General features: G+C 43.4%; 1 protein-coding gene across 2 annotated transcripts; it reads right to left on the bottom strand.

Annotated features, from left to right (window-relative positions):
- Window positions 1-35067: 35067 nt before the first annotated feature.
- LOC147692011 (transmembrane protein 272-like) lies at window positions 35068-52713 on the bottom strand. Of its 2 annotated transcripts, XM_086936716.1 has the most exons (6): window positions 52665-52713; window positions 50053-50182; window positions 49565-49610; window positions 46297-46359; window positions 39725-39904; window positions 35068-37025 (listed from the first exon to the last, which is right to left on the bottom strand). In XM_086936716.1, exons 2-6 carry the CDS (start codon window positions 50083-50085, stop codon window positions 36805-36807), a joined length of 543 nt encoding a protein of 180 aa, XP_086792842.1. In that variant the 5' UTR covers window positions 50086-50182; window positions 52665-52713; the 3' UTR covers window positions 35068-36804. The 2 variants fall into 2 exon arrangements, with proteins under 2 accessions (XP_086792842.1, XP_086792843.1); XM_086936717.1 differs by lacking the exons at window positions 49565-49610; window positions 52665-52713 and having other exon boundaries at window positions 50053-50179.
- Between the last annotated feature and the right edge of the window lie 19376 nt (window positions 52714-72089).

The following is a 72089-nucleotide window of genomic DNA, read 5'->3' as shown; positions in this document are numbered from 1 at the left end:
GGGAACAGTGTAGTGGAAAGAAAAAACCGGGACATAAAGCAATCTATAACTGCGAAGGTATTAGGTTCAGGTGATGGGTGGGTCAAACATTTAATAAGTGTCCAGAAGTTTGCCAGGAAATTCTCTAAAAGGTTGCAGCCCATATGAACTATTGTTCGGAACTAGAATGTACATTCAAGACTTAGATAGTCAGGTATCAGTGGTAAAAGATAAGAATAAAGACTTTGGCATCAAAGACCGTTTGGCTGTTTTACAGGACTTGAATGAAACAAGAAAATCCTTAAGCAGCATAAAGTTAAAGAAACAGCCAGCTACCACTGACGAGGCACCACCAGCCCCAGCAAGGCCTGTCTGGATTCCAAAGATTGGGGATCTAGTCAGAGAAAGAATAGCGGTGAAGAAGGAATTTGGGCCTTCTTACAGAAAATCAGTACCTGTCTTAGCAATCAACGGAACAAAATCAGTAGTACTGCTGCCCCTTGCTGGTAAAAAGGAGAACAGAGTTGTATCAATCGACCTGGTAAAACCACAAGCATGTGGCCTATAATCAACAGTAGGCCCAGTGGACTCCCAAGAAACAACAGAATACCCAAACTTGCAACAATCCAAGAGGTTCAAACTGAAAGACTAATCACATTCGATAAGCCTGCAGTGCACAGAGAGGGACTATGCAATAATGCCATGGAACTCGTGCCACTTGGAACACAGATTGAAACAGTTCGTCAAGAAACACCAGTCTGCAATGACGTGGCATTAGAATGTGCTACCGAAAGACAAATTGAAAGAACAATTCCAACAATTGACAGAACTGCCTCTGGCTACTTCATCAATTTCGACAACTTTTCTGAAGATCAAACCGACCCCAAAGTGATACCAGAAACAAAAACTTTTAAAGAAAAAGCAACAGAACTATTTCAACAAATCAAAGAAGTATATCTGGATGCACCATTGATTGAGCATTGGATTTTTTCAGGGGTATTTATACTCCTACTATGCCTAATTTTAGTTTTAATTTTAGGAAAGTTTGTTACAGTTCGATGGACACAGCAAGTCAGAACATCAACTTAGTCCTCAAACCACACAGATCATCCCACGTGAAGAAAAGAGAACTGTCAACAGTAAATGTCACAGCCATTCCAATACCCGGGGGGGTAGTATGGGACAAAACTGACTATGAAATCTATGGTCCGGTCGAAATCCTGAAATATCCTCACCAGTTCAAGGTTTCCTTAAGTGACTTTGTAAAACCAAGTACATTTTCTGATGGTTGGGATTTTGAAAGTATTAATAATATGATGTCTGATTTAGTGTTGTCAGCAAGATTTACAGAGCATGATTACTTACAAGGTTTGTCTAGTTATGAGCAGATGTACTGCTTCTCACACTACGGTGACCATTACTTGCATAAATCTGCACAACCTAGAAATGTTTTTAAATATAACAAATGGGAACATTGTGCTACTCCACCTAAAAGCAGTTCCAAAACATTCTATGAGAAATTTCAGTACTTCTCAGGGTTTAACACCAGTAATGCAGAAACATTTTATTATAAACTGTTGGATAAAACAGGGTTGAAAACTATGCTGACAAATACTAAATTGATATATTCAGAAGCATTTTATGAAAAAATGATGACATTTGGTTTTGATTATTGGAGAAATAACATTGAAACAAAAACAATCTGGGGTACAAAAGATTGGCAGGTACAAGGCCTAGAAGCATTATTTCGAGCCTGCATGATCCCAGAGCAAATAATGTTCTTAAATGACACAATTCACCAAACAACCTGTCTTGGCCTAGCTAAGATTAAAGACCTTAACAAACCGTCTATTCCAAAGCCAATACCTGATAATGCAACAACAGATATTGAAATAGACGTATCAAACATTTTACCTCTAAACAGAACACACCCTAATTGGAAAAAGTGGTTAATCTGGCCTACTGACACAAACAACTGTCAAGATAGATTCCTGAACAAAACACAGGAGTTAACAATGACCAGACAAGTCCCTAGATACTCCCAGAGACAACATCCAGGGATAATAACAACATACAGTGTAGGGAAGCTGTGCCTTGAATGGCTAGAATCATCCACACTGGCAGAAATTAAGCAACACTTATCTTTACTTAAAGATGGTGCTGATTTGCGCGATTTCATTCTGGGACCACGCAAACAGCGTCAAAAACGTTTCATAGTGACCAGTATATATGCGGCTTACAACGAGGCTTGGAAAGTCACACAAATTGAAACAGCTGAAAAAATACGAGAAATTGATCGTATTAATTTGGAAAAATCACTTTCTGTTGTAGACAATGGGTTAATGACTCTGTCTTCCAAAATATATTCACTGGACAGTATTGTATCATCTGCCATAGATATAATAGACAAAGACTTGCTAATGTTACAGCATGGCCAGTCGCAATTGCGTTCTATTGTACAGTTAGGCTGGACGCTGCAAAATCTTCGTTCAGGCTATGTGCCTTGGCGTTTAATCAACACAACGTCATTATTTTCCATCTTTAACCTTACTGATAAACAAATCAGCTTGGCACAGATAGGAGAAGACTATACAATCCTGAGCATCAAAAAACTTGAGAGATTACCTTTGACAATGTCAGAAAGTCCTGTCAATGAATGGATAATACACGGGATTATCACAATTCCGATAACAACTTTCCGATTTAAAAGTTGCCTTGAATACATACCGACTGGCCAGTATCAACGTTTGGGTAAAGGATACATTAAGCCAGCATGGAAATTACCATACACACACACATGCTATAGTGACAGCAACAAAAATGTATTTCTTAGTGGTGAAAACTGCAAACATTCACTAAGCGGTATACTTTTGTGCCAAGGTATTAATTTACATGGAGCCTGTGAAGGAAATTCAAACAACCTTTCATGCCACCAACATGTCACACCTGCAACGCAGATAGAGCCTTTCTTTAAGCAGCTCTCGAATGGGAGTTACATTCTAATAACGGATCACAGCTGTTGTGGCCTTTTGCCAGGGAAAGCATATCTCGTACAAGTAACTTCCATGGTCAAATGCTGTATGCAAGCATTGTTTCCAAACGGCCCTGGAGACACAGAGACTCCCGTATGGCCTTGTTTGAATGTCGCTTCTATACGAATTGATACTTTAAGCAGAATGAAGTCTGTGCTTTTGCAGACAACAGCGCCCATCACGTCATCAACAGAGACGTATGATCTACTAGTTGCAAGGACAACATCAGAGATTCATGACCTTTTATCAACAAATTGCCCCGTGCATTTCACAGAAATGCTTAGCCAAATTCTTAACATGTGTGCCAAAGGCATCCCAGGCGTATTTAAGACCATTTTTACGGGACTGTTAACACCATTAAAAGCAATTATAGGAATCATTCCTAATTTTGTCCATTCAGTCTTTGGCGGCATACCCCTGATTTTGGGACTTGTAGCAGGCATTTTATTTTTGACCCTCTTGCTCCGATATGGCAAGCCAAAACTCAGACATGACTCCGGCAGGGATGGATGAAACGATCCTAGCAATACGCTACCGGGACCGAATAACTAGAGTCCTTGGATTGGCCAGGCTGAGAGACCTGAACATGACATGGTTTCTTTCATTCAGACCTATATGGCAGACCTGCATCTTACCTGTGCTTCGATGTATGCTATGCGGAGATGAATGCGTGTTGGACACCTGTCTTGCACTTCCATCAGCAGTACCAATGGATATCGATACTTTGCTAAGTCCAGTAACGGCTCACCCATTGTGTTGTCCCCAGCGGCTACCAATCCTGATGACGGCATTCGTTGAGACTCCTGTGCTACGACTAGGTGGTAACAGTGGAGCGAGAAATAAAAGCGACATCACCCAGGTACGACCTTCTGTGAGCATTCCTGATCCAGACTTTGATGATAGCAATCATTCTCACACCTGCCAAGTTACAGCGTTATCGAACTTGGTCAAACTGTCACCTGATTTTGTAGACCAATTTTTTGAGAGCCTGTCTGATATGATGTTCTCCCCCGAACAGAAACAATAATTTTTGAAAAGCATTCCGACACACAGCGTTCCCATGAACTCTGAATTCGGCCTTCAGTTTTGATCAACAAAAACTACTGAAAAACGTTGGAACTCTATTCCCCAGTTCACCAAGAATTTTTTTTTTGAATTGAACATTTTCCAAAATATTTACCTTTTTCTGGCACAAAAATTCTTTGCTTAAAGTAGACCTATTCATAAAGAACAGAACTTCTATTTGTAGGTAAATCTAGAGACATAATAACTTTACATCAGCCTCTAGCACATGTTAGAGCAAATGCATTTCTATGTGATGAAATTATCTCGCCCTTCTTTTCTGTATAAAGAGATATTTCATGTGTAATTTTTTCGCAAAATCGTTCACTGATTACATATGCTATAATCTTGAATGATTTCTATGCTTAAAGACGTACAGTACCAATATTTACATGTATTTCAAATACGCCATTTCAAATGCAGATATGTTTTTTTTTTGGGTGGGTAATGTTACACATGCATCTTATTGCTATAGTTTTTAGTAATTTGATGGACATAAATTCGTGGAGTGGGTGTCGTGTTCTAATCTAGGACCCCAATCAATACTGTGACCTTATTCCCCTATATGGCTATAATCCGATAAACGATCAAGAGCAATATTTCAGAAACTCGTCTCTGGCCTAACACGATCAGAGCCACATTTCAGAATCTCTTCCTCTGCAGCTCATTAGAGCAAATGACACAGCAAAAGCCACTATTTAAGATTCCTAGATTACACTCCGAGTTCTTCAACAAGATAAAACTCAGCAACCTGGGAAAGCCCCGCTTGCTATGTTTTGATTAGTAATAGAACTCTAATGAGCACTGAGAGACGATCACTTCCTAGTGACATCTTTATTGACGTCTTATGTCCAAAAACTTACGTCAAACAAGGCACCTTTCAGGTATAAATATTACCAACTTTGCCTTAAGCAAATGCTGCCTCAACGACATCGATGATAGCGATGGTGTGGTGAACACAGGAGCAGATCAGCTGTCCCTTGCAGAGCCCAGCAGATGCAAGCTGCCCACGGACGCTGCCCCTCCTCCTCCTTGACGCGCTGAGAGAGACGCTGTCTTTTCTCCTGCCGAGAAAATCCAGCTCCGGCGTTTCCAGCCTACTCTTGCGAGTAACTGTGATATCGAGTCCAGGAAGGAGATACAAGACCTCCAACATTCTATTTCAGAGGTATGGTGTTGACTAAACCCTTAGAGAGAATTCTTGAAGCAAACCTTGGCAAAACCAACTTAACTAAAACTGCTACTTACTTACTCCCTCCCAAGTATTAGGCTTAGGTCAGGTACACTGGGTAGGCGTAGTTAGAAGCACCAGCTGAGTACGTTAGACAAATGTATATATGAATGTATATATTTTATTAATTTTAACCATTGTATGGCTAAGAAACCATATCAATGCTTTTACGGTATTATTTCGCAATCCTCATTTTACTGTACGCACTTTTTATAATAACAAGTCTTGCAATTGTGGCAATTCATTTCTCTTGCACGAGAAGAAAGACTGTTCAATAAATAATACCTTTTTATTGAAAACGCCCGTCTCTCTATTTCTCTGCATCTTGGTGAAAGTAATCTGCACAACTGTCTGAGTAAAATAACTGTCTATTGTTTCACACAACTCTAGAGATTGACTCTTATTCTAAGGAGCAAAGTTGCCATGTTTATGCGGTTGTTGGAAAACTGAATCCCTTCTTGTCTGTACCAGGGAAGTGATCACTTCCTATTCAGTCAAGAAAGTTTCCAGTGACCTCTGAGCTAGTTGGTAACAAACCCAATTAAGTTTAGCATAGTCAGTAGAGACCTGGAAGACTGCACTTCTACGTCTATACTGCTGTTTATGTTATTCCAATGCGCAGGGCCTATTGGGAAAATAGGAACTACACTACACTGCATGCATACATATTATACAGTCCTGAAAATATCATTCAAGGACTTAACATGATAGTTATGATAAATCCAACAATTTGCCACTGTTAGATTTATAACTATCACAGATAAGAAGTTGTTAAACTGTCTTTTCTGTAAGCCAAAATCCAGCCTTTAAGCTGCTCTCCCCTAATTGGCTAGCCTGAGTGGAATTCAGTTATAACAGGAGTAGGGAATGTATTGTGTTTCTGGATGTGGAAATTGTGATGTCTAATCACCAGGTAACTTCAAGATTACATAAGAAACCCACTGTGGTGACAGTTAACTTCATGCATTAAGTAATCACCCGAAGCAGCTTAAATGGAGAATCCCCTATGGTGAACTCATTTGTGCCAAATGTAATTTCAGCAAAGAATTACATTTCTTAGTAAAACACAGGATCACAATAGAAAGATTTTCTTTGCAGGGTTAACCCAGATAGTTCATGGAGAAAGCACTACACAGAATTAGTACACAATCCAGAACTGAGATTTTGGACGGTAAAACTGATGATGTAATCAATCAATCAATACATTAGTAAAGCGCAATACTCACCCGTGAGGGTCTCAAGGCAATGGGGGGGAGGGGAGCTGCTACTGCTCGAATAGCCAGGTCTTGAGGAGCCTCCTGAAGGTTAATAGGTCCTCGGTTTGCTGTAGGAGGATGGGGAGGGTGTTCCAGGTCTTTGCGGCGAGGTGTGAGAATGATCTGCCGCCGTTGGTCGCTCTTCGGATGGGGGGGGGGGCGGTGGTGAGGGCGCGGTCGGCGGAGCAGAGCGATTGATTCAGGGTGTTCCTCTTGTTGACGGGAAGCCATTGTAGGTCTCTCAAGTGTGGTGTGATGTCGCTGTGGCGCGGGATGTCGAGGATCAGGCATGCAGAGGCGTTCTGTATGCGTTGTAGTGGTTTCAGGAGTTTGGCAGAGGCTCCTGCGTAGAGGGCATTTCCGTAGTCCAGCCTGCTGCTAAAGACGGCCTGGGTGGCCGTTCTTCTTATTTCGGTGGGGATCCACCTTTAGATCTCGCGGAGCATGCAGAAGGTGTTGAAGAAGGAGGACGAGACAACGTTGACTTGCTTGGTCATGGAGAGTGTTGAGTCGAGGATAAACCCCAGGTTGCGTGCGTGGTCAGTGGGTGTCGGTGCTGTTCCCAGTGCGGATGGCCACCTGGATTCGTCCCAGGCTGAGGGGGTGGAGCCGAGGATCAGGACTTCATTCTTGTCCGATATCAGCTTCAGCCAGCTGTACTTCATCCTCTCGGCAACAGCTTTCATTCCTTTGTGGAGGTTGGTTTTGGGGGTGAAGGGGTCCTTGGTGAGGGAGAGGATCAGCTGGGTGTAATCAGCGTAGGAGATGATGTTGAGGTCGTGCAGTCAGGCGATGTGTGCGGGCGTTGCCATGTAGACGTTGAACAGTGTCGGGCTGAGGGATGATCATTGGGGTACACCGCAGATGATCTCGGAGGCTTCGGAGGGGAAAGGGGGAGGCGGACGCTCTGGGTTCGGCCAGAGAGGAAGGAGGTAGTCCATTCCAGAGCCTTGTCTCGGATCCCTACGTTGTGGAGGCGTGTGCGTAGGCTGCAGTGGCAGACAGTGTCGAAGGCGGCTGATAGGTCCAGGAGGATGAGGGCAGCGGTTTCGCCATTGTCCAGCAGGGCCCTGATGTCATCAGTGGGGGGCGATGAGGGCAGTCTCGGTACTGAGGTTGCTGCGGAACCCGGACTGGGATGGGTCCAGGATGTTGTTCTCTTTGAGGTAGAGGGTCAGCTGTCTGTTGACAGTCTTCTCAAATACCTTCGCCGGGAACGGAAGCAGGGAGATGGGCCGGAAGATCTTGAGGTCCCTCGGATCCACCTTGGGGGTCTGTGATGTCGGTGGTTGTCGGGGCGGTCAGGTTGTTGAAGCTGTCGTGGATGTCTGTGAGCTTACGATGGTAGAAGGTGGCAAGGGAGTTGCACAGGTCTTGCGATGGTGGGATTTCGTTGGTGTTGGAGCTGGGGTTGGAGAGTTCCTTCACAATGTTGAAGAGCTCTTTGCGGTTGTGCGCATTGTTGTCGAGTCGGTCCTTGAAGGAGGACCTTTTGGCGGATCTGATGAGGGGATGGTGTCTGCGGATGGCATTCTTGTGGGCTGTGTAGCTGGCTGTTGTCTTTTCGCTGTGCCATTTCTTCTCCAGTGTACAGCAGATTTGCTTGGAGGCCTGGAGGTCTGCAGTGAACCAGCTGGCTTTCTTTTATGTGTGTCTGTTAGAAGGTTTCTTGATCGGGGCGAGAGTGTTGACGCAGTCTTTGATCCAGCGTCTGAGGTTGCTGGCGGCGGTGTCGGCGTCAGTGGGGTCGGCGGATGGGCTGTGGGCAAGGGTGATGTTTGATTGGTCTTCTGTGATTTTGCTCCAGCTGGGGCAGGGGATCTGTTGAGTGCAGTGGTGCGTGGTGGGTTTTCGGAAGGTGAAGTGAATGCAGCGATGGTCGGTCCAGTTGAGTTCAGTGGTGTGGCTGAAGGTAACGTGGGGGCTTGCGGAGACGATGGGATCAAACTTGTCGCCGGCGGATTGGGTGGGCGTTGTGATAAGCTGTCTTAGACCGAGGTTGTCGATCAGGGTGGTGGAGTTGGTGTCGTTGTTCTCAAGATGGCAGTTCAATTCTCCGAGGATGATGTAGCCTGATGGAGTTGCTGAACTGAGGCCAGGGTCTGGGGGGGTCTGTAGATGAGAGTTCCTCTGAGGGTGGTGTTGGGATCGGTGTGGATCTGGAAGTGCAGGTCTTTGGCAGAGCTGAGGGTGTCATCGCTGCTGGTCGAGACTCTGAGGGTGCTCTTGTGGATGATGGCGATTCCCCCTCCTATCCGTTGGTGCGGTCCCTGTGTGTCATCTTGTAGCCGTCCGGGAGGGCTATGGTGATGTCAGGTGCCAAGGATGCGTTCATGCAGGTCTTTGTCAGGAAGGCGACGTCCAGGGAGGATGTGTCGAGCAGGTCACAGAGTTCGATGGCATGTTTGCGTGCGGAGCGGGTGTTCAGTAGTATGCATCTGAGGTGGTTGCGTCCTGTCACAGTGGGGGGTTTGGCGGCTCGGAGGCTGGTGAAGCCGCAGCTCCAGCTGGTGTGCTTCTGGGCGGCCAGGAAGCAAGTGTGTGATCGTCTGGTGTTGAGTGCATGGAGGGTGCTGGCATTGTAGCGGTGACAGGCGTCGTGGCATTCATGGGGGCCAGGGGGCCTGGCACTGGGCACGGTCCAGGAACGGATGGGCGCAGACGGGCTTGCCTTAGGCGCGCCAGAGGCGCGGCTGCGCGTGTAGAGGAGGGTCCCATTAGAATAATGACGACTTTTAACAGTGAGTCGAGTACAGTAAATAGTATTCTAACTAAGAACTGGAATCTATTACAATGTGTTAGAAACTCTTACCTATGATTTCCACAGGAGTAGAATGAAGACTTCTCCCAATGCCTAACTTGTAACCTCTCAGGCCTTCAATTCACTGGATGATAAGAGGGACCCAAGGGAGAAATGCGAATGGGGAGAAAAGAAGAGACAGCCTTGACTTCCTTCAGTTCTTTCTCTCGTCTAGAATAGTTCTATTCGCTGTGCGAGTTGGCACTGCATGTGTCCTAAAGTATGTTTCCTTACGAGAGTGTAAGAAACTGCATCAGAACACAATATACATTACACTTCCTTTTTAATCTTCCATTAGCTGTTATCTCTAACTCAATTGAAAACACTAAATAGTTGTAGATGCTACATACCCCAAGCATCTAAGGCTTTAGATCTATTCTAATCTATATTCTTCCTGCAACAATCTTATTAAATTCTGTTGGCAATTTGTTCTTTTCAATTACACATCACTCAACCTTCATGTAACTGTGCATAAGTCATTTCTCATTGATGTGCTATTATCATTGTTAGTAATCTTTGCATAGATCACAGGTCCCTACAAAAGGACCTGGAATCTGAGCACCCCCTGATAGAGGTAGTTGTTCCTGAGGCGGAAGCCGGGAACTGGAGGGTTGTAATTGACGGTTGGGTGTGATTTTACCGTTTGGAGAAAGGCTTGTTCTAGTGCAGAATTCGCCTTTTATGCTTCTTGTGCAATTTTTATCTTAATCATCTGCTCCAGCCCTACTTACCCCACCCGCTCTCCCCGTGGGTCAAGTACTCCCAGGCAGCCGATTTTGGACTTACCTGGATGCGTGATCCCTCTCGTGGGCGCTCTTACACGGTCGCCATCTTGAGTGAGTAAGGTCGGCGGGCTAGTGTTGCGCCTGACGCTTGCCTCACCCTACAAATGAACCACGCCACACGTACGCGCAGCAGACGAGCGCAGCGGGCGTGCCGATGGCGCGCCAGAGGCAAGCCCATCTGCGCCCGTCCGTGCCAGACCGGGTCCTGGGCCCTGCATTATCTCCACTAACACTCTTCAACCTCCATTCTACTCTAGGGATTTTCTTCTGGATCTCAAGCGGTCCTCTCATTCGATTTGCACTCATACTATTAGTATGACGGACCCCCTTACTCGCTGTCTTAGCTGCCCCTTCCAATTTGGGGGACATGATCCCTGTCCCCCTCCAGTAGTCCCACTTAATATGGCCTTGCTTAATTGTCGCTCCCTGCCCAAACATGCCCCTGAAATTTATATGCTTCTTCAAGATGGTCACCTGGAGGTCCTGTTCCTCACGGAAACATGGCTCTCACCGGATTCCAACTATGACATTGGGTGAGCCTTGCCCCCTGGCTTCCTGATTCAACGATTACACAGACCCTCAGGGAAGGGAGGAGGAATTGCAATAATATACAAAGACCATCTGTCCTGTCAATTTATCGACAGTCCGATCTCAGACTGCGAAAACATCCTGTTCCTCATTCAAATCTCCCCCTGAAATCTTTATTAGGGCTTCTTGTCTATCATCCTCCCGGCCCCTTAGGGCAATTTTGCAGCTCCCATTTAGAAGCCTCATTCGCCCTGGCTAGTAGTTCCCCTAACTTTACCATCTTAGGTGACCTAAACCTTCATTTTGACAACCCAGGCATTAAAGGGGCATCTGAGTTGCAACTTGACCTTGCACCATTTCAACTTCACCTGCTTAACAACCAACCTACCCATTCTAAGGGCCATCTCCTTGACCCCTTTTTTTCTAACATCCCAGACCTGAAGGTGCAAAACCCTGTCCCCCTTCCTTGGACAGATCATGCTCTAATTGCTTTCTGCTGGTATATTACGGTGTCCTACCGGGTTAAACTGTCCCCCAAGACTCTAGAACACCGTTGGTCGAAATTGGCCACAGAAGACTGGAGGCAACTTTTGGAATGCTCCCTTCCACTTCACGATCCCCTTATCTATACAGTGGACATTACGTTTTCTGCTTGGATTGAGGATTCTCTTGATATAATCCTCCCTAAAACACCGGTCCATACCTCTGGTGGGAAGCCCAAGTCACCTTGGTTCAATAATGATCTTCTCATGCTAAACAAACTCTGAAAAAAAAACGAAAGAGCATGGAGGAAATAATTTGCCTCCTAAAAGAAGAAAGAATATAGTCAATCTATTTCAACCTATAAAAAGGCCCTTAAAACAACTCAAGCTGCCTTCTTTGAGGAAAAAATTAGAACCTCCTCCTGTTCCTGAAAGGAAATTTTTCGTATAGTAAATAAGCTTCTAAAAATCTCAGAGCCTCCCCCTCCTGTAGACCCCACCGGCGACCGTTGCAATGAGTTCGCATAATTTTTCAATGCAAAAATCCAAACCATTCTAAAATCCATCCCTCCCCCCACAGAAGAAATCCCTCCAGAACCCATCCTCAGCACACATCAACAACTTAGTCCCTGCCTAAATTCCTTTTCCCCGATCACAGAGGAGATTCTTCTCCCCATCTTTCTTTCCTTGAAAAGTGGTTCTCCACTTCACCCAACCCCACCTAACATTTTGAAATTAGTTGCCCTTACCATCTTGCCCCCATTGGTTAAACTCATTAACACCTCTCTTCTACAAGGTATCTTGCCCCATCGCTGGAAAAGGGCCATAGTAAAACCCCTTTTAAAAAAAACCCCACCTGGACCCGGCTGAGCTGGGTAATTATAGACCCATCTCTTTACTGCCCATATTCAGCAAAATTGCTGAAAAATTTGTCAACCAGCAGCTCTCAGCCTATTTGGAAACAAATGGTCTCCTGTATCCGTCCCAGACGGGTTTTCGCCCGGGTCAGGGCATTGAAATGGCTATGATTGCGGTCGTGGAGGAGGCTAGAAAGATCCTTGATTCAGGAAGATCAGTGGCAGTGATCCTCCTGGATCTGAGCGCAGCTTTCGACACAGTGAACTATATCACTCGGACCCATCGGCTCAGGAAACTGGGAATCTCGGGGTCCGCACTGACTTGGTTGAAATCTTTCCTTCACAACCGATCCTTCCAAATTTTGGAGGAAACCTCTAAATTCTGTGCCACCCCTGTACACTGTGGGGTTCCTCGGGGCTCGTCCCTGAGCCCCACTCTTTTCAATGTTTATATGTCCCCCTGGAGAAAATAGTCACCCCCCATGGGGTTAAACTTGTGACGTACCCCGACGATACTCAGCTTGTGGTCTCTCTCAGTCAGTTTAATCATCCCCGGATAATCTTTACGCCTGCCTCCAAGACATCTCACACTGGATGGATAGTTTCCACTGTAAACTTAACAGTGATAAAACTGAGGTTCTGGTATTGGGCAACCAATCTCACTTCATCCCAAAGACGTTGTGGCCTCCCTGTAAGGGCCCTCCCCCGGTTCCAAAACAATCCATTAAGAGCCTGGGCATGTGGCTTGACCCGGACCTCACGTTTACCACCCAAGCCAGGAAGTCAGCAGGGGTTTGCTACGGCATCCTTAGGTCTACCCACAAAATTCTTCCCCTGCTCCCTCAAGACTCCAGGAAGATAATGATCCAGAGCCTTTTGCTATCTAGACTGGATTATGGTAATGCTTTGTACCTTGGTGCCCCTAAGAAAGTCCTCGCCAAACTTCAGGTTGTACAAAACTCTGCAGCCAGACTTTAACAAGCATCAGCAGGAGGAGTTCGGCAAAACCGGCCCTCAAACTGCTTCACTGGCTGCCCATCCAGGAGCGCGTACACTTTAAATCCCTCTGTACGACCCACAAAATCCTTTATGGTAAGGGACCCCAGATCTTAAAAAATCTGATTAGACGCCATGAAGCATCCAGAAATCTTCGTTCAGCGCACTTACATCTGGCTTACATACCTAAGATCAAAAAGGCTCGCACAGGGGGGCGTCTTTTCTCTTATAACGCCTCCAAGATGTGGAATTCGCTGCCCTTCTTTTTGCGCACCGAACCTAACCATCTCACCTTCCGAAAGGGGCTGAAAACTTGGCTTTTTCCCTAATCCTCACCTCTCCTCTACTACCTCTGTTACTAGCGCTAGGACGTTTACGGGCAGCCATGCGCTTTATAAATCCCATTTTCATTTAATTTTTTTTTTCATTTCATTTCAATTTGTGTCTGCCATGAAGAGATGAAAATAGATTAAGACTCCTCTGTTTCCTCAGGTAGGAGTTCTTTTTTAAAATTCTTATATAATTCGCTCTCCTGACTTTCGTTTTAGAAACGAACCCACAGTCACCATTTAAATGTTTACACTGAGAGATTTTTCCTTCACTCTATTTGCAAGGAATTTGACCATAATTATTATAATTTGAATTGTTACTTACCTATTATCCTGTCCAGATGTTCTAAAGAAGTTGCAGCATGAAAACAGTTTCTATGAATGTACTATCTTATAGTTGTTTGCCTCAGAAAAATGCTTGAAATTCCAGCCTCAAAGCAGAGACATCAAATACCTCTCAAGAGGTGGCACGTTAGAAAGACGTTTTTCACAGTCTCTTCCAAAAAAGCACCAAACTCAAAACAGAGACACTGCCAGCCTTTATTTGGCCAATGGCGTTCCTGCGAAAACTGTAGAAAACATGGAGAACTAGTACAAAGCCTAAAAATCGAAGTCACCACCCTAAACTGACTTTCACGATGGAAGGCTGAGGTAAAGGCTGCTTATGGGGAAATTTCCTCACTGAAGTGCGCAGTTTGAAAGCAGCATGCGCTGCACATTTTATTCTAAACCTGCACTTGAAACACTGGGAAAAAGCACACCAGCAGCCATCTTGGAATTCCACAATCTCCATTTGCTTTCAAACTAATGGATTTGATTCTCCTTTTAGATTTGAACTGTTTAGCAATGATTACATTTGCAGTTTTAGGCCTTGCTTTTGGCACCTGCTGCTGGATCCTGACACAATGTAACCTGGTGATAGGTTCCTTTGTAAGGAGCAAACCTTCAGTTACATATCGCAGAAGCAGGTCGCTAAGAGATACCTTGATTAAAAATGAAACGGTTATGGATTTGTATATATGACAGTACTACAAGGGTACATTTCAAGATGGTGTCTGCTTTTGTAATCTCCCGCACTATTCCACTTTTGTTGTTTTGCACTTGTAAGTCTGTTTGAAAAGGTATGGTATCATATGACCCACTATGCGCGAGCAAGGCTGTCATGGCCGAAATGCAGGGTTTGGTGGTATTTTGAACAATAAACTTCCCAACCATCCGGTCTTTTTGCCTCGTTGTAGCTCGCCTCTGTCTTGCCATTTTCGCTCTCATGCTGATGCGTTTCGAGTCTGACATACCTCCTCTTCATAGGCTGCAAAAATAAAAAGGCATTGACAGTTCACTTCTGATCATTTCCTGCATGCTTTTAGTAACAGTTTCTCCCATTGGGCTTTGCTTAGCGCAATGTTTTTTGTGCATGATGGGTTTCGTAGTCCCTCGAAGTGAATACAAATAAATATCTTGGTAGGTTCAATGCTAAGTTTGTATTTCTAAAAGGATATTTACATCCTTAGTAGGATAGGCAAAGATTAGGTGGGCTCTATTTACATACAGGAACGCTTTGCTGCCCACCTTGACTTTGCATATCCTACTATATTTTCTTCATTATTTTACCATTATTTACATATATATATTACCTACTGGCGGTCGCCAGTAGGTATATATAGTTAGGATTTTTTTCCTATTGGATTTTTGAAAATTCTATGTCAAATAACTTTGGCGTTTGTGGACGGAATTGGCTGAAATTTTCAGGAAAATGGCACATTTTGTTTCTGAGCAGCCCTTGAACATTTGGGGGGGTTTTGTCAAGGGGGGGGCCGAGAAAAAAGAGGGGTCCCAAAACGCGTTTTTCCCAGTCATTTTTCCATAGGGCAGGTGGAATCACTTTTAGCTCGAACGGCTGAATGGATTTACACGAAACTTGGCAAAATTGTAGATATGGTTTGCCCGACGTGCCTTTGCTATGTCTTAAAATATGTGCTCCAGTGGATTTTGAGAAATTAACATTTTAAAAAGCAGATATATCTGTGACAGCGTCCCGGTTAGCGCTCCGGTTCGCGTACCTGACGCGTAACAGAACTTCGTTAGGAGAAGCGGATTGGCTCCCCGGTGACTGTGAACATTCTAAACATTCCGGAGTGGCCGCCATCTTGTGTCTCGGTAGGATCGAGACACAAGATGTGGCAAAAACAAAGGGGGAAATGAGCATAAGAGGGCAGAGTACATCCTCCTTGACCCCCTAGGTTTGATGAGGGGGCTTTAAAAGGGCCCCGCGGGGAAAAAAAAAATAATTTTTATTATCGTTTTTTTTGCGGGGGGAGCGCTCGGTACGCGCACCGGGAAGCGGTCCGGGAAGCGTAATATAGGGAAAATAGGATGAAAGAATGTTCAAATAATGAATGTATATTGATTGTTCTTTTTGTTGTATTTTTTTATTTTATTTTTTATTTAAGTACCAACATGTAGGTACCAATGCAGAGTCTAAAAATAAAAATACACTGTTTCCTTTGTAGATATCTTGCATGTTGTTTCAGAAGTTATTGTGGTATATGGAATTCATAGCGTAGTCTGTCAGGAAAGCAGAAACACCATGGAGGCAGGAGATGATAAAGAGATGTTAAATACACATTGGAGATAATATAGTGGGAGAAAGGAAGTAACTATGAGCAAACTTACTATGTAACACAAAAAAGTTGCACAGTATATTTAAAGTCTGATTTTACATTATAATCAATTTGGTACTAGTTTAAAAAATACATATAAAAATGAATAATGTCTCAAACTATTTTTGAATTATTAAATATAAATTTATTTCTATGATTCGTTTTCAAAATTTAAAAGAACTTCTAATAATTGATTGTCAGAAATGTTCTCATTTTCAATCAGGTAATCTACTGATTCTACACATTGCAGAAGTTCAAAGTCCCGTGATTCCACAAAGAATTCAGAGTCATTGGGTTCAATTTCTGTATCTTTGTTGCTTTCCAGAACAATTTTGATGGTATTTTTTGCTCTCCTTCCATTTTTGTGCTGTAAATTGAATTTTAAAAAAATATATCAGTACAGAGAGGGCACTGTTGGGTTTGAGTACAGACAGGTAGTTTGGTTTTTTAAACAGTGATTTTATCTTTGGGCAGTGTATGGTATCAGACTGGAAGTAGAAATATAAAAAAATGTATGTGATAAAGCCTAAGTAAATTCTTAATTATACAAGACAAGCCTAACTCCATCCTTAACTAAAACAGAGAAGTCTATCTTATTCTATAACTATTACAGAGGGATAGTATATAACTAACAGAAAATGTTTTCCTAATTAACTTAAAGTGCAAAACATACTTCAGTTTTTAAAATAACATCTTACCTTTCAAAAAGAAGTATAAGTTCTCAGTTGAAATGCACTTGATATGTACTTCAGGAAGTAGTAGTCAAAATGGCTGTGTTTCTTTCTCTATCTTTATATATGTTCAGGTACATAACCAATCAAATGTCATGAAATAATAGAAGATATTGAAAGTAGCATTTTAATTGGTTGTCAATTCTAACACTTCATAAGTATTTTTGTTAGGTAATTTACCTCAGGATATTTAGTCAGGCTTACAGCATAATATTTTCAATGGAATTCCATCAAATTTGGGGAAATGGTAGGGACTGCTATGTAGTAGGGGCTATTCTATATTTGATGAAAGTGTCTGTAGTGGTTTATCTGTAAATTACTTTCCCAACTTTTTTTATCGAGCGCTTACCGGTGCGCTCCCCGGTACGCGAACCGGCAGCGTTACGGGAGTCCTCCATTTTGTGTATCGGTAGAATTGAGACACAAGATGGAGGACAAACAATGTTCAGAATGGGTAGAAGGGGGCACGGTAGACACTTTGTGACCCTCTAGGTTTTCTGAGGGGGGCTTAGGACGATGATATATGCAAAAATAAAAAAATAAAAATTGGAAAATTTCGCGGGGGGAGCGTCCGGTACGCGCACCGGTAAGCGAACCGGGGAGCGTACTTTGGTAAAAAAAAAAAAAAAGTTAGAAAAAGATAAACGTTTTGAATGATCAGAGGTAGGGTAGCTCTGAAAAGAGCTATTGGGTTCTGTGGCTAATTTAGGTACCTACAAGTAGGTTCCAATGCACAGTTTTAAATAAAGGACGAATATTCTATTCCCCTCTTCAGAGAAGTGCACACCATCTCTTCTGTAGATGTCTTGAATGTTGTAACGCAGATTATTGTTGTATATTAAACCCATTCCATAGTCTCTCATGTAAGCAGAAACAGATTTATTCACATGTTTCCGTGCTTTCTCAAATTGTGGAAAAAATTGGTTGGACTACTTCCATTTCTGTCTTTGGCATATATTGGAATATACCAAGGCAGTTTGGGGAAAAAGTGTCATCAATTGATGAAAGGTGTTCTTTAAAAGCATTTCCAGACCAACCCCAGTCATAGTTCCCAAATCATTTCCAACACAGTGCACTATTAAGAGGTCAGGGTTTGGCAGATGCATAATTTTTTTTATTAAAAACATATAAAATATATTTTTTATTTAAAAGAATAATACATTTTACAGCTTTTGAAATTTGCTATTAAAACACCATTGAAATTCACTGAAAAAACCATAGGTTATAGACCATATATAGTTAGGAATTAGCATTTACAAAAGCTTGAAAATTCAATGAAAAAACCATAGGTTATAGACCATATATAGTTAGGGATTAGCATTTACAAAACCTTATTTTACTCGCACAAAACCATTGAAATTCGCATATATAGTCAGTTGCACTAACTATGTATCGCGCACCCGCAATCCACTGCTGATGATGTCACATATTACATCATTCATGACATGGTCAGTGACATCACTGATGACATCAATGATGACAACTCAAATGACATCACTGATGACAACATCCAGTGACTGTATGTTTCTGTAAAGTTAAAATATGTCTTACATATTGAAGAATGAGTGGATGTATAAATGTCTGGATGAAGGATTTAGTAGGTGCATGACTGATTGTATGATTGTATGTTTTTTAATTGAATATCTATATATATATATATATATATATATATATATATATATATCCAACCAAACAGTTCGCTGTAGACCCCTGCCACTTGCTAAAGGCGGGCCTCGGATGGGATAGCGAGTCCCAATGAATCCAACCAAAACTTTCTCCAGTAAAGAAAAGAGATCCGGGCCACTTAGAAGTGCAAAGCGTGATTTTATTCAATGGCTTTCTCGACGCGTTTCGCAGTCAGTTCTGCTTTTTCACGAGGTGAAAAAGCAGAACTGACTGCGAAACGCGTCGAGAAAGCCATTGAATAAAATCACGCTTTGCACTTCTAAGTGGCCCGGATCTCTTTTCTTTACTGGAGAAAGTTTTGGTTGGATATATATATATATATATATATATATATATATATGCAATTTAAGTTTATTTCCGATTGTTTCTAAATTGAAATGTTTGGAAAACAGACTACTCCATGCAGTACTAGTAGTTTGTCCTCTCTTTTTATTACCACATGGTGTTTAACAAAAAAACGAAAAAAATGCACTTTCACTGTCATGCTTTTGGTATTTAAATGTGGTCATTTCCAACTCTGACTGTCTGTGAGCAAGGGCGGATGCCCGAAACGCGTCAGATTGTTTGGTTCGGCTCTAAATAAAACCTGTGCCTGAAATAAGTTATTGGATCTGCGTGGTTTCCTGGGTCGCTGCGGTCGGAGCCTGGGAGGTTACACTTGCTTGATGTAATTTTCGGAAGGTGATTGCTTCCGAGGCGGATCCACTCCCCTGAAGTTGGCTGTCGTGTGCAATCATTCCTCAAGCCTTTCCTGTCAGGAAATTCGTCGACAACAGCCCCGGTGTCTGTGGAGGTATAACGCTCACGCTGGGAGATTCTGTGGCGTTTACGAAGATCAAAAAGGGCGCGGCCGCGCCGACTCGCCTGACGACTTGGACTCCAGCGGTGAGCACTCTGCAATTAAGCGGCACGGTGGGGAGGAACATTTGGCACTTGCACGTTACCCTGGGAGCAGGATTTTCGGGCTCGGGTAATCCTGTGCAAATAACAACTTTGAGCAATTCGAACCAGGCGCCATGTCAGAGGAGACCCTCCGTGGCAGAGAAGCGGCGGCGGCCGCCTTGTACTCTAACCTACCCAAAGTAACATCGGGTGCGGGAGGAGGCAGCAATAAAACGGACTTAACTGATAGCTCCAACACGGTGGAAAGCCAAATTCGATCTGCATTGAGAAGATTGGAAAAATGCATGTATTCCGAAATGTCCAAATGGTGGGAGCACAAATCTTTGACTATGTACTTAGAGGAAAATCGAGTCCCGAGAGGGTTACGCATTTTGCTGGCGCCGAGTTACGATAGACCAAATCCCAGCATGCTGAAAGAGTGGGGCCAAGCTAACCTTGAATCATCTGCCAAACTGATACAGATTTTGGTCAAGTATGCTGTTATTGATCGCGAGCAACTTATGCAAGAAATTGCGGAGATTAATGAGGAATTGTTAAAATTTGAACCGCATGACCTCATAACCAAATCTCGTAAGGAAATTGATGAGCGCTTATCAAAACAGGAAGAAAAAATAAAAGCTCGCAAGATTTTTAAATTTGCGCGTGATAAAGAAGACTACGCACAAGGCAGAATATTTACCTTTGCTCGCAAATTTGATAATGCGAAGCGCTCAAAGTTTGCTCAACAAGCGCAGCTAGCAAAACAAGGCAAATCGGACAAGCAAGCATCTACCTCGGCTCCAGCTCAGGGATCCATAACAAGCAGCACTAGCCAAGCAAACAGTGATAATGAGTCACTTACGAGTGCGCCAACCTCGGATGACGATGCCAGCAGCACCTGGGAAGCAAGCTCAGTCATTTTGGACCTAGGGGAAGAAGTGGATTTTTTATCCCTGGAAAGACTTCAATCACTGAGGCCCCGGAACAAACAGCAGACAAAGGTGCAGCAGCAGCAGCAAAACGCGCAAAGCCGCCCAAAAAACCAAAGCGGCAATACTGGCGCAAAAACAAGTAAGTGACAACACAATAGTCAATCTGTCTTCCATTGACTTAACCTTGGCTGAAAAACAACTTTTAAATCTTGGACTTTCATATTGTCCAGCAACTGACTTTAACTATGCCAAGACTCGTATAGACGTATACATGTATATCAGAAAACTTAAGCTCAAAAAATTCTTTGATATTAAGGAAGGTCTTAGCAACAAGACATCACAAGGAATTGCAGCTACTATCAGCATTCTTCCCAATGTGCCCATACTTCCGGCCAGTGACACTAGAACTGTACTAACTGTTCTTAATCTTTTGGCAAATGATGCACCAGCTAATGACCTTGCATCCACACAGGATAAATTAAGAGCAGCAGCCATTCCCCAAATAGGAGCTAACATCAGTCCTTTCAAACAAGCGTCCAAATTATATCCTACCATGCCTAGAGACTCCATAGATGTCTTCCAGGACGTGGTAGTGGAAGACTTAAAGCATTTGCATCATCGGATTAAACACAAAAAGCGATACAGAAGCAAACAGGAAACTGATTACCATTCATTGGTCAAAAAACTGGGCAATGACCATAATATTATTGTAACAACAGCTGACAAGGGGGGCAATGTGGTCATTTGGCCCCAAGACGACTACATTAAGGAAGCCAAAAGACAGTTAAGTGACAATACATGCTACTCCATTACCAACATGAGACACTTTGAAACCTCCAAGGATGTGCTCAAGAAATTACTATTTAAGTACAAAAGGGAGGGCATGATTTCCTTACAAGAATTTGAGTTCCTCCATGTTGAATTTCCTGTTTTGCCTAAACTTTATTTACTCCCTAAAATTCACAAGTTGACTAGACCGGTACCTGGCCGACCGATTATTTCGGCTATTGCAGGTGTGGCAGAGCATGTCACTGAGTACATAGATTATTTCCTGCAAGACCTGGTCCAGGACCTGCCAACATATGTGAGAGACACAGGCGATTTTCTTGCCAAAATACAGAACACCCAGTGGAATGATGGAATGCTCATGATTACTTTAGACATTGAATCGCTCTACACAAGCATAGAGCATATGTCTGGCCTGAAAGCATTGGACTTCTTTCTTGGCAAAAGGCCTATGAACTGTTACCATCATAACAAAGTATTAATTGAGCTAACATCATGGTGTCTTAATAATAATTTCTTTCTTTTTGGGAATGATCTGTATCTGCAAAAGCGTGGAGTCGCAATGGGGGCCTGTTTCTCTCCCAGCTACGCGTGCTTGCACGTGGGCTGGTGGGAGGAGCAGGTCCTCAAGCGGCAACATGCCCCAGTTTTTTCCGGTCATGTTTTGCTTTGGCTTCGTTATATTGATGACGTTTTTTTGTTATGGCAGGGGGACAGGAACAGTGCACAAATGTTCATTGACACTATTAACAACAACAATGAAAATCTCAAATTCACGAGTTCCATCAGTGATTGTGAGGCTGACTTTCTAGATGTAAAAGTCTTTATTCGCAATGGCCAAATAGCAACAAAGCTACATCGGAAAAGCACTGCTGGCAATAGTATTCTTCACGCCAGCAGTGCACATCCGAGACATGTAGTTGACAATATCCCTTTGGGTGAACTCTTAAGAATTAAGAGAATTTGCAGTACAGATTCCGATCTTGAATCATGCACCAACGAAGCCTTGGACAGGTTTCGGGCAAGAGGTTATCGTGAATCTGTGTTAAAAACAGCAGTGGAGAAAACCAAAAGTAGATCCCGTGCCTCTTTATTAGAGACCAAAAGCACTGCTGAAACATCTACTATGATTGATGATAACACCATAAATCCTAGGTTCATAACCTCTTATAGTAGACAGGCCAGACAAATAAGATCTATCATGTCTAAAAGATGGCCAGTTCTTAAAACTGATCCTGTACTGAAACCCCAACTTGCTGATGCTCCCATTGTTACCTTTAGGAAAGGTCCCTCACTCAGGTCCCATATTTGCCATGATTTTCCTGAACTTAGAAAAAAACAGGAATGGATGAAAACCAGGTCTGGTTTTATACGCTGCACCTCTTGCAGGGCCTGTAAATTTGGCAAAAGTACCCGGCAGTATTACACGCCTTTCAGTCCTGACCCAATTCAGATCAAGGGTCAATACAATTGTAAAACTGAATTTGCCATTTATGTTTTAACTTGCACTTGTGACTTAAGGTATGTCGGCAGTACACGACAGCCTGTACATGTTAGGATCCTCCAGCACTTACGAGCTATCGTTAACAATGACCCAGCCTATCCGGTGGCCAGGCACTTCAAGGCTGTACATAACAACAATTTGGAGTGCCTGTCCTATTTTGTTATCTCTGCAATTGACAAACCTAGAAGGGGCGGAGATAGGGTCAAGATGCTCAGAAGAATGGAATCCCACTTCATTCTTGAGCTAGATAGCAGATCCCCCAATGGGCTTAACAACACGGAGGACCTACATGTGTTTCTGTAATTCAGTTTTGCACAGGCCCCCCTTTCTGTATTGCTTTGGTTATGTGAGTCTTGGTAGGCTGTCGCCCTCCCCCATGTGATTTATCTTATATCTCCTTGTTGAGTTTATGCACGTAAATTTTACCTTTCCATTTATTTTTGCAATGATTCACGGTGATTCACTAATCATGTTTAGGTATTATTTTTTGGCTAACACCAACCTTTTGAGGACATAGACAATAGGCATTCTCTGTTCTTCCATGAAACGTACGCTTTTTTACAATCGGATATGTGACAATAATATTCCTGTGGTATTTATATCATATAGTCTTTGCCCTACAAATATGCTGCTACAGTCATATGTTTACAAACTGCGTTGATTTGCACAGAAATATGTATAGCTGCAATAATACAATGTTTACATTATGGCATATTTTGCACAAATAATTGGTATTATTAATTTTGATTGCGTCTATTCTGACATTCATTTTTAATGATGCACTTTGCACTTTACTACGCATTTTTGCACTACAAATTTGCTATGTATGTGGGGGCTCTGATTATAAATATTTGGTATTACATATATAGGCATTCCATGCACTTTATGTTTTTTGTACCATTTTCCTATATATCGCATGTTTTAACATTGTCACAGTAATTTGTGGATTTTAACCAGCAATTTAAGTTTATTTCCGATTGTTTCTAAATTGAAATGTTTGGAAAGACAGACTACTCCATGCAGTACTAGTAGTTTGTCCTCTCTTTTTATTACCACGTGGTGCTTAACAAAAAAACGAAAAAAATGCACTTTCACTGTCATGCATTTGGTATTTAAATGTGGTCATTTCCAACTCTGACTGTCTGTGAGCAAGGGCGGATGCCCGAAACGCGTCAGATTGTTTGGTTCGGCTCTAAATAAAACCTGTGCTTGAAATAAGTTATTGGATCTGCGTGGTTTCCTGGGTCGCTGCGGTCGGAGCCTGGGAGGTTACACTTGCTTGATATATATATATATGTTCAATTGCTAAGGTACTATACCCGAAACTCGAACTAATAGTAATAAGGAACTTATCCGACAATGACTATTAATCAATAATTCTGCCCATGTGAATTAACATGTAGCAAAATGTACTAATGACATTGCAAATGTTTGAGTCACATCAGTCTTTCTTTTCTGTAATTTTAAAATGATTTTTGTTCCAAACTACATATCCCATAATGCCACCTAAGGCTAAAATGGGCTAGCATTTAAATGGAAATGGTAGAAGGACTTACTGACCGTGATCAAAGCCTTGTGTGGCTGAAACGCGTTGGTGGGGTGAAGCGCTGATTAAAAGGCTTCAGTGAAGTATCCGGTTGTGCCGCCTCTTTTGTGACAAAAAAAAAATATATATATATAAACATATATATATATATATGTATTCCAAAACGCCAGTCCACCGGTAGCCTGAACACTGCAGCGGGTGCCTCCGTTAAGGTCGGTGAACCCTTCTTGCCTCGCCAGCAACTCAAACACACGGAGCACTTCGGGATATTTTCCAAAAGTGGTTTTAATGTGGCAAATGCATTTCGGTAACAATACCTTCTTCAGTGCCAAAACCATTTGATAATGTTCTGCTCAGCTTCTGGATTTAAATACTCTCTGCACTCCATTGGTGGGGCTTCAGTCCAACCGGAACAACACCTCCTACAATGGGCAAAGGGAACGGAATGGCGGGGACTAAATGTTCCATAATGATCCTTTTTCACTAATTCTTATCCGTTCCCGTTGTTCCAAAATCAAACAGGCTTCTTCATTGTTATGCCGATATTCGTGTCGTTTTGGATATGAAGTCCATTAATTGTTGCAGAAGCTGTGCATACTCCCCTCGCTTCCCGCTGTTGTTAATCGCACAAACGCTCGTGGGTGACCCTCACATGGTCGAGGCACACCAAACTTGAATAGTCCGCGTCTTCATCATACGACCAGCGCTGGCTAGCGGGGGTTCAAGCATACCAAATTGATTCCAAAACGCCAGTCCACCGGTAGCCTAAACACTGCAGCGGGTGCCTCCGTTAAGGTCGGTGAACCCTTCTTCCCTCATGTCATCAGTGATGTCACTGACCTTGTCATGAATGATGTAATATGTGACATCATCAGCAGTGGTTTGCGGGTGCGCGAAATATAGTTAGTACATCTAACTATATAGGAGCAATTTCAATGGTTTTGTATGAGTGAAATGTCCAGCTAACTATAACACCCCTAAAACGTATAGTTTTTTGAGTGAATTATAAAGGTTTTTTAAATGCTAATTCCTAACTATATAAGGCCTGAAACCTATGGTTTTTTCAGTGAATTTCAAAGGTTTTTTAAATGCTAATTCCCAACTATATAAGGCCTGAAACCTATGGTTTTTTCAGTGAATTTGCAAGGTTTTTTAAATGCTAATTCCTAACTATATAAGGCCTGAAACCTATGCTTTTTTCAGTGAATTTCAAAGGTTTTTTTAATGCTAATTCCTAACTATATAAGACCTGAAAGCCCACAGGAATCTCCAGTATGCGCCAGGGGACTGTATTGCAGAGAGGTGTATTGAAGCCATGCCCCTTTTTACACCTCTCTGCAACGCAGCCCCCGTGCATGTTTGAAGAGGGGGAACTAATTCCCCTTGCATACTAGGGGTCCCTGGGGGCCAACTAGCCCACCTGGAACCTCCAGTATGCGCCAGGGTGCTGCATTGCACAGAGGGGTAATGAGGCTATGCCCCTTTTTACACCTCTCTGCAACGCAGGCCACTGGCGTGTTTGCAGAGGGGGGACTAATTCCCCTTGCATGCTGGGGGTCCCTGGGTCATATCTGCCCAAACACCGATATTCCGAACGATTGAAAATGACTTTTCTTGAGAAACATTTGGATTTGGATTATCATGTCCTATACTTTGGAATTTTTGAAAGACTGACTTTGAGGATGCTATAAATTACTCAAGTCTGCCCGAATTGTGTGGTTAAAATTGATACCTAGTCACTTTGAATAAGAATGTACTTACGTCTCGTCTAACATTTGGAAGAAATATCTAGTTATATGACAAAAGGCTACCGACATAACTTGAAGGATATAAGAACGCCCTGAAGAAGTTCTGTTGTACAGAACAAAACGTTTCGGTTGGCTGTGGTACATAAACTTAAGGAAAATAAAAGCATTTGAATATACACCAAGATTCAGAGCTTCAATAAGGACTCTAAGTGATATGATTTGATTGGACTTATTGTGCAAGTGGTGCTGTGCGAAACTTTGGAATATTCTCCACTACTCTCTACTACTTACTCTCTCTTACTCCACTATTCTCTAATACTCACTCTCTACTACTCATTCTCTACTACTCTACTACTCTCTACTACTCTCTCTCTCCTACTCACTCCCTACTACTCACTATCTACTACTCTCTACTACTCACTCTCTACTATTACCTACTCTCTACTACTCTACTACTCTCTCTCTACTACTCACTCTTTACTACTCACTCTCTACTACTCTCTACTACTCACTCTCTACTTCTCACTCTCTACTACTCTCTACTACTCACTCTCTACTACTCTCACTACTACGCTCCACTACTCACTCTCTACTACTCACTCTACTACTCACTCTCTACTACTCTCTACTACTCACTCTCTTCTACTCTCTCTCTACTAGTCTCTACTACTCACTCTACTACTCACTCTCTACTACTCTCTACTATTCTCTCTCTCTGCTACTCACTCTCTACTAATCTCTACTACTCACTCTTTACTACTCTCTACTACTCACTCTCTACTGCTCTCTACTACTCACTCTACTACTTACTCTCTACTACTCTCTACTACTCACTCTCTACTACTTAGTCTCGACTACTCACTACTACTCACTCTACTATTCACTCTACTATTCTCTACTACTCACTATCTGCTACTCTCTCTACTGCTCTCTCCTATTCTCTACTACTCACTCTCTACTCTCTATTACTCACTCTCTACTCTCTACCTCTCTCTACTTCTCTCTCTACTAGTCTCTACCTCTCTACCACTGCCTCTCTACCTCTACCTCTCTACCTCTACACCTCTACCTCTCCACCTCTCTCTACACGCACACATATACACATATATATATGCATATATATGCATATGCATTTATATATTCAGTACAAATGAATGAATGCGCTGCACACTTCTTGGACTTTGCAGTAGTTTATTCAGAAACGTGCCACACTCCTACACGTTTCGAACCGTAGTTCCTGGTCACGGTAGTAAAGGTGAGTTAGTCCCTCATCAGTTTTACTTTATATACCGATGCATGTCACTTAAGTTATCTAGTGCATGCTGGGACTTGTAGTCGTCCCAAATGTTATGCATGAATTTGGTCACGCTCTGTGGACCGTATACATTAGTGGGGTGTATTTTATGTTATCACACTAAAAGCGTTACCATGTTTTGAGGAAAAAACGTTGCTTTTGATTCGCTATATACATATATAATCTGTATATCTATATAAATACAAATATAAATGCATGCATACATATACATATATGCATAGATATGCATATATGTATGCATATGTATGTATGTATTATGGACAGGCGAGACCTGTCCATAAATAATACAAAATCTTATGTGATGCAGCTGGAGACATACTTAAAAAAACAGTACCCTTTTGAGGTGAACGGTATAAGGGTGCCACACTGTAAAACATTTTCCTATTTGGGTATCCTGCTAGACCATCGGCTCAATTGAGCAGCACTTCTAAGCAAAAAAAGGGGCGAGGTCATTAGGGCAAACGCAGCACTGTTTGGATTTGCAGCTAGAATGGGTAATCGTCCAGTTGCAGCCATGCTCAAAATCTATAGGGCCAAGAGTTTGTCAATAGCAAGTTATGGCAGTGACATGTGGGGATATTGTGGGCTACAGGGCCTTCAGGTGACAGAAAATAATTTCTTGAAGCAGCACTTGAGCGTCCCAAAGGGGACAGCAAATCTGTCAGTTCACGAAGAAAGAGGTATGCCATATATAAGTGATACCTTTGCCCCTCCGCCCCTTAACTTTTTTGCTACAGTGTTGGCTCAATAAGAATCTAGGCCTCACACACAGTATACTAAGAGAGGCTTTGAGCCTTGACAACAAGATTAAGATCCCCTAGTTAAAATATTTAAAAACATGTTTTAAAGAGTTGGGACGTCCTGATCTGTTTTTTAATCCAGATTGTATCATTGGGCAGGATGTCGTGTTTATAAAGCACGCCTTTATACAATCAAAAAGATGTATAATGTGTTTTTTTATCAAAAAGATAAAATGAAAATAAGAATTTAAAAAGAATATAAAAAGAAAAAACTATTTGATAAAATAAAACAATAATGAAAATAAATGTTTTGACAAAATAAAAGAATGATAAGATAATTATAGTTGTATAATTATATAAGTATTATTATAGTTGTCACTGTTGTATTTTGATGATTATTTGAATGCTTATAAACAATGTTTAATGAGAAAGTATAACAGGCTGTGAGGGATATATTCAGTATTGTGTTTTTCCTAACCCCTTTTTTCCCTGGCCTAGACTATTAAACAGAGGGGGTCCCTTAATTCTTGCATCAACGTCTTCCAGTGTGCCACGTCCCTTTTCAGGCGGTCTAGTTGCGGTGATAGATTCTGAACCATGAATTCTGCCTCAGTTCTGATTACCACAATGCCCAGGAATTTAAAGTGGTCATGCACCTGAAGTTGGATCCCCGCAGGGGGAGCAGGTGCTGGACAGCCCGAGAGCATATATAGGAAGGATTTGTCCCAATTAATTCGATAACCCGAATATCCACCCTAATAGGTGAAAAATGTGTAGGAGTCTGCTGATGTGAAGTGGGGTCTGGTCGCATAGAGGAGAACATTGTCGGCGTATAGGGAGATCTTTTCTTCCCACAAACCATCCCCCTTGCTTCCCGAAGTCACTGGATCCGCTCGGACCCATGCCCCAAGTGGATCGAGTCTTATGGTCATTTTTGAATATCACAGATGGGAGTCCATCCAGACCACCAGCACTAGAGGCATTCACATTACTGATTATGTCACAAAGCATACCGCCGTCTGAGTACTTGTAATCACTTCTACTGCAGATCTAGCCTGGAAAGCAAAATATTTTTCAAGTTCCCCCCCCCAATATTGCACATATATAAAAGTGTACCAATCATTCTCACTTATCAGAGCCTCAAGAGAGGACTGCGATAAAAGGGTTACTGAGTTTACTAGCCGCCAAAAGAACTTACTATGTTTATCAACAATGGCAGATATCATTGACTCCCAATTTAACCTACAAAACTCCCTTCATTTTGTGGGCACATCATTTGTGATAGGTGATTTTTGCAGCCACCACAGCAGTTTTTTTAGCTAACGTCACTAGGATTTGACTTGAAGGGACAACTACTCCTACTTACAACTCTTCTACCCACCCTGCAATCATCATCAAACCAACTGTTTTCTTTACTTCTTATACAATTGGCTGAACGAGGGACCTCCTTTACTAGTTTGATCTGGGCTAAGACTTGCTTTGTTTTTGTTTAAATCTTTTTATTAGGGTTTTGCATTTCAAAGCCCCAGGTGGGGGTATTACATCAATCATATATCAGTTGTTTCACACATAGAAGGGTTACAAAAAATCTGCAAACATAACTCATCTTCAACATATGGATTCCACTCCGCCCGATGGGATTGTACATACTCGCTCGTGGACTTGCATGTAAGTAAACTGATTGTACAATAGTATGTCTCGTTGTGTCTTGTCCCTTGGGCTACGTACTGGCGGAGGCAGGTGTGAATGTCATCCCCGTGTGTGCCCATGTGATCCTTTACCATTTAATCAGTTGCTAGCATTCATTGTGTATGTTGGTATCCCATCTGCTGACTGAAACTGAACTTGTAAATGTGGGGAAAACTTTTTCCTAGGAGCCTTAGGAGGGGGAGAGCATGGAGGGCTGACGAGGGCGAGTGGATGTGGTGGGCGGAGGGTGTACGGGCCATTGGTCCAAGGGGCGGGGAGCTCGAGAGTCCCAGGGAGAGAGGGAGCATTCTGTTGGGGTGGCGGGCAATTTTCCCAGGAAGGGCTGGCGCTTGGCATGTTACGTCCTGTCTGTCAAGGATCTCAGTCTCCTAGCATATGTCTAGGTGGATTGGGGTGTTGTGAGGAACCGCGGAACTGAGGCCGGGATGGCCTTGGTGTATCATCTATTGTTGTCTCTCGTTTAAATTGTATGAGCAGCTGTGCTCATTCTAGGGAGATGGGATGTTTGCTAACAATTGCTTTGTTAACCCAGAATACCAATCCAACGCATCTTGACCCTTTTGCAGGCCAAAATGCTCAAATTTCTTCATGGAAAAAGACTGCAATATATCTTCGGAAATCAGAACTCATATTCTCATATGGTAAACTACTTCGAGAGATGAGTTGATACTTGGACAGGGCAAAAAAAATCTTCTCTCTACTCCAGACTAACGGCAATCTGATTGCTAGGTCCCATGTCTAAAACTCAGAATTGTTTTACTCAATGGAGCTGGTGCACTGGAACCAGCACATATTCAATGACCAGATTACCAGTACCATGTTTGAAAGTTCTCATAGCAGGAGTATCATCATTACACTGACCATTAACAATTATCATGTTCAATCGGACTAAGCGAGACAGAACCTCTGCGTCTCCTTCTCTAGGAATTTCAGGAAAAGTGCTTTCAGGAATGTGTAATGCTAATCATACCCACATCAAGCTCTTTGAAAGTTGATCTTTCATTAAAATCTCCCCCTACCACCAACAAAGCATCTCAATTTTCCCACAGCATTAACCATACTCAAAAATTCACACACTGGCAAGGGATGAATAGTAGGAACATACGCATCCAGACAAATCATTTGTTTTAACCCCTCGTCATTGGTGAACAAATAAATTAAACATGCGCGGGCCCATACGCAAGTAGTTTAGAGTTTCATTACCTTCTTCCCACAGTAGACAGATACCAATATGAGCAGTCCCTCTTTTTGACCCAAGTAAACACACACCCTCCACTGCTTGGCACTCCAACAACCAGGTCTCCACGAGGAACAACATAGGGTAATTCGTTAAGACTTCTCTGTGCTTTCCCATTTCTATAAACAATTTAAACCCATGAATGTTCCAAATCAGGACATGACCCGGCAGCGGATGCCTTGACCTCTACCAGTCAATTTCATCAGCCACCCCACTGCTCCAAGAAGAAAGTAAGTGATCCTTGACGTTTTTGAGGGGGTGCATCTCTGTTCTATGAGGGATACTGCCCTGGCCACACTGTCCTCTTTCTCTCCTAGAGAGTGGTGAGGACGATGGTACCAACTTTGATGGCTGACATTGAGATATTATTATGGAACTTTATTGTAACTTTTCTTTCTTGCAAACTGTCTCGCTCCTACCAACTCCTTCTAGCACCTATTCTCTGGCCTGCACCGGGAAGGGTGGGGGGGGGGCAAGAAAAACCTGGTTACATTTTAGCCCTCCATGTTCATTTAGAAATGTGGGAAGTTCAGTGTAAGAGCCCTCCACTGATTTCCCAGTGGGTGCACATATTGCCTCACTTCCATCACAGAGACTAATGCAATTTGTCACACAAACTGAGCCTGAGGACTCCACTATGTTCTGTGTCTCCACTGAAACAAACAGTATACTGGTTAGTTCTTACCCTGGAACCTTCCTTAAACCAACCAGAGCCAAATCCTTTTGAAGAAATCTTCCTAAATCTTTTAATATTGGCAAAAGCACTTAGCAGCATGAATCTATTTAGGGGATGACAAACTGAATGCTGCATTTTCCTTTTAGAATGCATCTTTGGGAATAACAATGATGGTGTAAATTGCCGACAAGCACCTCCTGCTTGAAATAGGGAGGAATTGTTTGTATCAACACAGGATTTTCTTTTGTCAGCCTCACTACTCCAACATAAGGGTTAGTCAAAGATCGCCCCTTCAAATGTTAATACTTTGCGTATTTTGTGTGTATTTTCCTACGTTTGTCCCCATAAACCTTTTTTTGCCACCCTTGAACTTTCCTTGATTTCTCAAATGTTCCCACTTTCTTTCTCTGGAAGTTTCCCTGACCTCTCTGTGCCTTTCTTGCCCAGCTTCCCCTTAGCGGTTAGTTGTTTACACATCTTAGTTGTAGCCCTTGAAGCTGGCAGCTTGGGAGGATCTAGGAGCCAGGCTCATGAACTCCATTCCATGTGGCCTTAAACAGCTCCTATGCTTTCTACCTACCCTCCCTTCCTGAGCTCTCCTTCGCACCCCAGGTCTCATCAACATAGTGAGGCGACACTTAGATAAGACCCTTTGTTGCCCATATATGCTACTCTTTTTTTAAATAAGGAAGGTACATCTAGAAACATATATCTCATAATTTATGGTGCGAGCCGATAAAGGGACCGGCTCAATAGGAGAGAAGGAGAACTAGGATCAGTGATAACACCATTTAAATCTCCTTCTAAAATCGCCTCCTTAGAACCATACTTTAGTGATTTACTAATACTTTGAGTAGTTGGATAAGCTTAACATTTCGAGTACTGTTCAAAACCACTGCCTTTAACATTCCCTGAAAGGTTGTTTGCATTAGGGAAAGGAGATTGCACATTGACAATTTTTGGCCAAAATCAGAATCATTTCCCAGGGAATCAGTCTTGTTTGTTAGTTCATGCTTAACATGCTTATCATCATCAACGTCGCCGGTCCTTTTCCTGGGCCCAGTGGTCTAGTCTTCTTGAACTCCTCGTACACCGCAGAAGAAATACAATCCGATTGACCATTATATGGTGGCTCAGACAAGGTTACACCAGACCCAACTCCTCTCTAAATTATTCGGGAGGAAGAAGTTCCTGGGAGTCTGGCTCCTAGGGCTCTGCCTTCTGATATTGGAGTTCCTCAATCAGGTCGGAGAGACTTGACGATTCATACCCCTCAGAATCTCACTGACTAAGCTATGCTCCTGATTGTACGTGGAAATCCTGTAAAATGTCCTGAATGTTGGGAGTTGGGGGGTTTAGCACTAGATGTTCACTGTTAATAAAGGGCCACGCTGCCTATTTGTACAGCAATGTTCCGCTTTTCCTATTTTGCTGAGTAAACTTTTGCAGACCTCACATAAGCATACAAGTGGTCCGACTAATCTCTGACACCATACAGTTGTCGATGTCATTCTGCGTATTAATTTGTGATCATATAAGGTCTGGCAGATCCATCAGTACCAGGTATGGATTGTGTCCTGCAGTATTATTAAAATCAAAGGTCACGGGAGTCCTGGCCTAACTCTATTGCTGCTGTCTGCAGAACTGTGGCAACATTTCTTTTCCTTTTGTACTGGCGGGAGTGAGTGGTGGAATCCCCTAATGCAGCCGACATCACATCCGGTCTCCTGCAACAGCTCCTGGGGTTTTCCCTGCTCTGTTTAACCTGTAACGAACATCCCTGCATCACCTATGCTCATTCAAACAAGTGCACACACAAACATAGTATATTTCCTTGCCGTTGCAACCATGTCTTTCTTTATTGTTGCACTGGTCAAATCACTGAAGAAGGTTCAAAGGCAAAACCAGCTACACTCAGGCTCACTTGAGACCAATAGACAAACTGTAACAATTATCCAGACCAGCACCAAGCCTACAAGTCGAGCATGATGCAACTCTGCACGATCAACTATTCTTCCAACTCCAAATGTAAATGTAATAAATAATGCCTCTACCTTATTTACATATGATTAACAATGGTTCTTAAGAAGCTGATCACATTTTGGGTAATTCCGCCACTTGAAGGCCAGTTGGGTTATGTATGAAATCGTGATGTTATAAAGGAGAGAATACATTTATATGGTCTGTTTACCTACAAAACTATGCTTTAATGGTTTGTAGAAATGATCTACTTGAAAAAATACAATGGCCTATATGATACATTAACAAGCGTTCTGCTCAGGAAGTAAAACGTCCAAGAACACAAAAGAACATTTAAGAACAAAAATGCGACAGTGTCTGTAAAACGCAATCTTTTAATTGTATTTGTTCATCCAATTCAGATCTACGTGTGAATTATTTAAAGGATATCACTTTTTAAAAACATTTTTTTTTAGAGTTTTATATAGCGCAAACTTGACCCGAAGGAATCAGGTATCAAAGCGCTTTACAGGAGCACCAGTTACAGTACACAAGAACACATTAATTTCTAATTAGGTCTATTTTTATACCTTTCCTATTTGAAATACACATTCAGGCCCAGATGTACACATTTTTCACCCAGCGCAGCATAGCACCCACATTATTTTCGAATCGACCAAGCATTGGCCTTAACCCCTTACTTGCTGATGACGGAACCGCTCCGTCATCTGCTGCGGTGGTGCTTTGCTGATGACGGAGCGGTTCCGTCATGGCCTGCCCGTCGCTCATGCGCGGCGCTAATTCCGTGCCTGCGCTGAGCGTTCTATTGAGCGGGCGGGGCCATGACGGAACCGCTCCGTCATAAGCACAGCGCTACCGACGCTGGTGATGAAGCGGTTCCTGGTGGGTTGACTGGAGAGACGCCGCAGCAAGCACTGTAATAACGTGCCGCTGACCCCCTTTTGGAAACTGAAGGAAGACCGTGAGATTTGAACCACTTCTGATATACTTTGTCTCTATTTGGGCGGACACAGTGAAGATATAAGAGTTCTCGAGACTAGAGTTGAGACGGTGGTTCCTAACCCACCCTCTTGGGTGGTTGTGTGGTTGGCCGGCGACTCCTGCCCCAGGTTTTGCCAGGGCTGTGAAGATTAGAGTACCCATGTCCTGATGAAGCCTATATCATCTGGCTGAAACGCGACCGCGACTGCGTCGACACCTTTTGCTTTGAACGGAGTCCCCTGTTAAAATTCAAGGAAGATTTGATTTTTTCCTATGCGCACCAACACAAATGTAGGCTGGGTTGATGTGTTAACCCCCTGGTGCTTTGTTTTTGGGACTATCATTTTGCTGTATACTCCACCCCAATTTAAGAGGAGGTACATATGTAAATTGGTGTGTATATATATTTCTATATATTTTTTGTCTTGAGGGTACAGAGAAGTGTTTTTGATATTGTAAATGTTTTGTATATTTGTATATAATGTACATGTGATGTGTTGTATATAGATTGTTATTTGTTGTGCCTCCCTGGCTGTCCGCTCATATATGTGTTAATATATACTCATCTTATGTATAATTAGTAAATCACAAGATAATTAATTGTTTCTTGTTTGAAAATTAAAAGTGGATTGATCCCTTCAGTACCATTTGTTTCTACCTTTTCATCCTTGGATGTCTCCTGCTCAGGTACGGGAGGGTGAAGTGGGCAGAACCCCTAACCATTTTTTCTAGCCATCACCAGCATGTGCCCGCCGCTCTTCCGTCCCGCCCCCTTAGCACTGCGGCGGAATAGCCGCCGCAGTGAAGGGGTTAAACTGTTGTTGCTCTGTCTGATGAATCTCAAAGGTCTGGCTGCCTTGCATGACGCACAGAGTCACTTCATGGTACATCAGTGAGTGTTCACTGTCTAGCTTAGGGTTAATACTGGAGACATACCATTCCAGAACTGATTCCTTGTGTAAACAAACTCGGAAGGCTCCAGTGCATGGGATATGTGTTGTGCACTGCATTCCATATGGAATGGAATGATTTTTTGAAGAAAAAAAACTAATGTTACCTTGCTTGAGCCTTCTTCTACTAGACAAAGCCTGGTCTTGAGCTTCATAGCGCCTGCTTGGCATTAGAACCTGTGCATGCTTGCATTGATCCAGCCTAGTAATGCCACCTTCAAGCCACAGTTTGTGTGATCTGTAACATTCACCTTCCCATTGGAACATACTTTTTGCTCTGAATAGTAAATCGCAGGCGCCACTTTGTGGATGCTTGCACAGGCATAAAGCCCTAGTAAACCTCAGCCTTCTTCTCTTTCCAACAAACACTTCCATTTTACACTATTTCAACAGTGTGGCACCCTTTTATTCAATTTCCTGAAATGTTGGCTGTCTAGGATCATCATAATGATCTGAAAAAAACCTTTGTTGTGAGCCGTAGCTGGTAATCTTTTATTATTTACCATGGTAGTTCTCTGGTGCACCAACCTATGCTCATTGTTATGTGCCGTGCCGGCAATTAACAAAACTACTCTAGAAAAAATTATTTCCTGTACAAATCTTGGTGAAGAGTTTACTGACTTTGTAGTCAGTAAAATATCTTGAATCGCAACACCTGTTACTTTTTTGTGACAGGGAGCAAACTTATATAAATCAGTATTAATCCTCCTTTAATAGGAAGAATGCAGTACGAATTGCTGGAATACATACCCTCTAAATGGAACAACAGCAAACCCAGTAAATCTATTAGTTCTGTGTCTCTAGGATGTTCAAACACAGGTAAATTAAGAAGTGGAAAAACAGTTCATGCAGCCGCAGCCCGTGCAGGTATGTATGGTGGGGCTGTGGGGCCGGGTTGGGTGGGATTCGACAGGTGACCACGAGGGAAAATGAAATAAATAATTAATTTTCCCTTGTCTTCATCTGTCGAACTACCCCTCCTCCCCCACCCGGGCCCTGCACTCTTACCTGCACGGGCCGCGGCTGAGTTCATGCCATGTTTTCTGTTCGAGCTATACACACTTGTCAGTGACACTCTCGCAGAGCCACGTTTTACCTTTGACCCCTACATGTATCCTGCTTTTGTGCAAAATCAGGATTCACTAAACCGTTGGTCATCATGTGGTGCTTATTGTTACACAATGTGCCTAATAATAATAGGGTTGGGCCATCATCCTGGTGTCTAGGTGATGTGTCAGTCAGAAGGAAAGGTGGTCCGTAATTGTCAGTGCAACAAAAATCATCATTTAGCAATTGTGAATTTACAAAATAAACAATTTCTTTCTTGAGCCAATGTTGTGCAAATAGTCCATGGAAATGTAAGTTTTCTAATAAAATGTAAGGATTTTGGGGCCTTAGGTTCATCATTTAGTAACACAGGAAACACAAGCGGAGCACTGAGAACAAAGACAGCAAGAGGAACAAGAAGAACAAGCGAGGAAAGAGGAGAAAAGTTTGACAATGATCGCTGGGAGGGACAGCGCCAGGACGATCCACTGGATGATCAAGATGGAGAACGTAAATAGGTAAACGGTTCTGTTGCAGTTTGTGTAGTTGGGGTACAGCGGGAAAGTCCAGATGCTCCCTGTTGGGTGAAAAAACAGACATTTATCATATCCCCAACACTGATCTCAGATCCTTGCCGACCCATCTTTAAAATAATCCTGCATTTTGACTAACCCACATTTCCACAAAACCCATGAGTGCAATAGCCACCGTGTGTCACTTAAAACTCTACTTATGTGTATAAATCTCTTTTCCTGGCATAAGATGTACTATCCAGAAGGTACATTGATACCAATGATTAAACTATGAATCTTTCAGTTAAACAGTTATATGATATAAGCTTGAAGATACAGTATATTCGATTTACATGAAACTATTTCACCAAAGACCTCTAACGCATGAGGGGGGGAATTGAGGACTATGGGTCAGATGTAGGTGGCCAAATAGCGAGCTCTTGCATTTAAGGAATCGGAAAATTGCGATTCCTTAAATGCAATGTAAGTAGTACAAAAGAAAGTGCACTTTAGCCTTAAGGAATCTCTAATTACCACCTACTTCAAGTTGGTAGTAATTAGTAGAAATTAGCGATTTCTTTTTAAAAAAGCACTTTTTTACTTTTTTTAAAGTGCCCTGTGGCACACATTCATGCCCTTAGGGCATGTATGTGCGCCACATGTGCACACATGCACATTTCAGGGGTGCAACAGGGTGTCCTTTTGACACCCTGGCACCCTTGAAATAGCACCTGCTATCTCGATTTACTAATAGCGAATCGCAAATGGAGAATATCTTCCCATTCATTCCTATGTTCCTCCAAGCCCATAGGAATGAATGAGTAGGTATTCCTTATTAGCGAATCTCAATTTGTGATTCGTTATTAAGGGATATTAAGGATTCCCATATATTTTAGCGATTCCTACCTATATTCAATTTTAAGAGTCCTTAATAGTGAATCAGTAAAATTCGCTATTAAGGATTTGCAAATTGGATTTTACCTACATCTGGCCCATAAACATTAAATATCACAAAATATACGTGCAACATTTCACTTTAAATATTTACCATGGAAATAACAGAAAGCATCAGGATGCATTTAGATAGCGTAACCTTTTTGGCAAAGAAATTATTCGCAATCAGGAAATCCCAGGAAGCAGTCATGGGGTGGCTACAGTAAAACTGGTTGCACCTTAGCAATACTAAGTGAGATGTGTCACAGATTAAAGAAAATCTCTCCTAAGTCCTTCTTCAGGTGTTTTCACTCAATGGGGCAATCTCTGACCCTACTGATAAAAGTCAGAAACTTTAAGGTTATTTTGTATGTTAAAATGGCTTTTTATCAGTGGTGAGGAAGGTAAGGCCCTGTTTGAAATACTTTTTGAGTAGGATAGATCGTTTTTCCCTTTATCGCAGAGCTTGGCTTACAACTGATGGTAAACTCCAGTTTACAACTTTGAATAGAATTTTCATCTCTGTGCTGGAAAAGCTGCCTGAAAGCTTCAGCCAGTATGGGAGAGACCTGGTCCAATTGTTTTGGGAAAACAAACTCACTCTAGCCCAGTAGATCATGTTGGCTTAACACGCCACAATCTGCATCTCATGATAAATAATGTACTTTTCAACTGTTAAATTTGGCTTGTCAAAATTTTATGAACGGTGTGGACTATATTGCCCCTGGTAATTAGTGAGTGCTGTAAACTCCATACAACTCGGAATTCAGCCCCTTGCGCAAACTCTGACTCGCTCACCGCCAGGGCCTGCGGAGGAACTACACGTTTTGTGCTTATTTTCGAGTTGTGATTGATGCTGGGTTCCTTCATTCCAGTCAAGGCGTAAATAAATATGTACCTGTCTCCCTTTATAGACCATTGAATAATAACTGAATGAGGGTGTCAAGATTCGAGAAACAGACTGGTGCCAAACTCTACTGCCCACAAAAGAACTGAAACTCTTCACCTTCTCCATTTACTTCTCTCACTACCCAAAGTCCCCTCCTGGTCAATCCACAGCACCTCCTATCAATCCATGCAGATCTCAAAGATTTTTCTTCTATGGATTTTACCTGCCCACACCCAATTTATAAGTTAACCAGACCTTTTTTTAAAGCTGCAGCTGTCTGTACAAAATGTCTGCCCATGTAAAGCACTGCGATAACCTCTGGGTCAACATAAACCCTATGTAAATAACGTCAATAAAATGCAAATAACAAGAGATCTGGAAGCAGAAAAATACAGGTATTTGGAATCAATTTATGGAACAATATACCACGGGAAATTTGACTTGGGACACATATATCATATTTTAAACAATGCTTCAAAAAATTACATCCAGCTCAATTTTAGCAACCACTTTAAGTGCTCTTAAATAAAAAGTACACAATGAATCTGAGTTTTTTACTCAGATATAGAATGTATCACTTTTCTTACCTTGCCCAAACATTTTAATCCTGGTGGGTATTTTATGTTGTGATGGTAATAAATAGCACAACTAGCCATTCACAAACAGGAGCCTATCAGGTCACTTTATCTGTAAGTATATTCATTATGATAATCAATATACCCACCTCTTCATGATCATGCACTATCTTGTAAATGACTTGTTGTGCGGTGCACTCTCATGTTAAAGCCATTTCATCATCCACCATCTTAACGATGGCACTTTGTGTTTATAAATTATCATGCAAATGGACTGCTAATTTCATTAGTAATCTTGTGATTGATAGCTTCCAATCGTTTAATGATAACCTTCCCTAGAACTGTACAACATAAGTAAAGGTGTTACCTGCGATAAGCCAAGCAAACCAAAAGAGGCTCAACAGCGCAAGGATGGCATAGACGAGCTTATTTGGCCTCAGTCCAGCCACAATAGAGAGGAGGGACATGACGATGACAGTGACGCCATTGACGATGAGGTAGATAGAGATGAAGCGTTGCGCTGGGCATTGTTGCAGATAAACAGAACCTGTGAGTATGAAAACAACAGATCAGTGAAATACCTACATAAGGTGTTGCATTACAGAACAATTAAAAATTGCCAAAGAAATCTTCAGTAGGGTGGCTTTTATTTAGTTTGATCTTTTACCAGGAAATAACAAATTGCCAGATACTCCAGACTCACCTGATAGAAGGAACAAGTCTTATTATAGCCTTATAGCCCGCCGTAGAGGGCTATACCCTCTATTAAAGGCCATCCCCAGCTTTAAAGGCCCGAGCCGAAGGCAAAGGCCTTTAACAAGGGAGAGGGACTTTAATAGCCGGTATAGCCCAGCTACGAAGGGCTATAAGGCTATTAGAACATTCTGCCACTAGAGGGCAGAATGTTCTAACAAAAAAAACAAAGTCTTTTGGGAGCGTGAGGGGATTGGAATCCCCTCAGGCTTCCTGAAGCCTTTGTTCACAGCCAGAGCTGTGAACAAAGAAACATTGGAATGTTGGTGCTTTAGGCCTATACCAGCCATCATAAGCCCAGAGCACTCCATCGTTTTCAATGGAGCTCCCAACATTGCAATGTTCTAGTAAAATGTATATAATGACAGTATGGCCGCAGTCCTCCTAGACAATAAGCACATTCCTAGAGAAAACCATGCTGGGATTTGCAGTTGTGTGGTTTGTTGATGAAAGACTATGGATATCCTTGCAAGTTAGGTCAGTTAAGGCATTTACCACACTTGGTAATACCATTATCCACGGATAGTTATGGTAAATGCCTCCTCTTCATAGTTTTCATCTTGCAACGGAGACGTAACATCGCAAAATATTATAGTAGCAAAACAAATTCTGGTTTGCTTGTGTTTCAGTTCAGAGGAGACCTGGCTCGGCATTTCGGGCTGGACTGTTCCTATTGGAGCAGGGCCAAGGTTGATTTGCATATAGCTGGGTATGAACTGAGTCGGCATTGTGTGCAAAATAACGAAGGATTGGGATTCAGCTTGAGTGATTACCAGTGCATGATAGTAATTCAAGCATTATCATTCAGCACTGTTTTGTATGCACACACAATTCCACATAATTTGGTATTTCTAAAGACATTTTCCTTCATTTATTCCATTAGGGAAAACTGTGAGGGTCAATCAATCAATCAATCATAGGCATTTATATAGCGCACTACTTACCCGGAGGGTCTCAAGGCGCTAGGGGGGGGGAGTGCTGCTACTGAATAGCCAGGTCTTGAGCTTCTTCCTGAAGGACAGGTGGTCTTGGGTCAGGCGCAGGTCGGTCGGGAGGGAGTTCCAGGTCTTGGTGGCCAGGTAGGAGAAGGATCTTCCTCCCGTTGTCATTCTTCGGATGCGGGGGACGGCGGCGAGGGCGTGGCTGGCTGATCGGAGATGTCGTTTGGGAGCGTAGAAGTTGATGCGGTTGTTGAGGTAGCTGGGGCCTTGATCGTGTAGGGCTTTGTGTGCGTGGGTGAGGAGGCGGAAGGTGATTCTTTTGTTGACGGGGAGCCAGTGCAGGTCTCTCAGATGTCCGGAGATGTGGCTGTGTCGTGGGATGCCGAGGATGAGTCTGGCTGAGGCGTTCTGGATCCGCTGGAGTCTCTTCTGGAGCTTGGCGGTGGTTCCGGCGTAGAGGGCGTTGCCATAGTCCAGTCGGCTGGTGACGAGGGCCTGGGTGACCGTCTTCCTGGTCTCGGTGGGGATCCACTGGAAGATCTTCCGTAGCATGCGTAGGATGTTGAAGCATGACGAGGAGACGGCGTTGACTTGTCTGGTCATGGTGAGGGAGGAGTCCAGGATGAAGCCCAGGTTGCGTGCGTGGTCTGTCGGTTTGGGTGCGCTGCCCAGGGCGGGGGGCCACCATGAGTCGTCCCAAGCGGAGGGTGAGGAGCCCAGGATGAGGACCTCCGTCTTGTCTGAGTTCAGTTTCAGGCGGCTGGTCGTCATCCACTCGGCTACGTCTTTCATCCCTTCGTGAAGTAGGCTCTGGCGGCGGCGGGGTCGTTGGTCAGGGAGAGGATCAGCTGGGTGTCGTCAGCGTAGGAGATGATGTTCAGGTTGTGTTGGCGTGCGATGGCCGCGAGGGGGCTCATGTAGACGTTGAAGAGGGTGGGGCTCAGCGAGGATCCTTGAGGGACGCCGCAGATTACTTTGGTGGCCTCTGACTTGTACGGTGGTAGACGGACTCTCTGTGTTCTTCCGTTGAGGAAGGAGATGATCCAATCCAGTGCCTTCTCCTGGATTCCAACGTTGCTGAGGCGCTGCACTAGGGTGCGGTGGCAGACAGTGTCGAATGCCGCGGAGAGGTCTAGGAGGATGAGGGCCGCTGTTTCTCCGTTGTCCATCAGGGCTCGGATGTCATCGGTGGCAGCGATGAGGGCGGTCTCGGTGCTGTGGTTGGCTCGGAAGCCCGACTGTGAGGGGTCGAGGGATCCATTCGTCTCGAGGAAGGCGGCCAGCTGCTTGTTGACGGTCTTCTCGATGACTTTGGCTGGGAACGGGAGGAGTGAGATGGGGCGGTAATTCTTGAGTTCGGTGGGGTCCGCTGTAGGTTTCTTGAGTAGAGCGCTGAGTTCGGCGTGCTTCCAGCTCTCCGGGAAGGTGGCGGTGTCGAAGGAGATGTTGATTATGTCCCGCAGGTGGGGTGCGATGATCGCGTCGGTCTGTTGAAGACGTGGTGAGGGCAGGGGTCGGTCGGAGATCCGGAATGGATGGAGTTCATCTAGCGGATGGTGTCTTCGGTGCTGGTCGGAGTCCAGGCGTGGAGGGTGGTGGTGGGGGGCGGTGGTTCGGTTGTGACGTGCGTCGGTTGAGTGCTGAAGCTGTTGTGTATATCCGCGATCTTGTTGTGGAAGTAGGAAGCGAGGGAGTTGCAGAGGTCTTGCGATGGGGTGATGTCATTGTTTCCGGCGTTGGGGTTGGAGAGCTCTTTGACGATGTTGAAGAGTTCCTTGCAGTTGTGTGCGTTGTTGTCCAGCCGGTCCTTGAATGCGGTTTTCTAAGTGGCGCGGATCAGTTGGTGGTGCTTCCGGGTGGCACGCTTGAGGGCGGTCATGTTGTGCGGTGTTGGATCCCTTCTCCAGGCTTTCTCGAGAGCTCGGCAGTTCGTCTTGGAGCTCTTGAGTTCGTCGGTGAACCATGGGGCCTTCTTGCTGCCGGGTCTGCTGGGCGGGGTCCTCAGTGGGGCGAGTTCGTCCGCGCAGTTGTTGATCCACTTCGTGAGGTTGTCGGCGGCCTGGCTGGGGTTCGCTGATCTGGCAGGGGGGTGCTGGCTCAGGGAGGCGGCGAGCTGGTCAGCTGTGAACTTGTTCCAGCTTCTTCGGGCAACCGGTTGCTGGTGGTGGTGGATCGTCGTTCTTCTGAAGGTGAAGTGGATGCAGCTGTGGTCCGTCCAGTGGAGTCCAGTGGCGTGGCTGAAGGCGATGTCTTTGCTGGATGAGAAGACGGCGTCGAGAGTGTGTCCGGCCAGGTGGGTGGGGGTGGATACCAGCTGCTTGAGTCCGAGGTTGGCGAGGTTGTCGAGCAGGGTGGTGGTGTTGCGGTTGTTGTTGTTCTCCAGGTGGAAGTTGAGGTCCCCCAGGAGGATGTAGTCAGTGGAGAGGAGGGCATGCGGGCTGACGAAGTTGGCGATGTCCTCGCTGAATTGTGTGCATGGTCCCGGGGGTCCGTAGATCAGGGTGCCTCTGAGGGTGCTCTTCGGGTCGGTGCGGATCTGGAAGTGTAGGTGTTCGGCGGTTTTCAGGGTGTCATCGGTGTTGGTCGTGATGTGGATGGTGTCCCTGTGGATGATGGCGATGCCTCCTCCCATCTGGTTGGCGGAGCGGTCCCTCCGGGTGATCTTGTAGCCCTCTGGGATGGCGATGGCGATGTCGGGCGCTGAGGAGTCGTTCATCCAGGTTTCCGTGAGGAAGGCGACGTCAGGAGATGTGGTGTCGAGGAGGTTCCAGAGTTCGATGGCGTGCCTGTGGACGGAGCGGGTGTTGAGCAGGATGCACTTGAGGTGGTTGCTGCTGGTGTTCGGCTTGGCGGGTGCTGGTGCGAGGCAGGTCCGGATGCAGGTGAACTTGCAGGCGTGGCAGCAGAAGGGTCCGTGGGTGCGCCTCGGTAGCATCCCGGGATTCGGCCGGTGTTGAGTGCGATGAGTTCGGTGGCGTTGTAGGAGAGTCGGGTCGTCTTCCGTCGGTGGGGGACAGGGGTCCTGGCGCTGGGTGCGGTCCGGTGGCGGACGGGCGCAGACGGGCTTACCTTTGGCGCGCCTTCGGCGCACAATCGGCGCGCCCGCTGCGCGTGACCGCTGCGCGTTCGCACGGTCGCCATATATGGCGAAGTGCGAGGGAGGGCGGAGCAGCTGGGAGGCGGGAGCGGGGAGGGTACAGAAACAAAGGGGGCGTGGTTAGCGGCGGTGGCGGGAAGCAGGGAGGGAGGAGACCGAGAAGCAGGGGGACAGGCGGAATACAATCACAATACAAAAGGAAAATAACAATAAATGCACAAAATATGACTTTAAAGGCAGGGGGGCACTCAGCAGGAAAACGGGGAACAGGAGCCTGTGGAGCAGGCGAGCACAGCGCTAACACGCCGGAGACCGCGCTGCTCGTTGGCAGGGGGCGTGGTCACGCGCGGCAGCAGGGGCAGCGAGGCAGGCAGGCGGGAGGCACACGCAGCAGCTGGTGGCCATGCGGCGCGGGGGTGTCCTAGACTAGGTCACACTCACCTGCGTCGCACGGTCGCCATATATGGCCAAGTGCGAGGGAGGGCGGAGCAGCTGGGAGGCGGGAGCGGGGAGGGTACAGAAACAAAGGGGGCGTGGTTAGCGGCGGTGGCGGGAAGCGGGGAGGGAGGAGACCGAGAAGCAGGGGGACAGGCGGAATACAATCACAATACAAAAGGAAAATAACAATAAATGACAATAAATGCACAAAATATGACTATGTTTAAAACATACACAGGATCCCCATCCCTTAGTTTACACAGGATCAGAACTTAGAAATGAACTTGAAATGGGGGCCTAAAACAGTTTGGCTTAAAACATATGATTTAAGACACCTTCTGACTTGACTCTGGTTTTCCTTTTAGACCACCTGTGCCTTGTCACCTTCTTTTTCTCATTCTTTTCTCCTCCCTTCCTCCAATCCTCATCCTCACCTTTGCATTTTTCTTTTGCTCTCATTTTAGCCCTCTTCCAATCAATCATTTCTATTGGACCCTCTCTTTCTCTTTCTTTCTCTCCCTGTCTCTCACTCTCTCCTCTCACTCACATTCTCACTCTCTCTTCCAACCGCTCAGTTTCATGTTCTAGCTAACTCTTCCAATCTATTATTTTGATTGTTTTTAAAGGTTTTTCTTATAACTCATCGGATCATTTTGGGATCACATGACAATCCATGACTCACATTACTGCCTCAATTATAAGTTGTGAGGCATTATATAACACCTGCAGTCACACCTCAGAGCTCTCACAAAAATGTGACACGAAAGAGCTCATACTTATCAGCAGAGTCATAGCAAGAATGTCAATAAAATCCTATCCTATGAAAATTGTAGAGTTTATGCCTAGGTTGGTTGAATCTAAATACAGAAACCAACATGATTCCCTTCCGATGAGTTACCTGCAATACTTTCAAGAGCTGAGGTGAGTTACATCCTGAATATTGGCAGAGGTTCCCTCAACCCCTTGCCTTTGGATTACAGTCGCGGAGGTGAGAACTATTTTTAAGAGACACTCAATTAATTCACTATGACAGCTCTCTTTAGGCAATGGGGAAACATTTAAGTCCTTATACATTTGTCTCAGTGCATTTTGGTGCTTGCAGTTCTGTTCTTCCGAAAGAAAAAAAATGCTGAAGGGCAAGTCTCATTGGGGTTTTGGCTAAAAGAGGTATTTAAAAAAGAACTGTCCAGAGATGTTGTTTGGGCCTGTTGCCAACAGAGACTACTTTACATGTATTTATTGAGTTTCAAAACATAGCAAATGGCCAACAGTCCAGAGATATCTCCTTTGTAGGGAGAAATTAAGAATGCCCTAGTTGGTGGAGAGTTTGGGTTGGGCCAGTCGCTAGAGATAACCCCTTGGTGGGGTGTAGCATGGACTTAATGATCTACCACAAACCAAAGTGTCACAACAGTTTGTCTCGAGTTCTAATAAAATCTTTCTTAAAAGAGATGGACAAAGATCAACCATTTCCTAGTTAATGAGGCAGAGCCCAAATCACATGTCGTACACCAAATAAGGCATTACTAGCCAACAGGTTATAAGTATGTATCCATTCAGCATAAAATATTCTTTCGAGGGGTGGTATCTCCTAATCTCATGAGGTGAACTGGAAAAAGGGATGAAAAGAGGATAGAAAAAGGGATGCATATGTCAGGGTGGAGGGGAGACGAAAGAGTACAAGGAGGCAATGAGATCATTTGATCTTACCAATGACAATCTCAGCGATGCTCAGTGCTATCCAAACAAGTGACATTAGACCAAGAAGCCATTCTGAAAAAGAAGAAAACATATCAATCTCTGAAATGCCTACTTCTACTCATCTGTGATACTAAAAGTAGAAGCTATTTAGAAAAGTTAAATAAAGAAAAAAACAACTTTCAAAATAAACTTTCAGTCTCTAAGCACCTCACCTTCCCGCCCACAACAGGTTAGCATCAATAACAGAGCTGATTTAAAGGCCATCCGGGCGCCACTTATTTCTATAATTCTCATCTCTTCCTGTTTTATAATTCTCAGCCCTTTACTTCTTGTAATTCTCGACGAAACATGTTTCAAGTCGCACAGCAAGTGATTTTTCTTTTTAGTTCATTTCAAAAGCATTTTTATTCTTCATATTTGTTGCTCTTTTCTATTTTCAGCAGTGAATTATAATTTACAATTGTAAAAAAAGTTCATACCATACTGTTACTCTACTTCTTAAGTTAAGAACTCATGTAAAATCTTTTTTCTTCCACGCGTTTCACTCTAGGTTTCATTACCTTTCTGCCCTCTCAAGGGAAGTCTAGGTATCCAACTCAATATGTGCCTTTCGTTTTTAGATTATATATATGGAAACCCCAGATTTCTCTTCAAAGTTGTTACTGAATTGCAAGATTGGTTTGCGAATCGGTATTTGGAAGGGGGGTGTATAGGGCTTCCCTTCCAAACAGCGATTCGCAGTGATATGTAATAATGTTTTGGGACCAAATTTTGTTCACAAAACATAAATATTGTACCACCAATTCAAAGTTGGTAGTAACCCATTCTAAATGGGAATGGATACTATGGGACCACTTTCCCTTTGAGAACGTAACACAAATATTTTTTTGAGAGCAGGCAGTGGTCCCGGACTGCCTACTCTAAATGAATTTTAAGCGTTTCATTTTTTTCTTTTGAAACATCCCATTTTTCATAAAGTTAAACGGCTGTATTTCAAAGAAAAAAGTGTTGCTTTAATCAAAAGCAATCCCAGACAAGGTGGTCTGCCGACCCTAGCAGGAAACCATCCCTGTGATGGCTATCATTCCTAATGGGTCGCAAACTGCAGTTCAAATCTTTGTGTATTTTACACAAGGCCTTCCATCATACTGGTCCCGCAATTCTGCAGACCTTGGTCACCCCTTACGTTCCTGTGCGTTCCCTCCGTTCTGGCTCCCTTCAGCTGGCCACCTCCGTCAGAGTCAAGAAGGCTCGATGGGGTGGTCGCTCCTTTTCACATACCGCGGCCAGGCTTTGGAACGCCCTCCCCCTATCTCTTCGGGAAACCACTAACCATCTTGCTTTTAGGAAAACCCTTAAAACACACTTGTATGCAAAAGCACACTGATCTGCCCTGCTCCCGCGCTAATAAAGTGTCAGTCATGAGCGCTACGAGGCCTCCGGGTAGATAGCGCTATACAAGTGTAATTTAATAATAATAATAATAATAATAATAATAATAATCTCATTAATATTTATGAGGTAGGACAATTTACGGCCCATTAGGTGTCGCTAATTGAAACTCAACAAACTTCACACCTTAGGAATAGTAATTTCATAATTGCAATTTGAAAGAAATCGCAATTAGGAAATCACTATTCCCAATGTTTGTAAATCTGGCCCATAATGGACTCCACCATCACCCCAAGAAGCCAATGCTCCATACAACCACCTGCCTCAGTGTGACCACATCATCCCTATCTTCAGGGCTCTTCTGTGGCTCCCAACCCCATTATGTATTAATTTCAAAACGTTTTGTATCATAAAATCTAGCTAACCAGCGAAAACACCCTTTTTTCCAAGCCCCGGCCTCAACAAATAACTGTTGTAAATCATTGATTGAATACTAACACCCAAAGCAGTGGTATCCATTCTCATGGAAGTAGTGTCTGAGGGACATCTTCCACTTTGCTAATGTGGGATTTTGGGAATGCGGAGCCGCCAGAGTTCCAAGGCACTGCTGCAGGCACCCAGCAAGGCATTTGCCAAGTGCCTATTCTATGTTTTGATTGCAGCGCCTGTTCTATTAAAGAGCAGGAAGTAGAATGATAAAATATGTTGGTTAAGAATGCAAAGGCCGGGACAAGTTGAGGTCCGCTGTCTCTTGCAGTCCCCCATCCCTACCATTCTGCACCATTCGCAGACAGAAACCTGCCCCATTGATGTCAATAGGACAGGATTCTGCAAATGCTACCTAATGTTGATTTTGTGCTCAAGAGTAATATATCTATTACAGTGGAAAAGGAAGGTATGGTAAGAAGGCGTTCGGTGTGTACAAACACCAACTGCCTTGCAATTCAGCCCATAGTACATCTGGGGCTGTATAACAAATACGGTGGCTCTCCCTCTTTGTGCAATGATGCACCTTTAAGTACAGGCGCCATGCCCAAACAGGGATATTGCACAGTATTTCCATGAATGCTCTGCCCAAGGGCAGCCGTGAACCAGTGCTAACCTGAGGGCAGCGCATTCAAGAGAAATAAAGCACAGCTGCTTCAAAGCCGCTCCGTGTTTCGCTGTGCAGGTGGCACCCGCTTGCCCTTTCAAGAGTGGTGCGAGATCCCCTTGCAGGTGGGAGCAGTGAGTGACTACAAGGGGATGTCTGTGAGGACCATGGGACCCCCTTCCTCCCCTCTAGAAGGCTGCCTTTAGCAGGTGCCTCCTATAGTCATGTTTGCCTCTAGTCTACGTCCAAAATAGGGCGCGGAGGCAAAGTGATTCCCTCATTTGCATGGATTCACGCCTCCGTGCACATGAGGAAACACCCTCTGATGATAGGGCTGGTGTTCAATGTGCGCCAGAGCTCTCTGTAATACTGAATGGGCCGCAGAAGCATCTGATGCCCCTTCTGTAATACCAAAGTGTCCCGGGGTGCACCAACTGGCACACATGCCCTTTGCACCCCTGAGGCACTCTGGGTAATACTGCTCCATGTCCCCAAAACCACAGGGACCTGGAGACTGCAATGGCCGGTCTGCTGTGAAGATGTTTGTGCCGCATGGTATGTCATGGCATGAATGGAGATGAGGCTGGAGACTCCATCAGTGATCCATTCATGGAGAAGCTCAGCAGTGAATAGGCGTAAAGGTGGAACGAATTAATGTACATTTGTCAGAAACTTATTTTTCCAAATAGAAGGATTTCCAGAGGAACTCGACCATCAAACACCAAGAAATGTCCAACACCAAGAAAGATAACCTTAGTTAATTGAAATGCAGTAAATTAACCAAATACTCACTGAAACACTGAGTGGCACAGCAACAGCAACTCTTGACTGATGTGTCCTGTGCAAACATAAGACAGTGACTGCATTAGAACTGAGATCAAGCTTGGCATTTAAGCTTTGGGTCTGCTTTGTGCTAGCAGGGAGCTGTGATATGCGTGCCTTCCTGCTGCCTTTAACCATGAAGAGTCACTACTGAAATGCGCTACGAAGCCTCAATAATGGTGCGCTATACAAATGATAATTAAAAAGAACAGTAAAGAGCGAGATGAATTTGCCATTGAGATATGTGTGTGTGCTCATTCTGTACCATAGGTCCTCTTTGGGTTTAATGTTGGCATTTGTGAGCATCGCATCTGCCCTTGCACAGCCAAGAAAGAATGTTGTGGATCTGAAAGAGAACCACACTTCTAATCTTCTCTTTCAAGTATACTAGAAGCCCTTATTGATTCCATATTGATACTTTTTGAGGTTTCTACGTTTTTTTACATCTGTCCATTTACCTGGCAGTCCTGATGCACTCTGTCTTGGGCCATGACTCTGTTGTCTGTCGGCTTTCTTCGGATTCAGTCCCACGGCACACCAAGGATGTCCTTATGAGACAATGATTGACCGTTTTTCTTGTTGGCCGACCTGCAGAAAAGTTAAGATTAATTCGATGGATAATCCCAAATCCACAGCTTTGTTTGACATATTTTGTTTAGCTCAGCTCCACTCTTTCTTTCTATTGGTCTCCCTTGCCATCCCGCTCCTGGCTCCCTTGAACTCTTTTTCTTTGTTGTCAGTGCTCTTTCCCTGTTTTATGCTGCATTCTGCCTCTTTCTTTCACTCATTAGCTTGCTGTACCTTTCTTGTTCAAGAATGTTGTAGCAAAAAATATCAACTACCAAAATATGTGGAGGTAGGTTCCAGCGAGGAACTAGAACATGAAACTACCTCCTCTTTAACCATAACTCTGATCACACCCAGCATGCCAAGTGAGCAAACCTGCCCTTAGGAGAATTTTGTTTACCTTCTCATCCTCTTTCCACCAATTCATAAATTCATGCTTTCCCCATGTATATATTAATCCAATCACCCATCCATTCATCCTTCCATCCATCCTTCCTTCTTTTCCTATCGATCCTTACAATCTCCCCCATCTGCCCAGTCTTCATCCTTCCCCCATTCATCCTTTCATATTTTGATCGTTTCATTCTTCCATCTATCCTTGTGCCCTTCCATCTACCCAATCTTTCATGCTTCCATCCATCCAGTCGTTCACCCTTCCTCCCTACTTTTCACTTCTTCTTCATTATATCTTTCGACATTTACTTCCATTCTTGAAACCTTCCTCCTTCCACCAGCTCTTTCCTCTTCCTTTCCATCTACCCATGTTTATGTCTGTCATCTCATCCTTATTTTGTTCTTTCTTACTACAAACAGTGGAAAAGCTGGTTAGCTCCCCTATTATGCTATCAAGTAGCCCGCCAGTATAAGATAGCCTGGAGGATCTGTAGAGTAGATGCGTCCTCTGTTAAAGTTTCTCTGTAGGCAATTATCTCAAGAAAATTTGGCCCAACCAGAGCAGAATCCTCTCTGTCACTACTTCAACCAACCTGGCGAACCCTTGGTAGGCAGTACCTAGGCCTCTGACTGGTCAGACACAAATGTACTTTAATGTATAGTACGGTTTTATTGTTTTACTTAACTGGTGCTATTTTTGAGTAGTAATTCAACCATCTTAAATAAATAGTTTTTACTCTATAGATATCAAAGTATAACATTGTACTGTTTGGGTTTATGTTTTTTTCAATCTAGTGCTATTACTGAGTATGTAACACATCCTGAATTGTTTTTATCCTTTTATGGTATGATGTTTTTGTACTTGCACTGATTCAGTGTTTCACCCTTCCATCCTCAAAGGTCGATCCATTCAGTCGTTCACCCTTCCATCCTACTTTTCACTTCTTCTTCATTATATCTTTCGACATTTACTTCCATTCTTGCAACCTTCCTTTGACCACCTGCTCTTTCCTCTTTCTTTCCATCTACCCATGTTTATGTCTGTCATCTCATCCTTAGTTTGTTCTTTCTTACTACAAACTGTGGAAAAGCTGCTAGCTCCCCTTCGTCGCTATCTAGGAGCCCGCCAGTATAAGATAGCCCGGAGAATCTGTAGAGTAGATACGCCCTCTGTTAAAGTTTCTCTTAAGGCAAGTATCTCGAGAGAATTTGACACATTCGGAGCAGAATCCTTCTCTGTCCCTACTTCAACCCACCTAGGCCTCTGACTGGTCAGACACAAACGTACTTTGATGTATGGCACGGTTTTATTGTATTACCTAACTTGTGCTATTTTGGAGTACGAAATTCATCCATTTTAAATTAATTGTTTTTACTCTATATATATCAAAGTATAACATTGTACTGTTTGGGTTTATTGTTTTTTTCAATCTAATGCTGTTACTGAGAATGTAACACATCCTGAATTGGTTTTATCCTTTTATGCCATGATGTATTTGTACTGGCACTGATGAATTGTTACTTTTATGGTCTCTGACCGAAATAAAGTAACAAAATGAAATGAAATGACTGACTCAATTAGATACAAACCACCTTAAACCGTGGGAAATAACTGTCTATAGACTTCTGCTTTAGGTTTGAGACACTGGGTTAGACTGAGAACCTGCCGATTTTCTTAGATTCCTCTGCATGTCTTTACGGACACTGAGTATATAGTTCACTGGTCACTTTTCTAGACACACTACTTCTAACTCTGAACTAATCCTACCCGAGAGATTGATATGAACTGCCTTCACCGGGTTTACAAAACCTTGGAATACAGATTCACATGAATATACCCAAAACACTTCTAAATAGCACGTGCATCTGTAAATATTACAGATCAATAAGATGAAGGTCGTTTAACTCACACTCTCAGGAAAATTCTTCTTTTTGGAAATAATAATTAAGCACGCAATTATCGTCTCATCAGATTTTCAACACAATAGTACACATTCCAAATGTAGTTTGTTGAAAACTAAAAACAGTCGCCATCTTACAGCAGCTTCAAATCCCAACATGGCAGCAACCCTTCCCTCCGAAGACCAAGAGGGTACAACCAAGCACTTACCTTCCTGAGAGTTTGAGGATTGTTGGCAGAGAAGGTGCCGGGCTCTTTCAGTGCTGGTAAATGTGTGTGCCTCGAAAGAGGTTTTATAGCACCGCTGCCACGTTGCCCAATATGTAATTAACGGCACACACCCCACACGAAAGCTCATGAATATTTATCACCTGCAAGGAAACAATGAAACATGTGGGCTACTGAATCAGGAATGTTAAAGAGGAAAGTCACGTTCATACTTTCAGCCCGACCAGGACAAATTCCGCAAAGTGATTAGGTAACAAAAAAATCCTAGAAACAATGGAGTCTTAATTACATCACCCACCGACACGTGAAAGGTGAGCACCACATTCGTACTTCTAAAGCAAGGGCTACATTCGAATTCTGTACTTTCTGATAGACACTTTCAGAGTGACATAGTACCAGCTGTGAAATGAAGGCTTTTAGGAAAGAAGCAGGATGGTCAGGGGTTCCGTATACTTGTCGATCTTAGGGTAGGTTTTCTTCCTTCTGAGCTGCCCATGTAATGCCATTTGTTACACCACAGCGCACTGGAGACTATAATTCCCATTTAAAACCTACACACAATGTCCTTGGTTCAGACAAGAGGTGGTATGGCCACTAATTCGAATACTGTAATGTATTGCCTACTCTGGTATGGTGGTCGTCAATAACACCATAGAGAGAAGAGTGTCCCTCCCAATGCATCGCCTTCTTTGAAAGTGGGAATATGGGAGATGATCATAGAGTAGAGCGCAGAGCTGGCTTTAGGGTAATGCGACTGGTGCAGCCGCACTGGGTGCTGACCTGCGAAGGGGGCACTAACCTCAAGGGGGGGGAGCTGCGTTTAGCAATAACATGATTGGAGAGATGAAGGGCACATTTGCCCGGTGGTAGTGAGAGAAACTGAGGAGGAGGTCATGGGGTGTGGGGGTGCCAAAAATGATGGTTGTACAGGGCGTCACCAGCCACCTGAGCACCATGTTTACCCAAGTCCTTATGTTTTCGGAGCAACTTAGGGTTCCCATAAGGGAGGGTGCTGACCTTGACTGATCCTCACCATCTGGAGGCCCTCAAGCTCCCTCAGAGACAGAGCTGTGGGTGCCTATACCTATGTACTGTTTGCACAGGCTAAAAAGTACTCACAAACTCAGTGCCTCTGTGGCGAGCCATCGGATGTGACTGCACCCATGTGAGGGGGCCTTTAAGGGCACCCCACAGTCGCAATAGGCTGTTGGCAATGTATGGGTGATCAATGTCTAGATTTTCTCCTCCGGTTCTCTGTGCATATTTGAATGCTGCCTTACTAGGAGTATGAGCATGCGCAAAGTGAATTCTCTCATTTTCTTAGGGTACGGCTCTGTAGATGGAGGAGCACTCTTAATTCCAAGGCATGAATGGCGCTACCTTTTGGACTCTCTCGTGATCAGTATTACTGTGAGAATTCTTATCTCAAATTCAGTAATATCAGTTGTCAGAGTGTGTGCAACCTGGGGTTTCACTCTACACAATGTATGCAACATGCAAGAAGAACATAACATTATTGCTGAGGTGAAATCATTGGAGTGCCTAAAGTTCAAAGCTTAGACTTAGCGGATTTAGAACAAAAAACATTGCCTTAGTTAGCACAACTGTAATAACTGCAGCCATTTTTTTCATTCATTGCTACCGACTCTTCCAAGTTCTACCTATCTCTGACCTGTAAACCTGTCTCTCATGTCTGGCACCGCAGCCATACAATTCTTTTATTTTGTTACATCTTTTTATTGTAAAAGGGAAAAGAACAAAAGGACATATGACAGCAGTGGTTATCACAGCCAGCGTCAGATCACAATTATGTGTCTTATAAATATCAGGACATTCATCTCCAAGTTTTGACATGTTGCTTACCCATTTCCCCCTTTCAGATTTCAACAATATTGCTATTGTACGTAATCCTCAGACCCTTCCTAACTGGGAGATCTTCCATCCGGCTGACAGGGCATCCCTCTACTTTCATTCCAGCCTCTCAAATGTTTGTCCATTTGTGTGGGCAACCTCTCCTTTCGTAAACCACCTTCTCTGCCTGCATGCACTAATCCATGATGGTTTCCCAATCCCGGAATGTGGGCCCCACCTCCGCCCTCCAATTTCTGGCTTTGTTACATTTGGCCACCATGAGGCCTAATGTGACACACAGTCATTGCCCAGCTGTTTAATTTGTTGCCTCCCAAATATTTAATAAACGCCATTGAGAAGCCCTGCCTATTCCCCACACAAGATCATCAAACGTTTTACAATCGCCTTCCAGTACGTCTGAATCATTGGGCATTTCCCCCACAGGTGTAAAAATGAGCCCTCCTGGCTGCAGTTCCTAGGACATTGTGTTGACTTAAGTTTGCCCATTGATACTAGTGTTGTACATGTATAATATGTCCTGTGTAGGATCCTTAGTTGGACCAATCTGAATTGTGACCGTATGGCCACCTCCCAAGTGGACGCAATTACTCAGGTCCACAGATCTTCCACCAATTTGGCCGGCACTTTCCCCAAGATGTCGGGGGAATTGTTTAGTATTTTACTATAGGTTAAAAATATATTGCTTTTTCTTTCAGATAGTCATCTAGCAACCTATCCTTAAGAGGGGAGAAGACCAGAAGATCGGTACCCTTTGGAATGGCAAGTTGTAAAGCATGCCTTATCTGACTATAGCGGAAGGTATTTTACGACACCAACTCATAGTCCTTTTGAAGGTTCACTCACATGTCACCTACCCTTGAGAGGCCAATAAGGTCCCATCTATCAAAAAGTGGGTGGTTTGCTAGAAATTCCAACTACGCGTATCTGATAGGGGAGTGGATTGGGTAATTTTCTCTCGCCACCCTAGAGCCACTGACCCTGTATGCCATATCATAATTGAGCTTGATGTTGGTGTTTGCTGCAGGTGTTCCTCGTTTGCCCCCATAGATGGCTCTACGGAAACCCCACAATCCCATGTTGTATTTATCAATCCTATAGGCTGGTTTGTCATGTGCTAATGTATTCACAGATTGATCACTATAAGCTGCGCTGCCCAGTAATAATATTGAAGAGCAGGCAGAGCAATCCCTCCATCGTTCCATCTCAAAGTCAATTTATTTAACGCTATTCATTAAGTCCCTCCATCCCAGAGGATTGTCTGTACCTCCGCTTCAACTGCTCGCAAGTATGTGTGAGAGCCCAAGTAGGGCGTAATTTGCAAAATGTATAAGAAGTGGGGAAGCGCCATCATTTTGCATAAGGAGGCCCTGCCTATCTACGACAAGAGCAAAGATCTCCAATGTTGTACATCTTCCCGAAGTAGTCTTAGTGGGGGTACTAAGTTGAGGTTCATAAAAGACCATGGGGTCTCTGGTGACATAAATTCCCGGATATTGGAATCCTTCTGATACAACTCTTGCTGTGCAGGTTCTGGGAAGTTTCGGTCTTAGGCCATAGAGGACGTATAAAGCAATTTATCCCAGTTTATGGTGTAACTGGAGCAATTTTGATACAGGATAAAGATATGGAGCACCCTGTGTAGGGAGGAGTAGGGTTTTGCCAAGTAGAGAAGGATGTCATTTGCATAAAGGGAGATCCTATCCTCCCAATCTGCAGTCCATCTAAGTCCCCTAATAAGAGGGTGACCCCGTATCCACACCGCTAGTGGCTCCAGGACTTGCGTGAATATCAAAGGAGTAAGGGCACAGCCCTATCTCATCCCTCTTTGTAATTTAACAACAGCTGAATGCCCCCTATTTACCGTCACTTGTGATAAAAGTTCCGCATATAGCAGTCGGACAGAACTTTCCACCAAACCCCAGTCTCTCAAGGACAGCGAACAGGAAGGGCCATTCTATCATATCAAACGCCAATTTGGCACCCAAAGACACCACAACGGCCACTTCTCAAATGCTGTCAGCTCTCCCCAGAACTCCCTGAAGATGCTGAAAGTTAAGTGCGGTTTTTCTACTAGGCATAAAGCCTGGTGGATTAACTTGTGTAGCATTGGAGCCAATTGGGTTGCCAACACTTTCGCTAAAACCTTGACCTCTGCGTTTAGCAAGGATATTGGTCTGTAAGACAAACAACTCTCCAGTGGTTTCCAAGTCTTGTGTATCACTACTATATTTGCGAGCCTATGGTTTTTGGGTAATTTCCCAATTTTCAGACTTTCCTGGCACATCTTCACTAAGTATAGGGCAGTTTTGGTTCCTGTCAGTTTGTGTAGTACAATCAGTAAGCGGTTCGGGCCATTGCTTTCCCAGCTTTTAATGATTGGATAGCCTGCACTACTTCACAGTTTGTAAGATCTGATTCAAAATTATCCTTGTCTGCTTCCTCCAGTTAAGGCATATCCAGAGTTGCTAATAGTTCCATTGCTTCATTTTGGGTGATGCGAGCTGATAGCGTATATAATTGCCTGTAGTAAGTTGCGAAGACATCTGCTATTCCCTGCCGATCCCTCGATGTCTCCCCCCCCATCTAGAGTGATCTCAAATACCCATATGGAAGCTTCTTCTCTTTTCCAACCAGACCAGGTGCTTGATCGCTTTGTCCCCCACCTTGTACAGGCAATGTATGGTCGCTAGGTGTTTGGCTTTTGCCGCATTCTCATCAATATCTCTATATTCTTTTTGATTCATTCGTAGCCTATGTTGTGCATCTGTTTGCTCTGCAGTAGCAGTTCAGACTCTAATTTTGGGATTTCTCCTTTTATGTCTTCCAACTGTTTCCGCGTTTCTTTTTGATATCTGGTGATCAAAGTAACCCTCTGGCCTCTAACCACCGTCTTGTATGCCTCCCAGGTCGATTCTACTGATCCCTCTTTTTCTTTAAAATAACAGGTTGTCATCTTTTGCAGACCAGCTCAAATTAGCCACATAATCCTTGAATTGTTTGGTCAACTCTGAAAATTTTCTTTTTTCAGTTTCTGTATCTGCACAGCTTTTTGTTTTAGTTGCATGATATGATGTCTATTAGATCCGTGTATGGAAACATATACATTTCCATTCTGTACTAGTGTGCTTTAGCTTTATGCTACAGTTTCCCGGGGATGCCCTTGTAACCCAGCTCTATGATATAGAGACTACTTTCTTTATTTAATACATATTTTCAGACGTCAAATTGGCATGAGTGGAACCTTTTTTTAGCACAATAGGTAACGGTATGACAACTATTGGATGTAAATTTGACAAAACCTTTTTGACTAAACTAAAAACATCCTGTAAGAAATTGGGTTATTGGTTGAGAGGCATGAAACTCTCCTCAAGCTGAAACCACAATCCTTGTCATGGTGAAGTCACAAGCACACCTCAACATAATCTGTGCTCAACCCTCTAGTAGCTTGGCATGGAGCAGTCTGACTTAAAGGCAATGTGCAAAGTATTTGTGCAGCACTTTAAAGAGTAATACAGTGGAAAACACCACACAAAAAGGATTCCACGCCAGATTACGATTAAAAAATAGATTAATTAAGAAATCAAGACCAACCGGCAAAAATTCCATCAGTAGAATTAGAGATAAGCAAGTTTAAAGATTTCAATAAAAATACCTCCAAAAAGCCCAAAGTGGCAATTGTGGATATCTGCTCGTGCCAGACTGGGACAAAGCCACATGTTCAGGCTGACAGTGATGGGAGTATGGACTGGCTACAAGGACCCATGTGAGCTTGACACAGGTAAGCCCACTGAAAAATAGTATCTTAAATCCTGTTTTATGGAGTGTAGCGAAGTTCCGCTCAGAAAATGCATCGCTCAGGCAAGATAATGCATTAGTTCCGAGAAGCGAAACTGCGATGTGAGGTCCTGCATATTTGTCGAGGATCCTCTCGACAAGGGCTTGCGATGGAGAAGTCCGGCGTGGAAGATGCGTTATTGAAGGCAATTTATGGCTTCCGAACAGGGCCGGACTAACTGTAGCGGGCACCGGGCATTTCCCCGGTGGGCCGCCAGGGTGGGGGGCGGTTTTGGACCCCTGGGAGCTGCTTTTGTTGAAGGGCTGTTTTTGCAGTATAGCCATCATATTGCCCCCTGTAACAAAATCGGTAGAAACTAGCAAAGGCAAACAGATCGGCCACAACCCCCAAACTCCCGGGGGGCCGGCCGAGTACCTTGCCATGGCCGGTTTTGGTTCCCAGTCCGGCCCTGCTTCCGAAGAGCTATGAGGCTGTCATGCAAGAACCTGTTTAGCCATCGAGGCTGAAACTTTTCACTCACCCAGTGTCACAGATCTTGGTTGAATCCTTCATCATTCTTTAGCTCACTTTACCACCCCAGTTCAGACCCAGCCATATGCAAATCAGTCTTGACCCTATGCCTCATGAGAACAGTTCAACCCGAACTGCCAAGCCTGGTCTTCCCTGGACCGGAAGCAAGGATACTGGGAACAGTTTCAGGGTAACACCCCTCATTAGCCAGGCTAGCTTGAATCCAGTGGTAAAGTAAGCAAGGGACCCACGTGTGAGCATACCCTGCCAACTTAAGGAGAACAAAGCAGAGCATATTCATGTGGAGGCTTGTGAGAAAGTACTCCAAGCATGATATGCAATTAAGTTCTTCAAGTCCACCACAAGTCAAGACCACCAAATACTCAGGATAAGTAAAAGACACAAAATAGTCTCCTGACCTTATAAAGGAGTATAGCCTCAGACCACTTCATTGATTTGGGTGACTTCCTTGGCTTTCATTTTTTAATGATGACAGGCAGGAGACATGTCATCACATATATTAGTATATTAGTATATTTGACTCTTATGTTGGGGTCTGATTTAACATACGGCTGTAAATGAGCACTCACACTTTCTTGTATGGCTTAGGACCCACATCCACGTGAAGTCTGGTGCACCAGAGTCACATCAGAATTTTCTGGAGGATCCATTTTCTCAAAATATCTCCCACTTCATCATACTTTGAAATTTACCTTTTAGTTTCTACTCTTACACTGTTCTTTAGACTGATCAGGCTTGTAGGCTGATGTTTCTCAAGATGTACAAGGAACACCATGCTGTAAACTGCATTTTTATTTGAAAAATTAAATACTTTTGATACTGTAAATTAGAAAAGAGATTACAATTTGATAAGAACCAGTTGTAAAATGTACTCTTCTACTTTGTCCCCCGGTCTTCTCTGAATGACATGCTACTTCTCTTAGTCTAAAATGTGTCTGAATTGGGTTAATCAGCAAGTCACACACCACTCCTATTAGTAAACAAATCTATGCTTTATCTAACTTGTGCAGACCACTGACATGTCTGTATGCCAAGCATCACTCCTGTGAAATGTGAGTTCAAAAACAAGTTTAAACCATTGTTGTACATTGTTGACCTTCTGTACACCATGGGCAACCTTAGTTTGTCTATGACCATAACAGGCCACACCCTATGTATTTTATACACCTGTCATGTTGTTGAAACATTTAACGATTAGTTGAGGCAGAGCAATCAGGACACTAAGAAGGCTTAGAATCTCTGGAGTGCCGAAATGGCTTTCTCTCACAGGCCTTTGTCAGCCTGCGGATGTGATCAACATCTTCCTGGAAGAGGCCATAATGGTGGCAATGCTGCAGTGTCTCTGAAAGTCCTGCAAGCAGAATGAGGAGAAAATGTTGAATACAGTGAAAGATTCATTTTGAGGACACTGGCCCCCCTTCAATCTACAGAGGGCGAAGATATCCAAGACATAACAGTTGTTGGACAACGAGGTGCTAGGGATCAACTCTGCATTCGGGATGGAAATACTCAGGGTCTGAAAGCTTCCTGAGCTGGGCCCAGTAGGCAGTATGGGGAGGTCAGGCTCACTGTTGGTGGATAAATGATAGATAAATGGTGACGATAGCAGCACTCAGGAAGCTCAACCTCAATTTTAATGGTAGAAAGTTGCATGTATTAACTTTAATACATGGGATTCTGTAATCCCTGGATAAACGAAATCTCATTTTTTTTATAATTGTTGCCTTGTGATGCATCATTATCAAAAAAGAGAGGCCATAACTCAACTATTACTAGGTTATTACAGTTGAGTTCTGACTTCACAATTCCTACTTCTTAAACCAGCAGCCAGGTGAAAGGCGGGTCAGGTCACAGAGCATAGCTGAAGCAGCTGCTCAAAGCAAGAAAAACCGAACGCTACCTTTCTTCCTTCTTCTCTACTCTTTAGTTTACAATGACAACCAGAGAGAACATGTTTTTTTTGTACACTCCTTAGATAATTAGAGAAAAACTAGAATCTTTCTGCATGTTTCTACGCATTCCAAACTAGTGCTGCTTTTTTTCATACTAGATTTAATATAAATCTTTGTAATAAATAACTAACACGTTATTGATTTGTTTAATTTTGCGCCAGAGGTTAATTTTTATTCTTCATTTTTGTAAATGTGCTCACTCTTTCATATGAAAGAGTTACACACCAAGATTTTAAGCTGTTTGTGTGAAAGGTAATAGTGTGTACCCCCTGGTGTACATGATAAGATAAGGATATTGGAGTTCCTTAACCTTATAAAGGAACTCAGCCATTGGCCTCATTCCTCTAGATGGTTATAGAAGTCCTTGGTGACTTGCAATATCCTTATACGGTACAGCAAGGGGAGTACTTCATCACTTATGTTAATTTTATTAAGGAGAGAAGACCTGTAGGCGCTCAAAAAAAATGATCTCTGAAGACAACCAGGCATCGCTGAGATTCCATCATGTTGCGTTCTAATCAAGGACCCTGATCGATACTGTGACCTTATGCCTCTATTCGGCTATAAATCCATTTATTCCCTATATTGGCATAACTGTTCAAGTGCAATATTCAGAAACTCGTCTCTGGCCTCACACGAACAGAGCCACATTTCAGAATAGCTTTCTCTGCCACTTCCTTTGCAACCAATTAGTGCAATGACATAGCAGAAGTTACTATCTCAGATTCCTAGATTAACACTCCGAGTTCTTCAACAAGAAAAAAACTCAGCAACTTGGACATCCCCGCTTGCTGTGTTTTGATTAGTAATAGAACTCTAATGAGCACTGATAAACGATCACTTCCTAGCGACATCTTTATTGACGTATTATGTCCAAAAACTTACGTCAAACAAGGCACCTTTCAGGTATAAATATTACCAACGTTGCCTTAAGCAATCGCTGTTGTGTTGCTGAAGCTATCAATGTCATGCTGATGATACCATAGCTGCTATCGCTGCTAACTAGCGAACGATGGTGTGGTGAAGTTAGGAGCTGAACAGCCGTCTCCTGCGAAGAGCCCAGCAGATGCAAGCTGCCCGCGGATGCTGCCCCTCCTCCTCCTCCTTGACGCGCTGAGAAGAGACGCTGTCTTTCTCCTGCAGAGAAATCCAGCTCCGGCGTTTCTGGTCTACCCTTGCGGGTGACTGGGATATCGACCCCCTGAAGGAGATACCAGACCTCCATCATTCTATTCCAGAGGTATGGTGTTGACTAAACCCTTAGAGAGAATTCTTGAAGCAAACCTTGGCAAAACCAACTTAACTTAAAGCTACTTACTTACTCCCCTCCCAAGTATTAGGCTTAGGTCAGGTACACTGGGGTAGGCGTAGTTAGAAGCACCAGTTGAGTATTTTAGCCTAATGTATATATGAATGTATATATGTTTTATTCATTTTAAACCATTGTATGGCTAAGTATTATTTCGCAATACTTATCTTACTGTACGTACTTTTTATAATAACAAGTCTTGCAATTGTGGCAATTCATTTCTCTTGTACGAGAAGAAAGACTGTTCAACAAATGTTACCCTTTATTGAAAACGCCCGTCTCTCTATTCTCTACATATTGTGAAAGTAAACTGCACAACCACTGACTGAGTAAAATAACTGTCTATTGTTTCACACGACCCTAGAGATTGACTCTTAATCTGAGGAGCAAAGTTGTCATGTTGCACGGTTGTTGTAAAACTGAATCCCTTCTTGTCTGTACCAGGGAAGCTGATCACTTCCTATTTCAGTCAAGAAAGTTTCCAGTGACCTCTGAGCTAGTTGGTAACAACCCCAATTAAGTTTAGCGTAGTCAGTGGAGGCCTGGAAGATGCGCACTTCTACGTCGATACTACTGTTTATGTTATTCCAATGCGCAGGGCCTATGGGGAAAATAGGAACTACACTACATGGCGCCCAAACGTTTGGTAAGGCGATAAACTAACGCAAGACGTTAGAGTAACTCAGTCGTGCATTTTTCACACAGACCCCTTTCTCCCGTAAATACTCCAATAGACGTCTGGAGTGGGTGAAAGGTTAAACTCCGCCCGAACTCAGTAAAAAGAGATTCCTATGTAAAGCTCTGGTTTATTCAACGTTGAAGGATACAGTGTTCCAAAATATTGTGCACCTAATCTTTGTCTCCTTGGAGACCTACTCTGCAAAACCTGCATTTATAAAATGTCAGACAGTGAAGAAGAAAGGGAAGCAGCTAGACTAGCGACCCTACTAATAGAGGAAGACTCGAGTCTCCTACAAACAGACCCGGATGCTATCGACATCCCGGTCCACTTAAGAAAATCTATAACGTTAAAACTTATAGAAAATGGACTGACCACACAAGGTGGCACAGTCGTCTTCGTGATAGAGGCACACGAATATCGGAAGACAGAGGTATTCTATTCATGGATAAACTTTCCAGCGGCAAACGCTAGAACAAAAGAGTTTCACTATTACCAAATAGAGAAACCACTGGATGAGTACGCTCCTTTCGAGGAGACTGAAATCCCACTAAAATTCCAGGAGCACCTGCTCTGGTTTAATGGCACCCTAAAACATAATGATCATATTACCAGGCTCGGTCCACTAGGTAGACCAGGAGCAACGTGGCCGGTTCTAGCCAGCTACACACCACATCCGGACATTGCAAAAATGTCAAAAGAAGAGCTGTTAGTACAGCTAAAAACATTAATAAAAATACATAGGCAATTGGTCCAATATGTAATGCGGACTGCAACAGTCCAACCAGCTGTTAATGTACCACAGCTGACCCCACATCAGGGGAACACTAATAAAATTACACCACAGAACATACAGTCATGTCTTGGTAAAACACCCATAAAACGGGAACAAATTCCTTTCTGGTAAGCACAGAAAATCACTCAAATAGAGGCAGTATTTCCGGATACTACCCATATCGAGAAACACAGAATCTTGACAATCTGCCTCCCTATGGGAATCGCACCACACGTGGAGGACTGCGACACTTGGGGTACAGTCTTTGCCTCCATTTACACAAAAACACATGGTGTTCCGTCTATGGCGGTAATACCAGATGTACTAAGACAGATTCAAAATGAATACGGTCCAGAACCTGCTTTAACTCTTGGTATGAAATTACTGAAAGACTTCAAGCAGGTCTCGGCTATAGTATTAGCCAACATAAAGGGAGAAGCAGCATCTGTGGCGATCCGCCAGAAGTTGAAGGAAACAGATATAACAGATCAGCCAGTTGAGCTTGCCAAAATCATAGGGAAATGCTATGAAGAATTAGGTAGAGACAGCTTGGGTGGGAAACCAGTAAAGCCCCAACTGCTCGAAAATCCTGAAAAATTATTTATTAAAAATAATTTAAACACTCCTAAAAAGAGCTGGGATGGAAATAAACAATCCACTCCCAAGGAAAAAGTTTTCCAGTCCAGACGGAGGGAAAGAACTCCGACTCGAGAACACCAGTCTCCCCAAAGGGAGCCCTCTGAGAAAAGATATAACCTTAGAAATAGGGATAATTTGAGAAAACCAGATACATATCAAAGTATTGATACACATCCCTCTCGATCTTTTTCGCAGAAATCGGAAAGAAGAGGAGAGTCAGACCCAGGAGAGCACGCCAAGTCCAAAGACAAGGAACCTGCTCAGAGTAAAAAATCTCAATTTCCAAAAAAGAAGGTAGCCAGTATTAGAGTAATCAACCATGCCAAGAATACTGAGGACACAGTTGAAAAACGGGGAGTGGGCACAGACAATGTTAGACAGTGCAGCAGAAATCAGTATAGCCCGCAAGATCTTGATGAGTCATCTGGAGACAGTGGACACGAATGAATACATTCAGGTTGAAACTGCCGACACCAGACTTAGCGAGCCCCATAAAATATACAAAATGACATTGCGTATAGAGGGTGATAAGACTAGGAAAATAAAGGGTCTATTTTGGGATAAACTCTCAAAAGGCTATGATATTCTGTTAGCTGAAAAAGATTGGCCCCCAGAGTTTGCCAGGGAGTGCCCTCATGGCGAAGAAATGATTATGCCTTCCTTCTCGAATCACATTCCGATTCACAAAAAATATACTTATGCAAGGAAATGGGCAGTAGCCCAGGCACCGGCATTATATAAAAATCATGTAGGATGGGATGAGGACTCACCTCCTCACAAAATCCAGTTAAAAGGTGAACCAACTGCCCAACGGCAGTATCCTATTAAGCAAGAAGCTAAAAAACAAGTCAGGGAGATCTTAGATCAACTGGAGTACCAGGGGGTGATTGAAACATGCACCTCTCAAATGAACAATCCTTTGTTTTCTGTCTCCAAGCCAGACAATTCATATCGTCTAGTTTTGGACTACAGACACCTTAATGCATGTTGCAAAACTTTTGCAGTACAAAACTCGCATAGTGCAGCCCTAATGAATAACATAGTTAGGAAAAAATATAGAACGACATTAGACATATCTAATGGTTTCTTTTGTCAAAACATTGCACCAGAAAGCAGGTATTTGACCGCTTTCTCCGTAATGGGGTCTCAGAAAAATTTCTGTTGACTCCCACAGGGGTTCAAGAACAGCCCAGTACTATTCTCAGCTAGGGTAACAGAGTTACCACAAATATATGATGATGAGGCATTATCTTACGTAGATGATATCTATCTCACAGACGACGACTTGGATACTCACTTGAAAAGAGTGAACACCATTATACTTGGGTTCACAGCAGAGGGTTACAAATTCAACTTTAAAAAGTCTCGAATTGCCCATCTGACAGTACTATTCTTAGGATACGAATTATCAAGTGAAGGAAAAAGCCTAGCGGACAACTTCTTAGAGAAGTGCGCAGTACTCCAAGCTCCAAAAACGCTGAAGAATTTACAATCCATTCTAGGTTTTCTGAATTTCTGAAGAACATACATTCTAAATTACGCAGAGAGGGTTAAACCTCTCTACGAACTAATTAAACCTGATTTTAAACAAATCAATTGGACTCAAAAACACACAGAAATGTTGAGATCACTGCAAACAGACATGTTAGCAAAAACAAAATTAGATACACGTGACAACACACGCGATCTTGTAATCCGAGTCATCCCAGGAGGATGCGGATTCACGTACCTAACCTCTAATGAGGGAGAAAAGGTACCAATTTCAATTAAATCTCACTTGTACACACAAGCAGAAAAAACATTCAGTCACACAGAAAGAACTGTGAAAGCAGTGCAAATTGCATTAGCCAATGAACGAGAACTAGCACACGGCAAAAGGATTAATATCCTTGCAGCAGAATCCGCCTTCGAGGCGCTATTCAGCCCAGTAAATCTGCCTACAGTGTCACTGGATCCGAAATGGATACAGTGTGTAGATTCTCTAGGAGCGGAAGATGTGAAGTACTATTTCGCCCCGCAATTTGAAGAACTGAATGATTTAGAATATGAAGAAGAATATCCTCTGCCAATCGAACTTCTGCCTCTCCCACAATACGCCTGTATAATCTATACAGATAGATTTGTACAGCATTTCAACGTAGAGAGAAAATCCTACGATGCAGCCTGTGCGATTGTTAAAGGTCGTTGGCTGTGCGGTAAGTTCAGATCAAAAGTAACAAAAACTGAATCAGTAAAGTACTGTTCGGCTCAGAGAGCTGAAATCAGATGTTTAAAGATGGCGCTTGAAAATTCAGAACGTGAATTCCCCACACTTATCGTGTGCGATTCTCATTTATGCATCAACTCTTACAATAATAAACTGCAGAGCTGGATTGAAAACGATTACAAAGATGACACAGGTGCCACAATAAAGCATAAATTGCTCTGGAAATAGGTAGCTCTTTTACAGAAAGAACTACAAAAGACTCACGTGATACACGCACAGTCTTCAACGTGATGGCGTTCACGTTGCAGGGAATTCATTGGCTAACACAGCCACAGCGGAAGCAACTAAACCGGCTTCCGTAGCCACAAAAAAGCATGCAGAAAAATACATCGACGGGGAAACCATGCTGGCAGTAAAAACGACCGTAAAAGGCGACTGTGCAGCACTACCCGTGAACTATCCACTCAATTATGCATACGTAATTGATGCAAACTCCGTTCCTTTTGCTCGAATCCCTGGAGTGGGGGATAGGGTAATTCCAAACAGGGACCGGAGGGGCTTCCTATTACAGGAAGCACATATGGGGTTGGGTCTGAGACACCAAACAATCAGGGACTCTCTGAGAGAATTGGAATCAGAGTACTGGTGGCCGGAAATGAGTGAAGGCATTCATGAGTTTGCAAAAAACTGTGAAGACTGCAATAGAGATTGCAGTGGAGAACCGGCCAGTGTAGTGTCAGAAGCCCTAATAGAAAGCATTAGGCGATCTATCCGCGCTATCAAAAAAGAGAAACGCGTCCCATTGTACATCATTAAGGCTAAACACACTTAAAAAATGTGGCCTCCAGCGCTCGGCTGACGCTAGAATGGTTAAAAAAGATCTGCAAGTCTTTATCGGCACATACGCAATTGCCAGGTTCCATTCTGACCAGGGTCCTGCTTTTAGCTCTCGAGCTTATAGGGAGGCCATGGCCAGCATGGGAATTGGGTTGCGGTATTCTTGTCCGTCGCACCCCGAAGGGAATAGTGTGGTTGAAAGAAAAAACCGGGACATAAAGCGATCTATAACAGCGAAGGTATTAGGTTCAGGCGCTGGGTGGGTCAAACATCTAATAAGTGTCCAGACCAGTCTTAACAATTTTCCAAGAAATTCTCTAAAAGGTTTCAGCCCATACGAACTATTGTTCGGAATTAGAATGAGAATTCAGGACTTAGATAGTCAAGTATCAGTGGTACAAGATAATAAAACAGACTTTGACATCAAAGATCGTTTGGCTGTTTTACAGGACCTGAATGAAACAAGAAAGTCCTTAAGCAACATAAAGTTAAAGCAACAGCCCCAGCAAGGCCTGTCTGGATTCCAAAGATTGGGGATCTAGTCAGAGAAAAAATAGCGGTGAAGAAGGAATTTGGGCCTTCTTACAGAAAAGCAGTACCTGTCTTGGCAGTCACCGGAACAAGATCAGTAGTACTACCGCCCCTTGCTGGTAAAAAGGAGAACAGAGTTGTATCTATCGACCTGGTAAAACCACAAGCATGTGGCCTATAATCAACAGTAGGCCCAGTGGACTCCCAAGAAACAACAGAATACCCAAACTTGCAACAATCCAAGAGGTTCAAACTGAAAGACTAATCACATTCGATCAGCCTGCAGTGCACAGAGAAGGACTATGCAATAATGCCATGGAACTCGTGCCTCTTGAGACACAGATTGAAACAGTTCGGCAAGAAACACCAGTCTACAATAATGTGGCATCAGAAAGTGCTACCGAAAGACAGATTGAAAGAACAATCCCAACAATTGACAGAACTGCCTCTGGTTATTTCATCGACTTTGACCACTTTTCCGAGGATCAAAGTAACCCCGAAGTGATGCCAGAAACTAAAAAGACTTTTAAAGAAAAAGCAACGGAACTCTTTCATCAACTGAAGGAAATCTACCTTATTTCCCCTTGGTTAGAGTTCTGGTTCGGTCTAGGTGTATTTTTCCTCCTGCTTTGGCTCATCATGGTACTTTGTTTGGGAAAATTCATTGAGGGAAAATATAGTACAATGGACACAGCAAGTCAGAACATCAACCTAGTCCTCAAACCACACAGATCATCCCACGTGAAGAAAAGAGAACTGTCAACAGTAAATGTCACATTCATTCCGATACCCGGTGGTGTAGTATGGGAGAAAACTGACTATGAGATCTATGGTCCGGTCGAAATCTTGAAGTATCCTCATCAACTGAAGGTTTCCTTAAGTGACTTTGTAAAACCTAGTACATTCTCTGATGATTGGGACTTTAACAGTATTAATGACATGATGTCTGATTTAGTAATGTCAGCTAGATTCACAGAACATGATTATTTACAAGGTTCGTCTAGTTATGAACAGTTGTTCTGTTTTACACATTATGGCGATCATTATTTGCATAAATCTGCACAGCCTAGAAATGTTTTTAAATATAATCAATGGGAACATTGTGCTACACCACCTAAAAGCAGTTCCAAAACATTCTTTGAGAAATTCAAGTACTTCTCAGGGTTTAACCCCTTCCATGCTGGGCCGATTCTGCTGCTGTGCTGGACTTTTAAAGAGTCAATGGGTTTATGACGGCCCCCAGCCGTCATGAGCACACAAGCACCGTAATGCATGACGGATGGGGGCCGTCATCAGCATGGAAGGGGTTAACACCAGTGATGCAGAAACGTTTTATTACAAACTGTTAGATAAAACAGGAATGAAAACAATGCTGACAAACACTAAATTAATATATTCAGAAGCATTTTATGAAAAAATTTTGACATTTGGTTTTGATTATTGGAAAAATAACATTGAAACAAAAACCATTTGGGGTACGAAAGATTGGCAGGTACAAGGCCTTGAAGCACTATTCAGAACCTGCATGATACCAGAACAAATGTTGTTTTTAAATGACACAAAGACAAAAAGACATCCTGTCTTGGCCTAGCTAAGATCAAAGACCTTAACAAACCGTCTATTCCAAAGCCAATACCTGATAATGCAACAACAGATATTGAGATAGACGTAACTAAAATTTTACATTTTAACAGAACACATCCTGATTGGAAAAAGTGGTTAATCTGGCCTACTGATACAAACAACTGTCAAGATAGATTCCTGAATAAAACACAGGGGTTAAAAATGACCAGATAAGACCCTAGATACTCCCAGAGACAACATTCAGGGATAGTAACAACATACAGTGTAGGGAAACTCTGCCTCGAATGGCTAGGATCATCCACACTGGCTGAAATTAACCAACACTTGTCTTTACTTAAAGATGGTGCTGATTTGCGCGATTTTATTATGGGACCACGCAAACAGCGTCAAAAGCGTTTCATAGCGACCAGTATCTATGCTGCGTACAACGAGGCTTGGAAAGTCACACAAATTGAAACAGCTGAAAAAATACGAGAAATTGATCGTATTAATTTGGAAAAATCACTTTCTGTAGTGGACAATGGGTTAATGACTCTGTCCTCCAGAATATATTCGTTGGACAATATTCTATCCTCTGCCTTTGACATAATAGACAGAGACTTGCTAATGTTACAGCATGGCCAGTCACAGTTGCGTTCTATTGTACAATTAGGCTGGACGCTGCAAAATCTTCGTTCAGGCTATGTGCCTTGGCGTTTAGTCATTGTTTTCCATTTTTAACCTTACTGATAAACAAATCAGCTTGGCACAGAAAGGAGCAGACTATACAATCCTGAGCATCGAAAAACTTGAGAGATTACCATTGACAATGTCAGAAAGTCCTGTCATTGAATGGATAATACACGGAATTATCACTATTCCGATAACAACTTTCCAATTTAAAAAGTGCCTTGAATACATACCTACTGGCCAGTATGAACGATTGGGTAAAGGATATGTTAAATCAGCATGGAAATTACCATACACACATTCATGCTATAGTGACAGCGACAAAAATGTATTTCTTAGTGGTGAAAACTGTAAACGTTCACTAAGCGGTATACTTTTGTGCCAGGGTATTAATTTACACGGAGCCTGTGAAGGTAATTCTAACAACCTTTCATGCCACCAGCTTGTCACACCTGCAACGCAGATAGAGCCCTTCTTTATGCAACTCGCGAATGGGAGTTACATTCTAAGAACGGATCACAGATGTTGTGGCCTTGTTCCAGGGAAAAGTTATCTCGTAAGCGTAACTTCCATGGTCAAATGCTGTATGCAAGCATTGTTCCCGAGCGGGCCTGGAGACATAGAGACTCCCATCTGGCCTCGTCTGAATCTCTATTCTATACGAATTGATACTTTAAGCAAAAGGAAGTCTGTGCTTTTGCAGACAACAGTGCCCATAACGTCATCAAAAGAGACGTATGATCTCCTAGTTGTAAGGACAGCTACAGAGGTTCATGACCTTTTATCAACAAATTGCCCCGTGCATTTTGTAGAAATGTTGAGCCAACTCCTTAACATGTCTAGTGCCACAGGCATCCCAGGCATATTTAAGACGATTTTTACGGGACTGCTTACACCATTTCAAGCAATTCTGGGAATCGTTCCAAATTTTGTCCACTCTGTTTTTGGCGGCATACCCCTATTTTTGGGACTTGTAGCAGGGATTTTATTTTTGACCCTCCTGCTTCGTTATGGCAAGCCACAGCTCAGACATGACTCCTATGGGAATGGAAGAAACAATCCTAGCAATTCGCTACCGGGACAGAATAACTAGAGTCCTTGGATTGGCCAGGCTGAGAGATCTAAACATGAACTGGTTCCTTTCATTCAGACCGATATGGCAAAATTGCATCTTACCTGTACTACGATGTATGCTATGCAGAGATGAGTGCGTGTTGGACATCTGTCTTTCACTTCCATCAGCATTACCAATGGATATCGATACTTTGCTAAGTCCGATAACGGCTCACGCATTGTGTTGTCCCCAGCGGCTACCAATCCCGATGACGGCATTCGTTGAGACTCCTGTGCTACGACTAGGTGGTAACAGTTGAGATTGAGCTAAACTCCGCAGGCGAAGGCCGGGAGTAACTTTGTTTTAAAATCATCTTTTAAAACTGAAATTACCCGTATTTCCTGCACTTTGTCATTCTGAACAGCCTGGGCAGCGTTTCTAGCGCCGGCTGCAACGTCAACATTCGCGCCAGTCCGCCGAGGACGTAGGCCACGCCCCCCTTGTAAGCCACGCCCCCTGACGCCCTTCAAAAGCGCAGGCTCGCTGCGTGCCGCCCCAGATTGAGCTAAACTCCGCAGGCGAAGGCCGGGAGTAACTTTGTTTTAAAATCATCTTTTAAAATTGAAATTACCCGTATTTCCTGCACTTTGTCATTCTGAACAGCCTGGGCAGCGTTTCTAGCGCCGGCTGCAACGTCAACATTCGCGCCAGTCCGCCGAGGACGTAGGCCACGCCCCCCTTGTAAGCCACGCCCCCTGACGCCCTTCAAAAGCGCAGGCTCGCTGCGTGCCGCCCCAGATTGAGCTAAACTCCGCAGGCGAAGGCCGGGAGTAACTTTGTTTTAAAATCATCTTTTAAAATTGAAATTACCCGTATTTCCTGCACTTTGTCATTCTGAACAGCCTGGGCAGCGTTTCTAGCGCCGGCTGCAACGTCAACATTCGCGCCAGTCCGCCGAGGACGTAGGCCACGC

The sequence above is a fragment of the Lissotriton vulgaris genome, chromosome 9, assembly GCF_964263255.1.
Source record: "Lissotriton vulgaris chromosome 9, aLisVul1.2, whole genome shotgun sequence".
NCBI lineage: Eukaryota > Metazoa > Chordata > Amphibia > Caudata > Salamandridae > Lissotriton > Lissotriton vulgaris.
This window is presented reverse-complemented; position numbering and strand designations above follow the sequence as displayed.

Coding starts and splice junctions, on each gene's coding strand:
- LOC147692011 (XM_086936716.1), bottom strand. CDS start 50,085: ATGGCCCAAGACAGAGTGCATCAGGACTGCCAG. Junction 49,611..50,052: donor GAGTGCATCAGGACTGCCAG/GTAAATGGACAG, acceptor ATGTTTGCACAG/GACACATCAGTCAAGAGTTG. Junction 46,360..49,564: donor CTGTGCCACTCAGTGTTTCA/GTGAGTATTTGG, acceptor CTTCTTTTTCAG/AATGGCTTCTTGGTCTAATG.